Source organism: Triticum aestivum, chromosome 1B (genome assembly GCF_018294505.1).
Source record: "Triticum aestivum cultivar Chinese Spring chromosome 1B, IWGSC CS RefSeq v2.1, whole genome shotgun sequence".
Classification (NCBI taxonomy): domain Eukaryota; kingdom Viridiplantae; phylum Streptophyta; class Magnoliopsida; order Poales; family Poaceae; genus Triticum; species Triticum aestivum.
Window position 1 is genome coordinate 521,151,721 of NC_057795.1, and position 72,089 is coordinate 521,223,809.

Consider the following 72,089-nt stretch of genomic DNA (forward strand, 5'->3'; position numbering starts at 1 on the left):
GTGAAATTATCACCTTTATATACAACTTCTCCAGACATGGAAAGCATTGCAGCAAGCCAATAATCTTGTTCAGATCAAAACTATTCATTTGGATATATAAGATCTTGACAGAATCCAGCACCATTGATAGGCCATCCATGGAGAAACTCTTCATTGAGCATAGAACATAATATTAGTACAAAATGTGTACTCCAAGATGATATATAACTTATGCGCAGAAATCTAAAATGCAGCTTATGGTTACAAGTGTAGATGATAATATAAATACCTGAAGTACTATGGAGCCAAACACCATATTGAAATGAGCACAGAGACCATGTATTACACCCAAGGTCTCTAGTTTAGGCGCAGAGAGGACGGTTATTTGCAATGGTGAATAACTAGAATCAAGGATCAATCTGTGAAGTGAAGGGGCATCTTGTATGATGAGCTGCCTTCCATCAAAAGAAATTCCAATTCTTACAAGGTTAGGCGACTTTATTTGGAGACAACCGATTCTAACTGTGAAAACAAGCACCAAGCACTCCAGCGCAGGGCAACTGGAGTGGATGATGCTGTGCAATGAGGCCTCCGATATACGAACCCGCACAAGTGAAAGTTTCTTGAGAAATGGGAGTCGAAGGTTTAGTACCAGATTGTCTGGTAGGTAGCACAACGCAAAGGTGGCGGTGTGGAGAGAGGAGGAAAACCGCGAGATGGACATTGGTGCCGAGGGCACAAGTTCATGGCGTTCTATATGTGGTATGTGATTTCCAGGGGAATAGTAGAACTCAAGCAGCTGTAGTTCTATGAATTCAGGGGATTTCAGCCAGGCGTCCACCGTGAAGGGCATGTTATGCTTGCTCAGGTAGCATGGCGGGATGCAGAGGCTTTGAACGGAGCCCTGATGGGAGGAGATGATGGCTCTAGGGATTTCAAAATCATTGAAGAGAGATAGCTGACGACAGTCGAGATTAAGGGGCACGGCGCCATAGAGGGCGTCACCGAATTGAGAGGACTTGGGTGCGGCAGCAATCCTTGGTGGGGAGAAGCGAGATGATCTTCCCAAGGACGGCGTCCGGGAGATCGCTGATGTGGTCCACCCGAGATTCTACGGGTTCCTGGGAACCGGTGGGGGCGGGGTTGCCGATTCTATCCGCGCTGCCGGGTGTGGGATCTACAACAGGCATCACCGTTGGCGGGAGCCTATCTTCTTGGCATTGGGGTCAGCCGACTCCATTTTCCTCGAGGGCGTCGCGTCGCGCTCACGGTTTGAGCAGAGTTACGAATGACGAGCCTAGTTGTAGTGCGAGCAAAGAAGAAGGGGAGCTGGGGGTTTTCTGTAGGAGTGAGGACGAAGGGGAGCTAGGGTTTTCTGTAGGAGTGAGGTGAGGAATTTGGGGGTACGAGTGGAGCGAGTTGACGTGAGGTGGTTGTGAGCGAGGAGGAAGAAGAGCACCCAGGTTTTTTGGGGGGGGGGTGCTGGGTGTGGGTAGAGCCTCTCATTCAGTAAATATACGGGCTTTTGAAATGATTTTACTATTTACTAGTGTGGATGGGCTGTTTTGTCTTGGGCCCAGAGAAACAATTACTACTAGTACAGTGGAGACACTCTGCAGCTACGCAGAAAAACAATTACTACTAGTACAGTGGAGACACTCTACCGCTTCTGGCTCCTCCTAGGTCATTGAAACGTCTCCCTCTACTGAATGCCGTTATACTTTTGTTCACCGACATGTGGGCCATACAGCGCACGGGCCCAAATGCCATCCACCAAATTAGAAGGCAGTATGCAGGCCGAGAGTCACCACGGTCGTAGCGCGGCAGTAACGAGCCATCGTATCACAAAACCCCACCTCCCCGTAGTCTATGTTTGATGGACGAAGCAACCATCATTTCACTCTTTGCTGAATCCCCTTCTCCCTCACCGTCTTCAAGAAAGGCAACACTTGCATCTGCCATTGTTCTTCTCTCCCAACGAAGGGAAGGTAAGCGGATCCACGATGTTGGTATATTTTCATTCAGAGAAAAAAAAGAACTTTTGCAAAGCAGTAACCAATCCTCACTCTCTTTTTTGTTTCATTGTCTTTGCGATTGTGTTGGTCTCCTAGTATTCGTCTGTTTCATGATGGACCAAGGAGAACCAGGCAAAGATCTACCGATATTGGAGCAGACGCGAGAGGCTGATCCCCACGAGACAGAGAGCTCCAAGAAGATGGAGGCAGCCACCGAGCCGACCCCAGATACGCTCACGGCCAGTACTGAGATGGTCAATGCCCTGTTTGAGGTTACAGCCCCCGTGGCACTGCAGGAGCAGTTTTCCCCCTTCGAGGATGTGCCCCCCCCCCCGCTGAGCTGCCCAAGGTGATTTCCTTCTTTGCCGATCTCGATTGTGGTTTTTCATCTAAGTATGTGGTGATTAATAATGCAAAATTTTATTAGCTTCGATGCCATGCTATACATAGTGGTTTAAATAACTTGTGTTTCTTATACTGAAAAGTAATTCAGAATTTGTTTCTATTTCAATTAGAGCCCTGATGTAGACAAGGATTTTGTGGTTGTACATGTCACTTGCTATGAGGCGGATAACCTGAATATACACGCTGGGAAAACAGAGTTCTTAGGCTGTTGGATCCTGGAAGCCATTTGCGGTTATACCAATGAAGAGTTGTATTCCAGCCTCACTGTTGTCAGGCGTGTTGTCCAGGATGTACTAAAGCACAAGAAGTTCAAAGCTACTCCTTCGTTTGTGAGGCATACTATTCTTGTCAAGCTTACGCAGGAAGATGGCATGGCATGCCTCCACAAACAAGTTTGTCAGTGGCAAGGCCACAAGATTGTCTTCATGAAGGTTCACAGGATTGAGCTACTGCGAGACATCCTCGATCATGTTCATGGCAAGGTCCGTCTTGTGTCCAGCCCAAATTAGATCGAGGCATCAAATAGTTGCCCCAGCTAGTGTTTAATAGTAGTTTGGATTGTGTCTAATTATCCGAACCTTGCCTGTTATCGACCCCTCTGGGGCTAGTACTCTGTTTGAATCCGTCTATGGGAACTGCTGCTACTTTTGTGTGCCCATGAATCATGTGGGAACCATCATAATTGTTGCCGAAATAGATGCGTCCTCACTAGTTTTTTCATGAATATGGCATGGTAAGACATAAGTTGTCACATTTTATCATATGAGCAGTGTGTGTTTTGATGAAATAGAGCACTCGTTTGAGAACTGTGCGCCGACGTATACATAAGTACTTGTAAACACTGTTGGTGCTACCCCACTTGTAAGCAGTTGTGCAAAACACAACACATTGGCTGAGCTCGCTTCAACACTAGGCTATCGACCAGCTAACAATCAACAATCTATCGTCTGACATATGAGCAACTATGTATCTTGTTACAGTGGTTCATGCAGTTAATTGAGGCCACAATGCAATAAATTCCAAAAGTTCACACGCTAGTCCAGCGCTCATGTGGAACACTCACATTAAACTCGTCTTCATAAAAAACTTGAAAAGCATATGTTAAGCAATTTTATACATCTGAATGATTCATAGAACATAACAAAGATATACTAGGTCACAACAAAAGACAAAGTTGTGAGAAGGTTTACAAATTAGGATAAAACAAGCAAGCCTTCTCTGAGCAAAGGGCCTCCCGGCAGGCTTAAATTTCCTGGAGTTCACTCTGGTTTTTTCTTGTTGCCACCATCCAGGGTTAGGTTCTCCCATTCCAGAATAACCAATTATAATTGCGGTCTCAGCTGGAATGCTCAACTGAACCATGCAGTGTACTAACCAGGTGAAATTCTTGTGCATTCCACTAAATTTAAGCACCGTTATTTGCAGAAATAAGCAGACCACAATGCCTCTTGTCCGCGCACCTCTCCAAAAAACCACCGTGCAGCCGTGCCAACTAGTCCTTGGTCCATGGATGAACTGGTAGAAAGTGCATTCCGGACTAGGATGCAGTTGTTTTCGCTTGTCCCTGCACTGCAATGAGTAAGTAAAACGTACGAATCAGCTTCTTTTAGATTGCGTTGGACATTCTACCTTAGTTACTACCAATGTAGGAATACCTTGAAGATGGGAGGTTAGACGACGACTACGAGGTATAGCCATCTCATTTTGCGCAGTTGTACTAAAACTGAGGTGTGTGCTTTTGATTGCGCGAATAGAAACGATACGGAGACAGACATCCCTGTTTGCGCAAATACAAAATATGGTTATTTAAACAGTGACAGATATTTGTAGTGGCGTATGATTAACAGCAGCATCTATTGTGTTATAATTGGAACTAGATTGACAGTATGAAGAGTCCTTAAGTAAGTAGCATCACATAACATCAACAATACCACTAGATTAACATGCAGAACAATAGCATTAGTATTACTGTCATGAGAGTAGCACATGGTCAGTAAATGTGCAATCAAATTTGCGCAGTTCCACTAGGATGAAGCAATGTTAGCGGTGTGAGATTTAAGTGTAACTGCAAAAACACAATTCATGGGAAATAAAGCAAGACGGAAGCACTTCATAAAATGGTGGTGGCATTGCTTAATTTATCGACGGCACAAGACCATTACTTATAGTGACATTAGGTGGCATTGCTTAATGCTTCATGTGATTTTACATTAACGGTAGCGATATGGGTGTAGCGATAGCAGGTATCTACTACTTTCCCCCGTTTCCTCTTAGAACCAAGTCCTAGATTCATGCTACAACTTTCCCACTTTCTTCCCTGTTTGAACCAACGCTTAGAGTCGACTGTATGAACTAGCTTTACCTCTAATAATAGTAGAAGTCTAGGTGGCTTTAGAACAACAGACGGAAGTAGAAAAGGATCCACACGAAAGGAGCTGGGGCAGTAGAGCAAGGCAGGTTTCGAATGAATATATACCTGAGGGTCGTCGGCATGTGGCAAAGACGGCGTTGGGAGGACGCATCTTGGCAACAATACCGCAGGGAGGAAGAAGGGGTCGGAGGCCCTCCTGAGCCGGCGTTCTCTCAAAGAGAACGGCACAGCCGCCGATCAGGACGCGCGGGTAGCCGTTGGTCTCCTCCCTCGCCGCCGACGACGGCGTGAATGATGCACCTACACCCCTGCCCCAGTAAGGGTTGTCCGTCTAGATTTGTGACCAGCCGTGAGCTAAGAGAGAGTGTGGCCACCTATGTCTTGCTTAGATCTGGAGAGCATGAGAGAATGAACGAGAGGAACCCTAGTAAAGCAAGCGCTAAGGCTCCTGCTTTTATATATAGTGGAGTGATTTTGTTGTACCAGCTTCAAAAAAAATGTGCTCCTACGTGTACCCACGAGTGGGTGTGAGAGAACTAGTGCGTGCATGCACCACTTCTCTTCGTGAGAGTACAATATACTATGCCCAAAGAACGTTCGCTGCAAGAGTAATAGTGTAAGTGTGTGACGTGTGAGCTAAAATAAAATGTGCGCACCGTCTTTTGTTTTTTAGAATATCTGAGGGTAGGGTGTGAAGAGCACATATGTGCGTGACGTCTACCTGCAGATAGATGGTGGGTGCGACGTGCGAGTCTGCGAGAGGACTCGGGAGAGTCGTGACTCGTGAGGATGCGTGTGCGTGAGAGAGAGGGGGGCACGTCTCAATGCAATGCATGTGTCCGTAAATCATTATCCGACAAACGTTCGCCACAAGCCTTTTCCTGACGATCGCCGTAAGAACCGTTAGATCGGCATCCGGCAGTGTCAGTTTTGCGATGTCATTTAATAGAACAGCCACTCCTCCTACACACAAATCTTCGACGTGAGTGTTAGCAACTGCCATATGCTCCCTCATTCCGAAATGCAGTGCATATAGCTTTATTGAAAATTCAAACCTCACAAACTTTTACCGAGTTTTCGTGTACCAAATTGCACATGTAGAATACCCTGTATATATCATTTCATTCATCTTCGAGAGGTAACTATAAACATGGCTGAGGAGTCTACAAAGAAAGACCATCATATCACCTGCAGCAATTTCAACCATCCTTTAGTGTCGAGGAATATCATAGGAACTCTATATGATATGATTTTTATAGGATTTTTTCCTTTAGAGACAATTGGTTCATAGGAATAGATTCATATACTCCACATTTCAAAGGAAATAAACATGATATCATTTCTATAGCTTTAGAGCCACTTGGTTCATATGAATGGATTCCTATACTCCCTTAATTTCAAAGGAAAATAAACATTAGCGTATATTCAATAGAAAAGTTCCTATGATATGAACCAAATTACATCTGTTTTCTAATCCCTCCTCATAGGAATTGAGATACATGTCATCTCTAGATTCAATAGAAAAGTTCCTATGATGTGAACCAAAAGACATATCTTTTCCAATCCCTACTCATAGGAATTGAGATGCTCCATGCCATCTCTTTCCCTACAGCTTCCATGTATACATCTTCTATTCCTAAATAGCTAGTACAACCCATTAGTAGCCTTTTTCCAAAAACATGCAACTATGGCACAAGAACTATATAGTGTGCCAATAACTATGAAAGAAGGTCGCTGGATGAAGCTAATCCGACAGTGTAGAGATTGGCAAATCCGAGCACTACTGGTCGTTGGATATCATCAACATTTCACCAGATCTGCCACATGTACAATTTAGAAGACTCCATGGTTGAACTTAAGCATAATGCACAAACCTCAAAACACAAGCACTTCTCCTTTGTTCTAGAATCTTCTGTATCATAATTGATTATTTTTTCTAAATGAATTGCCATTATTTGTTTTTTACTTTTTGATTTACAATGCACAACCCCATGAATCTTAACATTTTTATAAAACTAATTGATTTTGAATGAAATGAACTATAAGAACTAAACGAACATCTACATCATGCATATATGACTCAAAGCTTTACATGCTATAGTGTGTATTTATTCATAATTTGGTTTCGAAATCTCATGCGTTCAATACATGTGTACCTTACTAGTTTTGAGTAGAGTAGCAAATTTCACGCGGCCCTTGGTATATCAAAATGCAGGGCCCATGCATCATTGCCTTTCGGTCGAACCTACGTCCACAATTTTTTGTACGTACTATATCTCCACTGGTCCCCGAACACAAAATGTTGCCTCGTTCCCGTAAAACCAAGCGGCCCACACATATTTAAGGCGTCGACTCGAACCCGTTTACTAGTACTCCTACAAACCCTACCGCTGCACTCATCATCGGTTTTCTTCAAGAGGACGAGGGAGAAGCCGATTTGTAGTGGAGGCGCTTTCAAAAAAAAAGGATCTGTAGTGGAGACCCCTACCCTAGGGTGCCCCAGGTAGCTGTCGTACGCATCATTGTTTTCTCTTTTCTTGATGCTCTTGCGCCCTAGAGTGCATTGATGGTTTCTTCGTCCGCCAGCTTAATGCGGGAAAGGTGGGGCTTTGTGATTTGACCCCTCATCACTCATTTTCTACTACTGCGGCGCTACGACCGGGGTGCCTCCAATTCCAACCTCTGCTCCGAACTGTAATTTGGTGCATCGCACGTGGAACAAGATGGTCGATGAGTCACATGTTGGCCAAAGGGGTCTGGTTAAGTGTGTCGCCATTTCATGTGTGGACTGACCCTGCTTGAGTTGCTACGCCAACACGACAGGAGCAGCCTACCACTTGGTTTTGCTCCTTGGTGAATCCCGACTATATTGATCTAAAAAGACACCTGCTGAACTACCCTCTCCGTCTCGTTTTTTATTTTTTGGCATCTCGGTTTATAGGGCCTGCACGTAGTTCTAGGTCATCCATTTGACTAACTAAATATGAGTTACTATGTCAGAAAAAGTATATCATTGGATTCTTAAGTGGATGTAGTTGTATTTAAAAGTCGAGGGCGGGGCTTTTCCTGCGCGGTAGGCAGGGCAGTTCCGCCTAGTCGGTTCGATAGAGACGCTAGAAGACGAGGGAGTAGGTTGCTGCAAACGTAGGGCTGTGTGATTTGACAGCGAGTTACTGCTGGACAGGTGGAGCCCCGTGATTTGACTTGCCATTATCATTTTAACTGCGGCGCTGCGACCGGCGTGAGTCGCCAGATTCCTGACAACCTCCATACATGTGACTCTCCCAATGCTCCACCATGTAGACTGTAGTAGAGGCTTGCTCTTGCATGAGAGCCCACTTCTCCACTTTTTCCTTGCCTCTCTTTCCTCCACATATGCAAAAATGCCATGTAAAGCGCACTATTGTACTTACTTGCTCCTACAGGTGCTAAGCTTGCCACATAGGCAAGTTAATCAAGAAGAGAGAGACTAGTTTGGTGACCCAAGGAAGAAACGGTGCTAAGCGTGTGTACCTTGGTGAAAAGACAATTTTGAGTCTATAACTAATTAAATGAAGCAAACTTAGCAACACAATTTCATTGGAAGAGGTCACTCCTTGGCAAATGCAATAAATACTAGTACTCCCTGTGTCCCATAATATAAGAACTTTTTTGGCACTACACTAGTGTCAAAAACATTCTTATATTATGGGACGGAGGGAGTACGAAGAAAGAGATAGAGAGAAGTAAAAAAATACACTTATAGCCAACCTTATAACCAACCTTGTTGTAGTATCAGTGACTAAGTGATGAGTATGTATGACATGCCAACATCAGATAGCCTAACACACCGTGTTAAATCTCCAAGGGCGCGAGCGACGCGACGGTCGTGGTAGGCGCGACCATGATATGGGCTGCTGGCAGCCCTTGGATCTGAGATCAAACGGTCGCATGCTAAGTTGCTAAAAATTTGTAGAATAACCCTCCAAGATAGGATATTCACCCATAGGTCTAGAATCACACCATGCAACTGTTCGATCTCAAATCCAAGGGCTCTCAGAAGCCCGTCGGAGAATGGAAAGCCACTACCCCGCCGTTCACACGCTGGTAGTTCGCTCCTAATCGTCCCCACAAGTCCTTCAATACTACATCGGTTCTCTCCTAGTCGTCCCGTCCATTCACATTACGGCAGTTCCACTAATCCTAACCCTCCTCCCAAATCCATGGCATCCCAAATCTCCATGATCGGTGATGAGTACAAGGTTAGAACCATCACCGCGATGAGTTCGACGTCATCTACACCCGTTCTTCCGCGACGGTGAAAGGATGCCTTTCTAGCTTCAGATGCATGTTCGAAAACTCGGATGATGAGTGGGTCGCTGGGCTAGGTGTTGAGTACACCACAGTCCTGGGACGAGAGAAGGATCTAAAGGACGAAGAGAGGAAGAAGCCCGACGTGATCCAGGTTTGCGTCATAATGTTTGCTTGGTCTACCACATATGCCATGCGGACGTTGAGTGCCAGGATTTTAAGAACTTCCTCAAAGACAAAACAGTGAAATTCGTTACTGTAGACTTTAAGAACAACAAAGAAGTCCTGGGTCGGATAGGCCTCATTGTAGGCAACCCCTTCGACCTCCAGAAGAATCAGCTGCTGCCCTCTCGTCAGCCTTCAATGCTGACCCTAGCAGGAGCCATGGTTCATCCTTCGTACCATAAACTGGAGAAACCTCATTACACATTTCATCGTCATGCATGGCAGCGGAATGTACTAGATATAGACCACATCCACTATGCTGCAATGGATGTCTACCTTTGTTTCAATATCTACAAGGGTTGGATGAAGAGCAACAGCCAAGTGTGCGGTTCAAGCAAAGAAGTATCGGCCAAGAGGAAGAGGGACAAGGACAAAATCGAGGACGTGGACGAGGACTCCGAGTAAGGTGGCTGTGTTGTTGCTCATGGTGGTTCTAAACTTCTAATGCAGTGTCTACCGGATTAGTTGCATAGTTTAATTTCAGGTGTGCTTAGTTTAATTTGAGGGGTGTGTTTTGCTGAGCCCCCAGCAGAACTATGTTATGTTTCTTCTCGTTACTTTAACTCTTCAGTATGTACATACTACTAGTATTTCTTTAATAGAATTTAGCACCCCAATTAAGCACGTACTAGCATTTTTAATAGTACTATATGCATAATTTGGCGATGAGCGCTCTCTATATGTACCACCTTTTTTTTAATTTCATTTTTTGCTCCATGGCGCAATCCATCGATACTAATACTGTACAAAAGTATAGATTTTTAAAAAGGCTAGAGTACTGTTCATCACATATATAGCCAGTTAAATTCTCAACCTAGAATGACGTGCATGCCATGTAGTAAACCGATACAGAGGAAGTATAGTAAAAATCAGGTGATTTTACCGAGCGATCGGCGGGGGAGCATGGCCTGTCATGCGGTCCCACGTGTCATGATGTACCAAGGTGGTGGGCGTGTCCCTCTTGAGGCAGAAGCAATACTACGTGGTTTGAGATGATGGCAAACCGAAGTGTGAAATAATGGTTGCTTTGTCCGTATGGGAAGGTGCGGCATTGTGATTTGATGTCTCATTGCTCATTATTACTACTGGGCTGGTACGAGTGGGGTGCGTCCCCCTGCTGTTCTGCACTATTATTTGGTTCTTGACACGTTGACCCGGTTGCTATATGTCCCACATGTCAGCGACAGGAAGTACATAATTCAAGAAAGGGAGCATCGACGGAGGAGTATACTACAAAATTCATGACAGGGAGCGACTTAGTTTTGGAAAAATATATTTTTATGGAGTACGTACCCACTAGGGTTTATAGGGCTCATCTAAAAAACATTCATTTTTCCGTTTGATAAGTCTCAGTTCTACTATACTAGTAGTAGTACCATTACATGTTGGATTTCGAGGTGCGTTAGATCACCCGACGCAAGCAGTGTCAAGAGGAAACTAACCAATGCATGTAGAAGTTCATGGAAATTTAGTGGTCATTCATGCATTCATTCTAATTAATGCCTCAGTAAACATAACTTCTTGAGAAAAATGAGCATACTAATTACTTGTGCAAACTACGAAATTAATTCGACCACTCACCGTCTACCTTGGTTGGAGAGATTTTGAAATTGAGCCATAAACTGGAAAGGAGGGAGTAGTAACTTTTGCCTCGATTACTATTTGTGGCCTTGTATAGATGCAAAATGTATTTTTTATAGTGGCCTTATATAAGTAAATGGAGGGAGTACTAACCAAGGTACTTAATAGGGACGAGGAGTAAGCAGAGGGAGTAGTAAAATTTTCTCCTCGTGCTGCGAGCCACCACGCACGTGGGCGAGGGAATAGGCATAAGGCGTACAGTAGTAGGAGTACTACTACTACTACTACTACTACTACTACTACTACTACTACTACTACTACTACTACTACTACTACTACTACTACTACTACTACTACTCGTAAGCAAGCTTCACCTCATCCTGCGAGCCGCCGCACCCATGGGCAGGGGAGACGGCATACTAAGCAAGCTTCTCCTCGTTCTGCGAGTTGACGGGACACATCAAAAGTACTCCAGTGTATAGAGCCTTGCCTCTAAGGTAGGTCCCACATGGTTTGCCTCTTTTTTTAACATAACACATCAAGTCGCAATTTTTTTGTTCACCCATGGTAGACGATCCTCCCTCCACCAAGTGGACAACCAGTACACGTGCCAAATTACCACGTGGGCTGCCTTTGTCGTACAGAAATGAGCTCCACCGTGTACCCGCGCGGGTGTGGTTGGGAAAGAGACGGGAGTACGTGCGCCGTGCGTGCACCTCTTCTCTTCGTGCATGTCCCCCACCTACGTGGGTGTGTGTGAGAGAGATACAAACCTAGACATAATGCGCCGTCCATCCCCATGCCTTCGCCTAGTCTGACCACCAGTCACCACCACGCCCCACTCCTCCTCACCTTATCTCTCATCTTTCTCCCTCCATTTTTATATACAAGGGGCCACTATCAAATTACAAGTTGTAGATATACAAGGCCACTAACACTAATCGATGCAATATTAATGGTGTTTGCCTCGTGGTACTAGCAAAGGAGGACATTAATTATCCCTTGCATGCATGTGGGAGTTTGTAAAAAAATGCATCTTGATGTTCCGTGCAATGCACCGACATCTTGCTAGTCCATGAAAACAACACATGGTAAAATTCCATGGCGAACGAGGGATTTGAATATGTTGGTAGGGGCTGTTTGGATCTTGCCCGGGGTAGCCAAAATATTGGCGACCCTTTTGTCCACCGGTTCCTTTTCCACCGATGAACGAGGAATGGCTCGGGTGCTCATGCTATCATGCATCCTCCAGCGCGCACGTTGGAGACGAGCATTTCATAAACCGATGATTGTTCATTGAGTGTGACGTCATCTTTTTCATGTAGATAAGCCTACTATGTTGATAGCCCGTTCGATACATTGTGATTCATAAAGATCGCTGCAAACATCAATGTTCTGCTTATCACAGATAAGATTGATTATACTCATAACAATCCATGTCCTTAACAAACGGTGCATGCACGTATAGGTTGAGCGTGTGTCTTGCATCGTGTGCTGTGTGCATGCACGCATGCGAGTGTTGCGTGCATGCAAGGGTACGTTTCAGTGTTGCATGCATGGGTGCGTACGTGCGTGTGTTTGTGAGTGCAAGTGTATGTGTCAGTGTTGCACGCCAGCATGCGTGCGTGTGTATGTTATGTGTACGTGTCAGTGCTTGATACGTCTCCAACGTATCTATAATTTTTGATTGTTCCATGCTATTATATTACCTGTTTTGGATGCATATGGGCTTTATTCTACATATTTATATCATTTTTAGGACTAACCTACTAACCGGAGGCCCAACCCATATTGCTGTTTTATTGCTTGTTTCAGTATTTCGAAGAAAAGGAATATCAAACGGAGTCCAAACAGAATGAAACCTTCGGCAACGTGATTTTTTTGGAAGAATATCATCCTGGAGACGTGGAGTTCAAGTCATAAGATACTCGAGGACTCCACGAGATAGGAGGGCGCGCCCCCCCTATAGGGCGCGCCCCCTGTCTCGTGGGCCCCTCTAGCACCCCCCGACCGACTTCTTTCGCCTATATATGCCTACGTACCCTAAAACCATCGAAAATCAACATAGATCAGGAGTTCCGCCGCCACAAGCCTCTGTAGCCACCAAAAACCTCTCGGGAACCCTTCCCGGCACCCTGTCGGAGGGGGGATCCATCACCGGTGGCCATCTTCATCATCCCGGTGCTCTCCATGACGAGGAAGGAGTAGTTCACCCTCGGGGCTGAGGGTATGTACCAGTAGCTATGTGTTTGATCTCTCTCTCTCTCTCTCTCGTGTTCTCTCTCGTGTTCCCTCTATGGCACGATCTTGATGTATCCCGAGCTTTGCTATTGTAGTTGGATCTTATGATGTTTCTCCCCCTCTACTCTCTTGTGATGAATTGAGTTTCCTCTTTGAAGTTATCTTATCGGATTGAGTCTTTTATGAGAACACTTGATGTATGTCTTGCCATGCTTATCTGTGGTGACAATGGGATATCATGTGCCACTTGATGTATGTTTCGGTGACCAACTTGCGGGTTCCGCCCATGAACCTATGCATAGGGGTTGGCACACGTTCTTGACTCTCTGGTAGAAACTTTGGGGCACTTTATGAAGTACTTTGTGTTGGTTGAATAGATGAATCTGAGGTTGTGTGACGCATATCGTATAATCGTGCCCACGGATACTTGAGGTGACAACGGAGTATCTAGGTGCCACTAGGGTTTTGGTTGATTTGTGTCTTAAGGTGTTATTCTAGTATGAACTCTATGATGGATTGAGCGGAAAGAATAGCTTCATGTTATTTTACTACGAACTCTTGAATAGATAGAACAGAAAGGATAACTTTGAGGTGGTTTCGTACCCTACCATAATCTCTTCGTTTGTTCTCCGCTATAGTGTCTTTGGAGTGACTCTTTGTTGCATGTTGAGGGATTTTTATATGATCTATCCATGTTATTATTGTTGAGAGAACTTGCACTAGTGAAAGTATGAACCCTATGCCTTGTTTCCTATCATTGCAATACCGCTTACGCTCACTTTTACCACTCGTTACCTTGATGTTTTTTATTATTTTAGATTACAAAAACCCATATCTACTATCTACTTTGCACTTGTATCACCATCTCTTCGCCGAACTAGTGCACCTATACAATTTGCCATTGTATTGGGTGTGTTGGAGACACAAGAGACTCTTTGTTATTTGGTTGCAGGGTTGCTTGAGAGAGACCATCTTCATCCTACGCCTCCTACGGATTGATAAACCTTAGGTCATCCACTTGAGGGAAATTTGCTACTGTCCTACAAACCTGTGCACTTGCAAGCCCAACAACGTCTACAAGAAGAAGGTTGTGTAGTAGACATCAAGCTCTTTTCTGGCGCCATTGCCGGGGAGGTGAGTGCTTGAAGGTACATCTTTAGATCTTGCAATCGAATCTTTTTGTTTCTTGTTTTATCACTAGTTTAGTTTATAAAAGAAAACTACAAAAAATGGAGTTGAGTTTGTCTCATACGCTTCGTCTCTTTAATATCTTTCGTGAGAATGATGGAAAGGAAAATTGTGCTCAAGTGCTAGAAGAAGAATGCATTAGAATGTTTGGTACTATATCTTTGTATGATGAGCATGATTGCAATGTTGTTAGTATGAATTCCTTGAATATCCATGATGCTAATGATATGCAAAGCCACAAGCTTGGGGAAGCTATGTTTGATGAATATGATATTTTTTGTCCCCCATGTTTTGATGAGAATATTTATTATGATGAAATCATGCCTTCTATTTATGATGATTATATTGATGAAAGTGGGTTTGGAAGAGTGTCAACTTTAGGAAGTAGTGATCCCACTATTTTGGAGGATGTTGAATCTTATTGTCATAAACAGGAAAGTGGATTTGGAAGAGTGTCAACTTTATTTAGTGATGATTCCACTATTTCGGAAGAGGTCACAATTGATTATGAGAACAAAGTTGTTATCTATGATGATTATAGTGATGACTTGTATGCTATTAAGAGTAATGATAACCATGAAACTTTTCATCATGATTTTAGTTTTCAATTGGATTATGCCTCACATGATAATTATTTTGTTGAGTTTGCTCCCACTACTATTCATGAGAAGAAATTTGCTTATGTGGAGAGTAGTAAATTTTCTATCCTTGTAGATCATGAAAATAATGCTTTAGGTGCTTGTTATATTGTTGAATTCATTCATGATGCTACTGAAAATTATTATGAGGGAGGAATATATGCTTGTAGGAGTTGCAATAATGTCAAGTTTCCTCTCTATGTGCTTAAATTTTTGAAGTTATGCTTGTTTTACCATCCTATGCTAGTTGATTATTGCTCCCATAAGTTGTTTTCTCACAAAATCCCTGTGCATAGGAAGTGGGTTAGACTTAAATGTGCTTGTCATGTGCCTCATGATGCTCCCGTTATGTTTCAATTCTTATCTTTTATGTGAGCATCATTGCCATCATCATGCCTAGCTAAAAAGGCATTAAAGAGAAGCGCTTGTTGGGAGACAACTCAATATTTATACTTACTGTTTTTGTGTGTCCACATGATTCTGCTACTGTAGTAATCTTGTTTTATAGCTTTTGTTTCAATAAGATGCCAAGTAGAACCTTTGGGATGACTTGGGTGAAGTTTATATGATCTTGCTGTAGTAAACATAAACTTTAGCGCTCATGAGAATAGATGCCATGTTTTATTGGAGAGTGGTTTTAGGTTGATTCTCTTTGAAGATGATTAATAGACAAATTCCTCAGGTCCAGAAATTTATTTCATAATTTTTGGGGTTCCAGAAGTATACGTTTGATACAGATTACTACAGACTGTTCTGTTTTTGACAGATTCGGTATTCATTGTGTTGTTTGCTTATTTTGATGCATCTATGGATAGTATTAAGTGGTATGAACCATAGAGAAGTTAGAATACAGTAGATATTACACCAATATGAATTTAGAATGAGTTCATTACAGTACCTAAGTGGTGATTTATTTTCTTATACTAACGGAGCTTACGAGTTTTGTTTTGAGGTTTGTGTGGTTGAAGTTTTCAAGTTTTGGGTAAAGATTCGATGGACTATAGAATAAGGAGTGGCAAGAGCCTAAGCTTGGGGATGGCCAAGGCACCCCAAGGTAATATCCAAGGACAACCAAGAGCCTAAGCTTGGGGATGCCCCGGAAGGCATCCCCTCTTTCGTCTTTGTTCATCGGTAACTTAACTTGGAGCTACATTTTTATTCACCACATGATATGTATTTTGCTTGGAGCATCATTTTATTTTGTTAGTTTTTGCTTGATGTTATTTAGATTAATGTTTTGCATCTATAGTTTCAATAAAAAACTCAAGGATAGCCTTTGCCATGCTTATTTTGCTAGTATACATGTTGCTGTTTGGAAACAGAAAGTTTACCGCTGTTGCAAAAATTCCCTAGAAAAGTCAGAGCATGGTCTAACGATGAATATTTTTGCATATTAAGCTCTGATAAATTTATTACAGTGGGAATTTTAGTTCATAATTTTGTAGTCAGGAAAGTATTGTTACTCTTGCATTCTTTACAGACTGTACTGTTTTGGCAGATTGCTGTTATGTTTGCATTGTTTGCCTATGTTTGCTTGTTTAGTGATTCTATTTGAGGATAGGAGTATTAAATATGCAGAGGCATTTAGTATGCAATGTTGAATAATAATGTTAGTGATTTGTTACAGTAGAAGATGATATTGTTTTGCATTGGTTTATACTAACCTATCTCACGAGTTCTTGTTGAGTTTGTTGTGAATGAAGCTTTTGATAAAAAGAGAAACCATGATATGAGAGGAATTAAGGAGACACAAAAGCTCAAGCTTGGGGATGCCCAAGGCACCCCAAGATAATATTTCAAGAAGTCTCAAGCATCTAAGCTTGGGGATGCCCCGGTAGGCATCCCACCTTTCTTCTTCAATCACTATCGGTTAGTATCGGCTGAGCCTAAGTTTTTGCTTCTTCACATGAGTTGTGCTATCCTTGCATTGTCATTTTATTTTGCTTTGCTTGCTGTTTGAATAAGATACCAAGACCTGAAATTCTTTAATGAGAGAGAGTCTTTGCATAGTTGCATAATTATTTAGCTACTCTTTGATCTTCACTTATATCTTTCGGAGTAGTTTGTTGTTTGCTCTAGTACGTCACTTATATATTTTAGAGCACGGTGGTGGTTATATTTTGAAGAAATTGCTATACTCTCATGCTTCACTTATATTATTTTGAGAGTCTTAAATAGCATGGTTATTTGAATGAAAACTATCATAGGATGTGAATTGGATGCTATGATCAATTTGATGCTTGATAATTGTTTTGAGATATGGAGGTAGTAATATTAAAGTCATGCTAGTTGTGTGATTATGGATTTAAAGAATGCTTGTGTTGAAGTTTGTGATTCCCATAGCATGCACGTATGGTGAACCGCTTTGCGATGAAGTTGGAGCACAATTTTATTTATTGATTGTCTTCCTTATGAGTGGCAGTCGGGGACGAGCGATGGTCTTTTCCTACAAATCTATCCCCCTAGGAGCATGCGTGTAGTGCTTTGGTTTTTGATGACTTCTAAATTTTTACAACAAGTATATGAGTTCTTTTGATTAATGTTGAGTCCGTGGATTATACACACTCCTTTCACCCCTCCATTATTGCTAGCCTCTCTTGTATCGTGCAACTTTGTCCGGTACCATACATCCACCTTATACCTTCCTCAAAACAGCCACCATACCTACCTATTATGGCATTTCCATAGCCATTCTGAGATATATTACCATGCAACTTTCCACCGTTCTGTTCATATGACACACATTACTTTTGTCATATTGCTTTTTGCATGAACATGTAGTTGACATTGTATTTGTGGCAAAGCCACCGTTCATAATTCTTTCATACATGTCACTCTTGATTCATTGCATATCCCGGTATACCGCCGGAGGCATTCATATAGAGTCATATTTTGTTCTAAGTATCGAGTTGTAATTGTTGAGTTGTAAAAAAATAAAAGTGTGATGATCATCATTATTAGAGCATTGTCCCAGTGAGGAAAGGATGATGGAGACTATGATTCCCCCATAAGTCGGGATGAGACTCCGGACGAAATATATATATATATATATATAAAGGTGGCCATAAAAAAGAGAGAAAAGACCCAATAAAAAAAAGAGAAAAAGAGAGAAGGGACAATGCTACTATCCTTTTACCACACTTGTGCTTCAAAGTAGCACCATGATCTTCATAGAGAGTCTCATATGTTGTCACTTCCATTTACTAGTGGGAATTTTTCATTATAGAACTTGGCTTGTATATTCCAATGATGGGCTTCCTCAAAATGCCCTAGGTCTTCGTGAGCAAGCAAGTTGGATGCACCCCACTAGTTTTCTTTTGTTGAGCTTTCATATATTTATAGCTCTAGTGCATCCGTTGCATGGCAATCCCTACTCACTCACATTGATATCTATTGATGGGCATCTCCATAGCCCATTGATACGCCTAGTTGATGTGAGACTATCTTCTCCTTTTTTGTCTTCTCCACAACCACCGTTCTATTCCACATATAGTGTTATGTCCATGGCTCATGCTCATGTATTGCGTGAAAGTTGAAAGAGTTTGAGATTATTAAAGTATGAAAAAATTGCTTGGCTCGTCATCGGGGTTGTGCATGATTAAATATTTTGTGTGATGAAGATAGAGCATAGCCAGACTATATGATTTTGTAGGGATAACTTTATTTTGGCCATGCTATTTTGAGAAGACATGATTACTTGCTTAGTATGCTTGAAGTATTACTATTTCTTATGTCAATATGAACTTTTATTTTGTATTATTTGGATCTGTACATTCATGCCACAATGAAAGAAAATTACATTGAGAATCATGCTAGGTAGCATTCCACATCAAAAATTCTGATTTTATCATTTACCTACTCGAGGACGAGCAGAAATTAAGCTTGGGGATGCTTGATACGTCTCCAACGTATCTATAATTTTTGATTATTCCATGCTATTATATTACCTGTTTTGGATGCTTATGGGCTTTATTCTACATATTTATATCATTTTTGGGACTAACCTACTAACCGGAGGCCCATCCCATATTGCTGTTTTATTGCCTGTTTCAGTATTTCAAAGAAAAGGAATATCAAACGGAGTCCAAACAGAATGAAACCTTTGGCAACGTGATTTTTTGGAAGAATATCATCCTGGAGACGTGGAGTTCAAGTCAGAAGATACTCGAGGACTCCACGAGATAGGAGGGCACGCCCCCTGTAGGGCGCGCCCCCCTGTCTAGTGGGCCCCTCGAGCACCCCCGACCGACTTATTTCGCCTATATATGGCTACGTACCCTAAAACCATCAAAAATCAAGATAGATCGGGAGTTCCGCCGCCGCAAGCCTCTGTAGCCACCAAAAACCTCTCGGGAGCCCTTCCCGGCACCCTGCCGGAGGGGGGATCCATCACCGGTGGCCATCTTCATCATCCCGGCACTCTCCATGACGAGGAGGGAGTAGTTCACCCTCGAGGATGAGGGTATGTAACAGTAGCTATGTGTTTGATCTCTCTCTCTCTCTCTCTCCCTCGTGTTCTCTCTCGTGTTCCCTCTATGGCACGATCATAATGTATCTCGAGCTTTGCTATTGTAGTTGGATCTTATGCTGTTTCTCCCCCTCTACTCTCTTGTGATGAATTGAGTTTCCCCTTTGAAGTTATCTTATCGGATTGAGTCTTTTATGAGAACACTTGATGTATGTCTTGCCATGCTTATATGTGGTGACAATGGGATATCATGTGCCACTTGATGTATGTTTTGGTGACGAACTTGCGGGTTCCGCCCATGAACCTATGCATAGGGGTTGGCACACGTTCTTGACTCTCCGGTAGAAACTTTGGGGCACTCTTTGAAGTACTTTGTGTTGGTTGAATAGATGAATCTGAGGTTGTGTGACGCATATCGTATAATCATGCCCACGGATACTTGACGTGACAATGGAGTATCTAGGTGACATTAGGGTTTTGGTTGATTTGTGTCTTAAGGTGTTATTCTAGTATGAACTCTATGATGGATTGAGTAGAAAGAATAGCTTCATGTTATTTTACTACGAACTCTTGAATAGATAGAACAGAAAGGATAGCTTTGAGGTGGTTTCGTACGCTACCATAATCTCTTCGTTTGTTCCCTGCTATTAGTGTCTTTGGAGTGACTCTTTGTTGCATGTTGAGGGATTGTTATATGATCTATCTATGTTATTATTGTTGAGAGAACTTGCACTAGTGAAAGTATGAACCCTAGGCCTTGTTTCCTATCATTGCAATACCATTTACGCTCACTTTTACCACTCGTTACCTTCCTGTTTTTACTATTTCAGATTACAAAAACCCATATCTACTATCTATTTTGCACTTGTATCACCATCTCTTTGCCGAACTAGAGCACCTATACAATTTGCCATTGTATTGGGTGTGTTGGGGACACAAGAGACTCTTTGTTATTTGGCTGCTGGGTTGCTTGAGAGAGACCATCTTCATCCTACGCCTCCTACGGATTGATAAACCTTAGGTCATCCACTTGAGGGAAATTTGCTACTGTCCTACAAACCTGTGCACTTGCAGGCCCAACAACGTCTACAAGAAGAAGGTTGTGTAGTAGACATCAGTGCTGCACGCCTGCATGCATGCGTGTCTTTCGAGCGTGCATGTGTACGTGCAGGGTGAGGCTACACGTCAGTACTGACTTTTTCATCTCTGGTCATTAGATTTTCTAGCCGTTGGATATGAAATCAAGGGCCTCCAGTTTATCATCAAACTCCACCCCCCCTGAGCCGCTAGCCACCACCGGCCGAACCACCAGCCCCCGCTGCCTACGGCCGACCCGCCCTCCCCGAAACCACTCCCCACTACTGGTCCGTTGCCGCACCGGCCATCCCTCTAGCCCCCCCCCGACCCGAGCTTTTTCTCCGGCGATCCCCACCCCACCGCCCAATGAACGGGCCCCAACCGCCGGTGACTGCCAACCAGAGGTCTCACGACTTCGAATACCCACCGACCACTAATTTATTACCATTTTTGTCCTTCATATACGTGCTGACGGGTGGGCCCTATGGGGAATGTGCGCTGCTGAATGTGGACCGTTTGACTGGTCAATTGATTGTGTTATAAAAAAATTACCGAGTTGTATGGTGAGCCAGTGACCGTATGACCACCCTAAAATGTACTGCTATTTTATTAACACAATACAGACCCAAACTACCATTTCTTTCTTTCATACACGGGCTAACAGGTGGGCCCCACAGTTACGCGCCCCGATGGTGCAACACTAGTTGCGCCGCGTGGAACGTTTGACTGGTCAATTGATTGTGTCATCAACAAAATACGGAGTTGTACGGGCGAGCTAGTGACTGTGTAATCATGACATGTATTTGTTTAACACGGTACAGACGCAAGGGCTCATATATACGCGCAAGCAATCACCGCTATAAGTGCACACACGCGAACCCTACCCCTATGAGCACCTTCGAGAGAGTGGGCCAGCATATATGATCTTGAGATTTTACGAAGTCACCATAGGTGCCTCGTAGTAGAGTGGAACGTCTCCTCCCACTGAACGTACATCGCCCAAAATACTGAAATTAACACAAGATAAATGCGAGCACTGGGACTTTAACCTTGGTGGGCTCAAGAAACCACTGTCCTCCTAACCATCTAACCACATGTTGGTTAGCACGACAAAATGTATGTGGTGACCGTGATGAGCTTATTCTGAAGTCCAGTGACCATATCGTGCTTTCGCTTCAAATACAATGACTGTAAGTGTCGTCAACAAAATACGGAGCACACATCAAATGCAAAGTCCGTCAGTTTCATCAATAAAATATGGAGACGTATCGTGAGCTAGATACCGTTGTACTATTGTATAAGCTTATTTTCTTAGTGGCCGATTGCGTGTGTGGTGTGGTGGGCACATCATTTCTAGTTGTGGTGGGTCAACATGAAGACTCATGGGTCGGTTCCATCCTGCGCCACATATAGGTTGGACCGAGACATGTTATACGAAGACCCATGTGGAGGACTCGGCGTACAACACAAAGCTACCAAAGTCGCGGAGGACTCTATCCCCACTGGTGATAAGCCGACTATATATGATTTGTAACCCTAGGCCCTTAGTATGTTATACAAGCTTGGGGGCTAGTTCGTCGATAGTATACACACACGCACAATGCCTGGTATTCACGTGTACTTTGTACACACCCCTATCACTAATATACAGTACCAGGAGTAGGCTCTTTCTTCAACTGCAAGGGTCCGATCCGAACTAGGGTAAAACTTTGCCTCGTATTACTATCTAGCCTAGCAGCCAGGGATATCCTACCGAATGATATGATGAAATCATATCTGCCAACTACTAAGAGAGAGGTGTGTCGGGGGGGGGCAATGTGTGCAAGAGAGGGCTAAAGATAATGTGCGTGCAGGAGACACGTAGGCACATATATGTGCTCATAGAAGGCTAGTAGAGACCATGCGTGTGTATATATGCATGTGAGAGAAAGAGTGTTTTCCAACAGAGATTAGTGAAAAGAGTGGTACATAGTAGTCAGAAAGAGAGAGAGAGAAACAGAGAGAGAGAGAAACAGAGAGAGCATGTGAGCATGTGTGAAAGAGAAATGCCGATGCATATAAAGTGTGTGCACTTATGCGTTAGATAGAGAGATATATAACGCGTTTGTGAGAACGGGGCGAGGCATAGTGCATCTATGTGTAAAAGGCGGTTCTACGGATTAAATTAAAATATAAATGGCATTATTATTTTTGGATGAGATCATGAATTTTGCAAATTGCGTATGGACGAAAATCGGTCTATCAGACACCCATACTCTATTGAATTCTAGCATGTGCATGTGTTTATTTCATATTATCGATCCATAGAGTGAGAGCAGTTTGAAATACAGGCAATGGATGCTTTTGCAATTCATATATAAACATTAATTAGTGCACTCCATGTTGTTGGTGTGAAGCACTTTATACATTTGTCACTTGCATGGATACATTCCAAATTGCTAGCTACGAAATAGAATACATGCCGAATTCAACATAAAGGGGGTTTCAAAGATTCGAATTCATAGGAAGTGCATTCATCTATTTGAACCCGAGATAATGCCATTTGTAAATCATATGTAAAGGGGGCATCAATCTTTGTTGTGAGTTTGAACATGCTATATATATTCATACGCATATCTAACTTTTTTTGCAACCAAGGAGATTATATCTGGAAACATGCATGAACTGAGGTAAGTTGCATACTTTTTAATATATACTCGTGTACAATGTATATTCAAATGTACCCCCTCCATTCCAAAATAAACATAGCTTTAGGATTTTCAAGAGTAAAGATTTGTGAAGTTTGACAAATCCTGAAAGTTCAATTCAAGAGAACCGAAAATGTTAATGCTTCTGCTCCCAAATATTGAACGAAGCGCCAAATAGGACTCTGGCCACCTGAAACCGTGTGAGACTAATGTTTGGTGGTAGGAAATTACTGTCCTGACTCTGGCCCGTGTAGCCTACTGGCCCAATGTCCAAAGGTCTAAACCGGGGTAGGTTTGTAACTTCACCAAGACGCCAGTCTCAACCGCCTCCGAGAATTATTCATACGCCGTGGGCGCCTAAACGCCCATGCGCTCGGCCGAAATCTATCCCGCCCACATTTGGGACACCTGACATGACTGTCCTACCCCCAACCCGCAATATGTCCAAAATTTTAGATGGGGGCAAAGTTTGTAACTTTCCCCAAATTTCAAACAAGCATGTCTCAAACCGAAACATTGTTCCCCCTTAGTTCCCCGTCTCCCTCCGTTTCCCCATTCATACTCCGTGGGCGCGAAAACACCCTCTCCACCAGCCGCGAAACCCCAGTCCTCCTTCCTCCACCCCATAGCGGCCAATCCACCATCGCCCTCCTCCATCACGCCGGAGCCGGTACCCCAATGTCGTCGTCCAACGTAACCGCAACCGCAACGCCCTCAAGGACTTAGCAGCTGAAGCCAAGGCAGAACTGCCTCCACAACACCAATGCTGACGTGCGCCATACCAGAACCACTCCGACCACGCTGTCCTGTGCCTCACTGCTGCGGCTCCACTGTTGGAACCGTCCACCACACAGGAGTTATTCCCACTATGCCGTCGTTCGCCGCCTCGAATCTGCTTCCCCGCCGCCGACAGACGGCCACCGCACCACACTCAATAACTTGGACATGGGTTCGTCCAAGGCTGCACCGTCCTCCACAACTTCTGGTTTCCGGCGAACAACAAGAAGATCGTCGGAAAAACAGAAGGAGGACACAACACTTCCAGCAGAAAGAGGTACTCCTCTCCCCTTATTCGTGCAAATCTTACGTCTCCGCTCACACTGTATTCATCCCACGAAAGAAACTAGTTGAGGGCTTCTTATTGCATCTTCTTCGTGATACTAAATGCACAAGGTTTCCTCCCTTTTACTATTTCACCTTTGCTAGAGGTCAGTAGCCCGCCTGAATTTCAATTAAGGGTCAGTCGAACCGCAATTAAAAGAAGCAGCACCCGCTTAGGCGCGCGGAGCACCTAGTCCGCCTATTCCCCTGGGAAGCGGTGCATCGGTGTCTATCATAGGGGTGTGGGGCGCAGGAGCTGCTTGCGCCCTATCTGGAGGTCGGTGGGGCTTGAATGGATGGCCGGGGGACGGTGCCAAGCACGGCGGTGCGGTGAGGTCGAGGGGAGGGCGCAGGTAGGGGAGGAATACTGGGCCGGTGGTCGCTGGCATTTCGAGGAAGATCGTCAACACTGACTGGCTGGAGGTAGATGAAGGTGATCTGGCCGTTCTTTGTACATCGGACGGTGCAGAAAAAATGGACTGATCTATTTTCTTTCAGTCGACTGTTATTTTCATAGAATCTTGTAGTATTTTAGTGTGCCATGCATGTTGTAGAGCTATCATATGTCTCCCGTCATTTATTTCTCACCGACCTGCTATCTGCTACCTTTACACTGTACTAATTGTGCCCACACTTCACCCATACTCACACTATTGTTTTTTATGCATGGGTATTTCAGACCCTGACGCAGTGTTGATGAATGCAAAAAAGAAAAGACAGAAGTCGCACTAGTGTAATTCGAAGATAAGCACTAAGCGTTTCAGCGCTCTAATGGGTGTAGTGTCAGCAGTTGGAGACAGTAAACGTACCTCTGCAGTTGATGATCTCAATTGCCACACACAACCATCCCAGGTGCTTGCTTTAACTTCGTGCTGTCAAATGTGGTTGCATGTTGCATATGGTGTCTAGCTTGTATTGCTTCCAATTTTGTTAAATTGCATCTGCTTACTTTACACATTATACCTTTGATAATGACATGCCTTCCTGCTTTTGATACATACTACATATGTCTATTAACCATGTTCGTACATCAAACTAATGATCTTTTGTATCCCTCGTCAATCACTTCTGATGAGACAGTCACCCGAATGGGTTACTGTGAGATGCCCTACTTGTTTAAAGAGTGCAGTGTCATCCTCCCCACATGATTCTCAAGAAACAGCAAGGCCAAATGAAGATAGTCAGCGTAGCTCTCTAGTTGATCACCGCAATTCCCCCACACCACCATCGCAGGTGCTTGCTCTTACTTGGCAGTGTGATATGTGGTTGCATGTCGCATATGGTGTCTACCTTGTAATGCTTCTAATTAGGGTAAATTGCATTTGCTTAGTTAACACATTATACCTGTGAATATGACACGCCTTCCTGTTTTTGGTACATACTACGTCTTTCTATTAACCATGTTCTTACATCAAACTACTTTTCTTGTGTATCCCTCATCAATGCTCCTAATTTGTTAAATTGCATCTCCTTAGCTTACACATTATACATGTGAATATGACATGCCTTCCTGTTTTTGGTACATACTACATCTGCCTATCACACCATGTTCTTACATCAAACTACTATTCTTGTGTATCCTGCATCTATCGCTTATGATGAGACAGTCACGCGCATGGGTTAATATGAGACGCAATACTCTTATAAAGAATGCAATTTCATCCTCTCCACATGATTCTCAAGAAACAGCAAGCCTAAATGAAGATATCGAACGTAGCTCTATACCTGAAGACCGCACTTCCCCTACACCACCATCACAGGTGCTTGCTCTAACTTCGCAGTGTGATATGTGGTTACATGTTACATATGGTGTCTAGCTTGTAATGCTTCTAATTAGGGTAAATTGCATCTACTTAGTTTACACACTATACCTGTGAATATGACATGCCTTCCTATTTTTGGTACACACTACATCTATGTGTTAACCTTGTTCTTTCATGAAACTACCTCTCTTCTGTATCCTGCATCAATCACTTACGATGAGTTACCTTTATTCGTTGCATATTGCATATTATTTCTAGCCTGTTGCCATGTATTGCTTCTAATTTGGTCAAATACATTTGTTAGGGCACCCTTTTAATTTGGCAGAGTGATATTGGTTTCATCTTTCATATGGTTTCTAGCTTGCATCGATTCTAACAAGTTCAAGCACCTTGTGCTTAGTTTACATTTTATAGATCATACAAGTCAATATGTCACGCCGTCCTACTTTTCATACATATTCCATCCTCCTATCATGCGGCTGCCTTACATGAAAGTAGTGTTCGTCAGTATCATGCATCAATGAGTTCTAAAGAGCAAATTTTATTCCTTTTTCTTGTGGGTTTGACTTGACAAGGCAAAATCAAGAAAGAGGAAGGAAGAGAGTAAGGAAGGCGATGATGGTGGTCCTCTGCAGCAACGTAAATGGAGCATCTGTATCGATTCTCCTTGTACTGATAGTGCATTACAAGGTCTAAGTCTCCGCTCCCCTACTCCACCATCCAAGGTGCTTACTCTAACTTGGCAGTGTGATATCTGGTTGCATGTTGCATATGGTGTCTAGCTCGTATTGCTCCTAATTAGTGTAAACTGCATCTGCTTAGCTTACACATGATATATGTGAATATGATGTGCCTTCCTGTTTTTGGTACATACTATATCTGTCTATCACACCATGTTCTTACATGAAACTACTCTTCTTGTGTATCCTGCATCAGTCACTTATGATGGGACACCTTTAAGTTAGCAGTGTGATATTGGTTTGCGTCTTGAATATGATTTCTAGCATGTATTGCTTCTAGTTTGATGAACGCCACCTATGACGAGACAGTTTTAACTTGGCAGAGTGATATTGATTGGACCTTCCATATGGTGTCTTGCAGTGTTTCTAATTTGTTGAAGTGCCTTCTTCTTAGTTACCACATCATAGGTGTGAATATGTCAAGCCGTCTATTTTTTCGTACATATTCCATTCTCGTACCATGACTTTGCCTTTCATCAGAGTAGTGTTCGTCAGTATCATGCATGAATGAGTTGTGAAGAGCGAATGATATTCCTTTTTCTTGTCGGTATGACCTCACAATGCAAAATCAATGAAGCTGAAGGAAATTGGCAAGGCATTGGATGATGGTGGTCCTTCTGAGCAACTGAAACAGAGGTTCTCTACAGATTCTACTCCGCCATCCTCCCAACAAGATTTGCAAGACAACGCAAGGCTATACAGTCAACGTAGTTGTGTAGATGATGAGCACATCTCCCCTACTCCACCATCACAGGTGCTTGCTCTAACTTGGCACTCTTATATGTGGTTGCATGTTGCGTATGATGTCTAGCTTGTATTCCTTCTAACTTTGTTGAATTGCATCTGCTTACTTTACACATAATGCCTGCAAGTATGACATGTGTTCCTGTTTCTACATCAGACTACTATTCTTGCATATCCCGCATTAGTCACTTATGATATGGCACCTTTAAGTCGCCATTGTGATATTGGTTGTGTCTTGCATATGATTTCTAGCATGTACTGCTTCTAATTTGTTAAAACGCCATACAGTTTGAACTTGGCAGAGTGATATTGGTTGCATCTTTCATATGGTGTCTAGCTTGCAGTGCTTCTAATTTGTTGAAATGCCTTCTGCTTAGTTACCACATCATAGGTGTGAATATGTCACACCATCCTGTTTTTCATACTTATTCCATCCTCTCATCATGTGGTTGCCTTTCATTCGAGTAGTGTTCGTCAGTATCATGCATGAATGTGTTCTGAAGAGCGAATTTTATTCCTTTTTCTTATCGGTTTGACTTCATAATGCAAAATCATTACATCTGAAGGAAATTAGTCCGGCAGTGGATGATGGTGGTCCTTCGGAGCAACTCAAACAGGGGGTCTCTACAGATTCTACTCCACGATCCTCCCAACAAGATTCGCAAGACAACACAAGGCTGGATAGTCAACGTAGCTGTGTAGATGATGAGCACATCTCCCCTACTCCACCATCACAGGTGCTTGCTCTAACTTGGCACTATTATATGTGGTTGCATGTTGTGTATGATGTCTAGCTTGTATTGCTTCTAACTTGAATTGCATCTGCTTACTTTACACATAATGCCTGTGAATATGACACTGATACATCTCCGTTGTATCTATAATTTTTGATTGTTCCATGCCAATATTTTTCACCTTTCATATACTTTGACAACTTTTTATACTATTTTTGGGACTAACATATTGATCAAGTGCCCAGTGTCAGTTCCTGTTTGTTGCATGCTTTATGTTTTGCAGAAACCCAATATCAAACGGAATCCAAATGGGATAAAAATGGACGGAGAATTATTTTGAAATATTTGGGATTTTCCGGAGGAAGAATCAATGCGAAACGGTGCCCGAGGTGGCCAGGAGATAGGGGGCACGCCCACCCCCCCGGGCACGCCTGGCACTCTCCTGGGCCACCCATAAGGCGGTTGACGCTCTTCTTTTGCCGCAAGAAAGCTAAATTTATGAGAAAAATCTGGGCGAAAGATTCACCCCAATCGGAGTTACGGATCTCCGGATATAAAAGAAATGGTGAAGGGGAAGGATCAGGGAATGCAGAAATAGAGAGACAAAGAGATAGATCCAATCTCCGTGGGGCTCTCGCCCTTCCCACGCCATGGGAGCCATGGACCAGAGCGGATACCCTTCTCCCATCTAGGGAGGAGGTCAAGGAAGAAGAAGAAGAAGGGGGGCTCTCTCCCGCTTGCTTCCGGTGGCGCCGGGACGCCGCCGGGGGCCATCATCATCACCGTGATCTTCACCAACACCTCCGCCATCTTCACCAACATCTCCATCACCTTCCCCCCTCTATCTATAGCGGTCCACTCTCCCGCAACCCGTTGTACGCTCTACTTGAACATGGTGCTTTATGCTTCATATTATTATCCAATGATGTGTTGCCATCCTATGATGTCTGAGTAGATTTCCGTTGTCCTATTGGTGGTTGATGAATTGCTATGATTGATTTAATTTGCTTGTGGTTATGTTTCTATCCTTTGGTGCCCATCGTATGAGCGCACGCATGGATCACACCATAGGGTTAGTTGTATGTTGATAGGACTATGTATTGGAGGGCAAGAGTGACAGAAGCTTCAACCTAGCATAGAAATTGATGCACACGGGATTGAAGGGGGACCAATATATCTTAATGCTATGGTTGGGTTTTACCTTAATAGTAGTTGCAGATTCTTGCTAATAGTTCCAATCATAAGTGCATAGAATTCCAAGTCAGGGATGACATGCTAGCAGTGGCCTCTCCCACATAAAACTTGCTATCGGTCTAGTAAAGTAGTCAATTGCTTAGGGACAATTTCACAACTCCTACCACCACTTTTCCACACTCGCTATATTTACTTTATTGCATATTTATCTAAACAGCCCCTACTTTTTATTTACGTGTTCTTTATTATCTTGCAAACCTATCCTATCACACCTACAAAGTACCTCTAGTTTCATACTTGTTCTAGGTAAAGCGAACGTCAAGCATGCGTAGAGTCGTATCAGCGGCCGATAGGACTTGAGAGAGTATTTGTTCTACCTTTAGCTCCTCGTTGGGTTCGACACTCTTACTTATCGAAAGAGGCTACAACTATCCCGTATACTTGTGGGTTATCAAGACCTTTTTCAGGCACCGTTGCCGGGGAGAAATAGCATGGAGTGAATATTCTCGTGTGTGCTTGTTTGCTTTATCACTAAGTAATTTTTATTTGCTATTCTAAGTTGTTATCTATCTTTAGTTATAGGTAGGAAAGACAAAATACCAAAAAATTAGTTGTACCTACTACACCAATGGTTGAAGAACCACACAAAATCTATCACACTATTGAAGCTTTTTACTTGGACCATCTTTGATCCCTCTGTGCTCGTGTTGAAACCCCAACTAGCTTAGTTGAGGGCAAATATTTAGATGAGCATGCTTGTTATGTGCGACACCGTATATCTGAAAAAGGGAAACTATTATGGGATCAAATTCAACGTTTGCAATGCTATGCTTGGAATTTATGTGAAATATATGATGTTACTTGTTCTTCTGAAAACCCTAAGAAACACCTTCCCTACCAATGTGAGTTTATTGATAATGGAATCGTATCTTCGTATGCTAAGGGTGTTTATAATTACTATGATGTTCAACAAATTGAAGAATTTGTTGCTTTTAAGGGTGCTTATGAAATTGCTTCCTTGATTGAAAAGTATGATGCTACTCTTTACAATTCTGAAAAATTTGCCATACTTCAATATTATTATGATAATTATGCTTCTAATGCCTATGTTAAACTATATATTGAGAAATTCTCCGCTGTCCAAGAAGAAAATAATATTTTGCAGGAAGCTATGGAAGAAGAAATTGATGAAACTGTGAGCTCATTGGATGAAAAATATGATGAGGAGAGCGAAGAACAAAAGGAGGAAGAGCGGATTGATCACCCGTGCCCACCTTCTAATGAGAGTAACTCTTCAACTCATACATTTTTTAATTCCCCTTCGTGCTTACCGAAGGATGATTGCTATGATCCTGTTGATTGTCTTGAAAGATCCCTTTTTAATGATGCTTGCTATGCTTGTGGCCAAGATGCCAATATGAATTATGCTTATGGAGATTAACTTGCTATAGTTCCTTATGTTAAACATGAAATTTTTGCTATTGCACCCACGCATGATAGTCCTATTATCTTTTTGAATTCTCCAAACTACACTATATCGGAGAAGTTTGTGCTTACTAAGGATTATATTGATGGGTTTCCTTTTACCATTGCACATGATGATTTTGATATATATAATATGCATGTTCTTGCTGCTCCTAATTTCAATTATTATGAGATAGGAACTACATCTCCGCATCTTTATGTTTCCAACACGATAGAATTGCAAGAAACTGCTTATACTATGCATTGGCCTTTACTTGGTGTGCATGAATTGTTCTTTTATGACATGCCGATGCATAGGAAAAGAGTTAGACTTCGTTGTTGCATGATATATGTTACTTTGTTCTCACTACTAAATTACAAATCATTGTTAATTAAAATTGGCTTTGATATACCTTGGGATCTGGGTGGATTCATTACTTGAGCACTATATGCCTAGCTTAATGGCTTTAAAGAAAGCGCTACCAGGGAAACAACCCGGAAGTTTTACAGAGTCATTTATTTCTGGTGTGTGCTTTCATATAGTTAAAAAACAAAAAAATAAATAGGGGAACCGAAAAATTTTCAAAAAGGAAAGTGAAAGTGAGAAAGACAAGCATTGTTGAAGTGCAAGCTAGCCTTGAACTTTGTTCATGCTCACGGAAACTTTGTGAATCTTGATTACAGATACTTTTAAACAAAAATAATTATCCCCTTTTACAATTCCATTGTATTATAAAAATAATGTGCCAAGGTTTGCCTTTAGGATGTTTACAATGCTTGTTGGTTTGTACGGTGCAGGACAGAAACTTTGGCTGTAGTGCGCAATTTTACATTTTTAACTGGAACGTCAATTGGTTCTGATTCCTTTTGCACTGTCTTTATGTACAACTTGTTTATTTTTCCTAATTTTGGTAGAATTTTGTGGGGTACCAGAAGTATGGTGAATGTTCAGATTGCTACAGAGTGTTCTGTTTTTGACAGATTCTGTTTTTGATGCATAGTTTGCTTGTTTTGATGAATCTATCAATTTATATCAGTGGATTAAGCCATTAAAAAGTTATGTTACAGTAGACACAATGCAAAAACATAATATGAATTGGTTTGCTACAGTACTTAGAGTAGTGATTTGCTTTATTATACTAACAGATCTTACCGAGTTTTCTGTTGATGTTTTGTGTGGATGAAGTGTTTGATCGGGGAGGTCTCGATATGAGAAAAATGAAGAGTGGAAGAGCTCAAGCTTGGGGATGCCCGAGGCACCCCAGGTAAATATTCAAGGAGACTCAAGCATCTAAGCTTGGGGATGCCCCGGAAGGCATCCCCTCTTTCTTCAACAAGTATCGGTATGTTTTCGTATTCATTTCGTTTATGCGATATGTGCAAGTCTTGGAGCGTCTTTTGCATTTAGTTTTTACTTTTCTTTTATGCACCATGCTGGTATGAAATAGTCCTTGGTTGATTTATAGAATTCTCATTGCACTTCACTTAAATCTTTTGGGTATGGCTTTATAGAATGCTTCATGTGCTTCACTTATATCATTTGGAGTTTGGATTGCCTGTTTCTCTTTACATAGAAAACCGCCATTTGTAGAATGCTCTTTTTCTTCACTTATAATTGTTAGAGAATGGGCATATCTTTTGTAGAAAGAATTAAACTCTCTTGCTTCACTTATATCTATTTAGAGCGATGACAGGAATTGGTCATTCACATGGTTAGTCATAAAATCCTACATGAAACTTGTAGATCATTGAATATGATATGTTTGATTCCTTGCAATAGTTTTGTGATATTAGAGTCGCGCTAGTTGAGTAATTGTGAAATTGAGAAATACTTGTGTTGAGGTTTGCAAGTCCCGTAGCATGCACGTATGGTGAACCGTTATGTAACGAAGTTGGAGCATGAGGTGTTTTTTTTGTTGTCTTCCTTATGAGTGGCAGACGGGGATGAGCGATGGTCTTTTCCTACCAATATATCCATCTAGGGGCATGCGTAGTAGTACTTTGCTTCAAGGGCTAAGTAGACTTTTGTAATAAGTATATGAGTTCTTTATGACTAATGTGAGTCCATGGATATACGCACACTCACACTTCCACTTTGCTAGCCTCTATTGTGCCGCGCAATTTTCGCCGGTATCATGCACCCATTATTTCCCCTTCCTCAAAACAGCCACCATACCTACCTATCATGGCATTTCCATAGCCATTCCGAGATATATTGCGATGCAACTTTCCACTGTTCTGTTATTATGACATGTTCCATCATTGTCATATTGCTTTGCATGATCGTAAGATAGCTAGCATGATGTTTTCATGGCTTGTCTGTTTTTTTATGTCATTGCTATGCTAGATCATTGCATATCCCGGTACACCGCCGGGAGCATTCATATAGAGTCATATCTTTGTTCGAGATATCGAGTTGTAATATTGAGTTGTAAGTAAATAAAAGTGTGATGATCATCATTATTAGAACATTGCCCCAGTGAGGAAAGGATGAAGGAGACTATGATTCCCCCACAAGTCGGGATGAGACTCCGGGCTTTATGAAAAATAAAAGAGGCCAAAGAAGCCCATATAAAAAAAGATGCCAAAGAAGCCCACCAAAAAAAATATAAATTAAAAATTAAAAAAATAAAATAATAAAATGAGAGAAAAAGAGAGAAGGGGCAATGTTACTAACCTTTTTCCACACTTGTTCTTTAGAGTAGTACCATGTTCTTCATAGAGAGAGTCTCATATGCTTTCATTTTCATATACTAGTGGGAATTTTTCATTATAGAACTCGGCTTGTATATTACAATGATGGGCTTCCTCAAAATTCCGTAGGTCTTCGTGAGCAAGCAAGTTGGATGCACACCCACTTAGTTTCTTTTGTTGAGCTTTCATATTTTTATAGCTCTAGTGCATCCGTTGCATGGCAATCCCTACTCACTCACATTGATATCTATTGATGGGCATCTCCATAGCCCGTTGATACGCCTAGTTGATGTGAGACTATCTTCTCCCTTTTTGACCTCACAACCACCACCATATACCACCATAGTTCTATGTCCATGGCTTGCGCTCATGTATTGCGTAAGAGTTGAAAAAGCTGAAGCACGTTAAAAAGTATGAACAAATTGCTCGGCTCGTCATCGGGGTTGTGCATGATTTGAATGCTTTATGTGATGAAGATGGAGCATAGCCAGACTATATGATTTTGTAGGGATTCTTTGGCTAGGTTATTTAGATAAGACATAATTGCTTGGTTGGTATGTTTGAAGTATTATTGTTTTTATGTCAAATGATACACTATTGCTTTGAATCACTCGTGTCTTAATATTCATGCGATGATTAGACATATGATCAAGATTATGCTAGGTAGCATTCCACATCAAAAATTATCTTTTTTTATCATTTACCTACTCGAGGATGAGTAGGAATTAAGCTTGGGGATGTTGATACATCTCCATCGTATCTATAATTTTTGATTGTTCCATGCAAATATTCTTCAACTTTCATATACTTTTGGCAACTTTTTATACTATTTTTGGGACTAACATATTGATCCAATGCCCAGTGCCAGTTCCTGTTTGTTGCATGCTTTATGTTTCGCAGAAACCCAATATCAAACGAAATCCAAACGGGATAAAAATGGACGGAGAATTATTTTGGAATATTTGGGATTTTCCGGAGGAAGAATCAACGCGAAACGGTGCCCGAGATGGCCAGGAGATAGGGGGCACGCCCACCCCCTTGGGCGCACCTGGCACTCTCCTAGGCCACCCATAAGGCGGTTGAAGCTCTTCTTTTGCCGCAAGAAAGCTAAATTTACGAGAAAAATCTGGGCAAAAGATTCACCCTAATCGGAGTTACGGATGTCCGGATATAAAAGAAACGGTGAAGGGGAAGGATCAGGGAACGAAGAAACAGAGAGAAACAGAGAGATAGATCCAATCTCGGAGGGGCTCTCGCCCCTCCCACGCCATGGGAGCCAAGGACAGAGTGGAAACCCTTCTCCCATCTAGGGAGGAGGTCAAGGAAGAAGAAGAAGAAGGGGGGCTCTCTCCCCCTTGCTTCCTGTGGCGCCGGGATGCCGCCGGGGGCCATCATCATCACCGCGATCTTCACCAACACCTCCGCCATCTTCACCAATATCTCCATCACCTTCCCCCCTCTATCTACAGCGGTCCACTCACCCGCAACCCACTGTACCCTCTACTTGAACATGGTGCTTTATGCTTCATATTATTATCCAATGATGTGTTGCCATCCTATGATGTCTGAGTAGATTTCCGTTGTCCTATTGGTGGTTGATGAATTGCTATGATTGATTTAATTTGCTTGTGGTTATGTTTCTGTCCTTTGGTGCCCATCATATGAGCATGCGCGTGGATCACACCATAGGGTTAGTTGTATGTTGATAGGACTATGTATTGGAGGGCAAGAGTGACAGAAGCTTCAACCTAGCATAGAAATTGATGCATACGGGATTGAAGGGGGATAAATATATCTTAATGCTATGGTTGGGTTTTACCTTAAGGAACGTTAGTAGTTGTAGATGCTTGCTAATAGTTCCAATCATAAGTGCATAGAATTCCAAGTCAGGGTTGACACGCTAGCAGTGGCCTCTCCCACATAAAACTTGCTATCGGTCTAGTAAAGTAGTCAATTGCTTAGGGACAATTTCACAACTCCTACCACCACTTTTCCACACTCTCTATATTTACTTTATTGCATATTTATCTAAACAGCCCCTACTTTTTATTTACGTGTTGTTTATTATCTTGCAAACCTATCCTATCACACCTACAAAGTACCTCTAGTTTCATACTTGTTCTAGGTAAAGCGAACGTCAAGCGTGCGTAGAGTCGTATCAGTGGCCGATAGGACTTGAGAGAGTATTTGTTCTACCTTTAGCTCCTTGTTCGGTTCGACACTCTTACTTATCGAAAGAGGCTACAACTATCCTGTATACTTGCGGGTTACCACACACGTGTTCCTGTTTCTAGAACATACGTGTACATGATGAGCACATCTCCCCTACTCCACCATCACAGGTGCTTGCTCTTACTTGGAACTGTTATATGTGGTTGTGTTTCCGTATGATATCTAGTTTGTATTGCTTCTGATTATGTTGAATTGCATCTGCGTAGCTTACAACTTATACCTACAACAATCACTTACCCATAAGTCACATTTAACTTGGGACTGTGATGTAGGTTGCATCTTGCATTGTCTTCTAGCTTGTACTGCTTCTAATTAGTTGAAATGGCACTTACGAAGAGACACTTTTTACCTGATAGAGTGATATTGGTTGCATGTTCATATGGTGCCTAGCTTTCATTTCTTCTAATTTTGTTGAAATGCCTTCCACTTACTGTTTTTTATACATATTCCATCCTCCTATCGTACGTGTGAATATGAAACGCTACCTTTGTTTGTATATATTCCATCCTCCTATCCCGCGCTTGCCTTACATCAAAGTAGTGTTCGTCTGTATCATGCAACAACCAGTTATGCAGAGCTAATTTTATTCATCTTCTTGTGGTTTTGACTTCATAAGGCAATATCAGAAAATAGGAAGGAAGAGAGTAAGTTAGGGGATGTTGGTGGTCCATCGACGCAAACAAAGACTCTCTAGATTTGTCACTGCTACTGCTAATGAAGTTGAAGTCCCAAGTCTACATGATGAGTTCATCTCCCGTACTCCACCATAGCAGGTGCTTGCTCTAAGTTGACAGTGTGATAATTGGTTTCATGTTGCATATGTTGTCTAGAATGTATTTCTTCTATTTTGATTAAATTACACCTGCTGAGTTTATACGTTATACATGTGCATATGACATGGCTTTCTGTGTCTAGAATACACTACATCTATCTATCATACCATGTTCTTACATCAAAGTATTGCTGTTGTGTATCCCGCATCAGTCACTCATGATTGGACGCTTTTAACATGGCAGTTTGATAGTGGTTGCATCTTGCATTGATTTCTATGTTGTATTGCTTCTAATTTTTCGAATTGCCACTTATGACAAGACACTTTTAACTTGGCAGAGTAAATATTGGTTGCATCTTTCATATGGTGTCTAGCTTGCATTACTTCTATTTTCTTGAAAATCCTTCTGCTTAGTTTGCACATGGTAGGTGTGAATATGTCACGCCGTCCTGTTTTTCTTACATATTCCATCCTCATACGGTTGTCTTACATCAAAGTATTGCTTGTCTGTATCATGCATCAATGAGTTCTGAAGAGTGATTTTATTCTTTTGTGTTGTGGGTACAGCTTGACATGGCAAAGTCAAAAAAAGAGCAAGGAAAATAATATAGTTGGGAGTGCTATTACTCGTCAGGTGAAACGGAAAAGGATCTGCTGTCGAGATTCTGCTGGTACTTATAGTGTAGTAGAAGATCCAAGTCCACCAGCTAAATCTACAAACACAGTATCACCTGCTCCACCAGCTGCAGCATCCGCTTCAACTGTACCAGCATCTCAACCAGTTACTCGTTTGTTTGCTCCGGAACTGGACAGTTCCCAAGCTGCCTTCACACCAAACACTACTTCCGAAGCACTGCTGACACAACAGGACTTGGCAAGATCAGATGAACCTCATGAGCATCAACACCAAGACGGTACCTGACTGAGTCAAGTTGCAGTTGCATGCTCCTTTATATGTACTCTCACAGTTTGATGTACACTAACACTTTCCATATTCGTTGTTGAACTAGCACCACGGCGCAAGCGGAAACAGACATCAGGGATAATGCTTGACAGATTAACAAAATCTAAAGGAGGAAGAATGGAGATCCATTTTGAGGCAGGTTTAAAAAGGCCAAGTGATGCTACAGAGTCAGCCAAGTTAGTATCAGAGGCAGTCATTGCTGTTAGGTGTCATGCACGTATCCTCCCTACGTGGATCCAGTATAGGAATGAGAAAGACAATACCCAGTTTAACACCTTCCTTGACCATTTATCCGTAAGTAATGTTATTCATCGCAATTAGTAATATTGTCTTGCTATGTCCCATACTTTCTAGCTTCCTCCTAATAAGACTCACATTCTTTTTTCAACAGATGAGGTTCAAGTTGGATCCGAAAGATGATGCAACTAAACAAGCATGCACTCATGTTTTTCTGTCTGCTCTGCGACAGTATCGGTACCACCTTAGAAAATCTCACTTTGAAGGCCAGGCTAACAATGAAATCGCCCAAACATCTCCAGTGGAATATATTACAGATGAATACTGGACAACCCTTGTTAAACACTGGTCTGATCCAAAGTATCAGGTAGGCTATATGTATTTGATCAGACCACATATTGAACTTGTATTTATGTGTGTGCCTTACAAGTGTATCTTCTTCTAGGCTAACTATTTGAAGAACAAAACCAACCGTTCTAAAGTGAAATTCCAACAGACAACAGGATCTCGTAGCTATATTGCACACTGCGAGGTTCTTGTAAATAGCTGCTACTTCCTTCTTTTTTATGTGTCATATTATCGTATCTATATTGACTTGTTCCAAATACAGAGGAAAGCCCGTGCGGACCAAAAAGAACCTGAACCGAATGCAGTGCAAATCTTCAAGGATTGCCACACCAGCAAGATGAAGGGAATGAGCACACCAGTTCAAGCCGCTGTTGTAAGTCCTTACTCCTCCTGCCTTGAACTGATTGGTACTATGATGTGTTCATTTAACTACTTGGTTTGCAGCCAATGTCAGTTACTCTGTTCACTTTTATACATAGTTGTCTTAACGTATCATTTCACCTTACATGGTTTAAAAGAGATGAAGGATATTTTTTGGTCTTGATCTGTAATCTAGTTGTTATGTTCACGTGCGCACACAATGATAAAATGGCCTGTTTGTTTTATATCTGTTTTCCCATGATACGAATGATGTCATACTATGTTCACCCTACTTTAAACCATGTCTCTTTATCCTTAGATGTCAACAAATGTGAAGAAATAGACAATACAGTAGGCATGGTACATGGACATATGTTCCGAAAGTGATTTTATTATGTAGTTGGCACTACAATACATGCTAATGTATTACAGTAGTTCACCAAAATAAGTTATGTATAAACGTTTAACCTACTTTGTTTGTTTTTATCTCATTAGTAACTTATATGGTACACTAATCTACAAGTTCAAACTTTCAGGAAGCTATGGAACAAATGATTGAATAGCCACAACCACCTGAAGGTGACAAGGCTACGATAGGCACACTGTCACCTCTTGCTGCAGTGCATCAGTATCTCTCCACTAACAGTGCAAAAAGCACCTTCCTGCATAATTTTGGGTTGGTTGTCAAGGTAACCTCGTCCAAATTGCCTACTGAACAAAATCTTCCTGCTAGACAGAGTGATATATCTGTGCTCCGGACACAAGTCCAATCCCTAATGGACGTTGTTTCGGAAACAAGAATAGTGGTTGAGAAATGTCGTCAAGATATGAATGGTTTTGAAACCAGACTATTAGACATTCGCTTCGTTGTTCAAGAGCAATGGCGGAAAAAAGGTGGAGATCATGCTACTCCATCAGATTCTATAGCCTGAAACATTAGCACTTAGGTCAAATGATCTGTCCTTCTATACATATGATGGTGCTTTTATCTGGAAGGACTGTAAACTTTATGCCAACAGGCCTTTTGTTGTATGGTTGGAATTTATTTTGTTGTGATACAACATTTATGATGCCGCCACAGGCTGCAGTAATTACGACACTATTTTTGTATAGTGTAGGTTTATCTTAGTAATGTATTCGGCTGAAAGCTTCGTAGGAGCCCAACATGCCAACATTCGTCGGGCCCATTCCAATTGGGCTAAAAATGATTACGGGCCGAAATTGCCATGTAGCCCACTAAAAATATCTGGGCCTAAATCAGCATAAGCTTTCATATTTTTCTGGTAGGCCTGTGCCCATAGTGGGCCTTTAACAGGCCTAAACATAATTTGGACCGTCAGTAAAATTAGGCCGTTTACAGGTGTAAATATCTCGAGCCCATAAAAAACATGGGCCTTTAATAGACTGAAAGTGAGATCGGGCCCTGATTGTGCCAAATAACACACTGGACTTAGCAGGCCGTAATGGTGGCCCATTTACGATGCGGATCTTTGATAGGCTGAAATTCATAAGGGTCGTAAGTGCGCCGACCTAATACACGGGCCTTTAACAGACCGGAACTTAGGTCGGGCTAGATTATCGTCATTTTTATATGGGCCACTAATGGGCCCGATATGACGTTGGGCCACATATGGCCCATGGTTTACGTCTGGCGTTAACAGGCCGAAAATGACAATAGGCAGAAAGTGGCCCAAATCTATAGTGGGCCTCTAACAGGCCGAATGTCAGACATGGCCGAATATGACCCAAATCCTTCACGGTTGTTTATGGGCCCAAAGATTTGATGGCCTATAAATGGGCCCAAATGAAGCTGGACCTTTAATAGGCCGGAAATACACCGGGCCGTAATTCGGCCCAATTACTTAGCGGACAGTTAACGGGCCAGAAGTGACCGTGGGCCGCGTTGATGACAAGTTTAGGACAGGCCGTTGACGGGCCGATTTGATAGAGAATGTTGGGCCTTTAGCTCGGCCGGCCCATTATGGTCTGCAGAATCTTGTGGGCCTTTAGCTGGGCCGGCCCATTGTGGTCCGCAAAATCATGTGCGCCTTTAGCTGGGTCGGCCCATTTTGGTCTACAAAATCATGTGGGCCTTTAGCTAGGCCGGCCCATTATGGTCCGCTAAAATTTGTGGGCCTTTAGCTGGGCCGGCCCATTATGGTCCGCTAAATCTTATGGGCCTTCAGTTGGCCCGGCCCATTTAAACTTTTTGGGCCACTTTTGGGCCGGTCCACGTGTTAACATATCATAGGCCCATCTCGACCGTTGGATGAGTGACACCTGTGCTAATGCGTAGCTGGCGCGTGGATCCGTCAGCCAATGAGAATTTTACACGTGGAAAATCGGTATTGGTCGTGGCTGTTAACGGGTTACCGTATCCAAAATCCGACCCGATAGCTTAACGGTGTTCCATTACGGTGGATGCCACATGTCGGTCACCCTTGACGAAAGCACTTCTGTGATGCGCGATTTGTCGTCTTGGAAGTGGACACTTCCGTGATGATAATTTTGGTAATGTCATGGAACACTTCTACGACAGCACAGGTATGACTATCTTGATTCTGTCATAAAATCGTCATGGATGTACATGCATGACAGAAAACGCGACCTACTGTGACAAACACGTATCATCACGGAAGTGTATTTTTTTGTAGTGAATCTTGAGTTGTAAGTAAATAAAAGTGTGATGATCTTCATTATTGGAGCATTGTCCCAAGTGAGGAAAGGATGATGGAGACTATGATTCCCCCACAAGTCGGGATGAGACTTCAGACTTTACAAAAAAAAAAGAAAGGCCAAAAAAAAAAGAGAAAGGCCAAATAAATAAATAAATAAATAAATAAATGAGAGAAAAAAAGAGAAGGGACAATGCTACTATCCTTTTACCACACTTGTGCTTCAAAGTAGCACCATGATCTTCATGATAGAGAGTCTCCTATGTTGTCACTTTCATATACTAGCTGGAATTTTTCATTATAGAACTTGGCTTGTATATTCCAATGATGGGCTTCCTCAAAATGCCATAGGTCTTCGTGATCAAGTGATGACCCACAAGTATAGAGGATCTATCGTAGTCCTTTCCATAAGTAAGAGTGTCGAACCCAACGAGGAGCAGAAGGAAATGATAAGCGGTTTTCAGTAAGGTATTCTCTGCAAGCACTGAAATTGTAGGTAACAGATAGTTTTGTGCTAAGATAATTTGTAACGGGTAACAAGCAATGAAAGTAAATAAAGTGCAGCAAGGTGGCCCAATCCTTTTTGTAGCAAAGGACAAGCCTGGACAATTTCTTATAATGAGAAAAGCGCTCCCGAGGACACATGGGAATTATCGTCAAGCTAGTTTCATCACGCTCATATGATTCACGTTCGGTACTTTGATAATTTGATATGTGGGTGGACCGGTGCTTCGGTACTCCCCTTTCTTGGACAAGCATCCCAGTTATGATTAAACCCTATTGCAAGCATCCCCAACTACAAAAGAAGTATTAAGGTAAACCTAACCATAGAATGAACCTAGTGGATCCAAATCAGCCCCTTATGAAGCAACGCATAAACTAGAGTTTAAGCTTCTGTCACTCTAGCAAACCATCATCTACTTATTACTTCTCAATGCCTTCCTCTAGGCCCAAATAATGGTGAAGTTTCATGTAGTCGACGTTCACATAACACCATTAGAGGAGATACAACATACATCTCATCAAAATATCGAACGAATAGCAAATTCACATGACTACTAATAGCAAGACTTCGCCCATGTCCTCAGGAACAAACGTAACTACTCACAAAGCATATTCATGTTCATGATCAGAGGAGTATTGATATGCATTAAGGATCTGAACATATGATCGTCCACCAAGTAAACCAATTAGCATCAACTACAAGGAGTAATCAACACTATTAGCAGCCCACAGGTACCAATTTGTGGTTTTAATACAAGATTGGATACAAGAGATGAACTAGGGTTTTGAGAGGAGATGGTGCTGATGAAGATGTTGATGGAGATTGACCCCCTCCCGATGAGAGGATTGTTGGTGATGACGATGATGATGATTCCCCCCTCCCAAAGGGAAGTTTCCACAGCAGAACAGCTCCACCGGAGCCCTAGATTGGTTCCGCCAAGGTTCCGCCTCGTGGCGGCAGAGTTTCATCCTGTAAGCTTGCTTATGATTTTTTTTCCAGGGTAAAAGCCTTCATATAGCAGAAGATGGACACCGGAGGGCCACTAGGGGGCCCACGAGACAGGGGGCGCGCCCAGTAGGGGTGGGCGCGCCCCCCACCCTCGTGGCCAGGGTGTGGGCCCCCTCTGGTAGTTTCTTTGCTCAATAATTCTTATTAATTCCAAAAATGACTTTTGTGTAGTTTCAGGTCTTTTGGAGCTGTGCAGAATAGGTTTCCAATATTTGCTCCTTTTCCAGCCAGAATCCCAACTGCCGACATTCTCCCTCTTCATGATAGACCTTGTAAAATAAGAGAGAATATCCATAAGTATTGTGACATAACGTGTAATAACAACCCATAATGCAATAAATATCGATATAAAAGCATGATGCAAAATGGACGTATCAACTCCCCCAAGCTTAGACCTTGCTTGTCCCCAAGCGGAAGCCGATATCGAAAAATATGTCCACATGTTTAGAGATAAAGGTGTCAATAAAAATAAAATACGGACATGAGGGCATCATGATCATTCTTATAGCAACAACATTTATAGATTTTTTCATATGATTTCTTATGCTCAAGTAACAATCTATTCACAATGTCAAGTATGGTTCAGAAACTTCATTGAGAACTAACAAACTATAATCTCAGTCATTGAAGCAATTGCAATTTATCATAACATCAGAAAGAGTCAAGAATAGAGATTTTCAGCAAGTCCACATACTCAACTATCATATAGTCTTCTACCATTACTAACACTCACGCAATACTTGTGGTTATGGAGTTTTAATCGAACACAGAGAAAGATAGGGGATTATAATGTTGCATCCCAACGTATTCACATTTGGGTGATGTCAACGATAATAGTTCATGCTAACTTACATCCAATTGGATATATATATATCAGGATCTTTCCAACACGAGGTGCTTGCCAAAGGATAAAATGAAAAAGGGAAATGTGAAGATCACCTTGACTCTTGCATAATGTAAAAGACATAAAGTAAAAGATAGGCCCTTCGAACAGGGAAGCAGAGGTTGTCATGTGCTTTTAGGGTTGGATGCACAAAATCTTTATGCAAAAGAACGTCACTTTATATTGCCACTTGTGATATGAACCTTTATTATGCTGTCCGTCGCTTTTATTACTTCCATATCACACGATCGTATAAAGCTTATTTTCTCCGCACTAATAAGTCATACATATTTAGAGAGCCTTTTTTATTGCTTGCAACATGACAACTTACTTGAAGGATCTTACTCAATCCGTAGGTAGGTATGGTGGACTATCATGGCAAAACTGGGTTTAAGGATATTTGGAAGCACAAGTAGTATCTCTACTTGGTGCAAGGAATTTTGGCTAGCATGAGGGGGAAAGGCAAGCTCAACATGTTTGAATGATCCATGACAATATACTTTAACTAAGATGTGAGAAAACATAACCCATTACATTGTCTTCCTTGTCCAAAATCAACTCTTTAGCATGTCATACTTTAATGAGTGCTCACAATTATAAAATATTTCCAAGATAGTATATTTATATGTGAAAACTTCTCTTTCTTTATTACTTCCTATTAATTGCAACAATGACCAAACTTTGTTTGTCAACTTTCAACAACTTTTAAGTCTCATACTCTTTATATGTGAAGTCATTACTATCCATAAGATCAATATGAACTCTTTTATTCTTTTTATTCTTTCTATTTTCTCAAGATCATAGCAAGATAGAAAAGCCCTTGACTCAACACTAATCTTTGTTATATAGCTCACGGACTCGATTACATAGAGGGATCACAAAGCAAAACTCGAAACTAATTCATACCAAAACTTCATTCTACTAGATCTAGATATTACAAAAGGGATCAAACTAATTAAGTAAAACGGTAAATATAGGAGTGTGATGGTGATACGATACCGGGGCACCCCCCCCAAGCTTGGCAGTTGCCAAGGGGAGTGCCCATACTCATGTGATTATGTCCTCAGAGGTGATGAAGGTGGTGATGATGATGGTGGATAATCGCACATTGAGCGTAAAAGCTCCTCCAACTTGCGGATAATGCCCTTGAGTGCGACGATATGGTCCTTCAACAAAATATTTTCCTGTGTGAGATACTTGTTTTGTATGCAAGCTAACTCAATCATCTTGAAAGCTTTAATCTCAGTTGGGGTAAAGAGGTTAGGTAGAGTTTGAGGGATGTTTTCTTCTTCCTCCGTCGGAGCTTGATCCTCCATGGCCTTCTTGATCCCTTCATCCTTGTTAATCTCCTCCGGTTCTTCTCTTTTCAGCTCTATCTTCAATAGCCAAGCATCCTTGTCTTCATTGTTGGAGGAGGGTGATGTCATGATGCTCTAGATCTGTCAGAAAAACAGCTCGAAACGAAAACAGAAGATTTTTGCGTGATACGGTGGTCAAAACCTTTGGGAGATTATATAATGATTTTTTATCGACAGAAAGAAGTAATGTGCAAGAAAACGGAGTCCGGAAGGCACACGAGGTGCCCACGAGGTATGGGGCGCACCTAGTAAGGATGGGCACGCCCTCCACCCTTGTGGAGGCCTCGTGTCCTTCCCGGACTACTTCTTATTTTCCTAAATTCTTAAATATTCCAAAACGGTGAAAAATTGCCATGAGAACTGTTTTGGAGTCGGTTTACTTACCGTACCACATACCTATTCCTTTTCGGAGTCTGAAACGTTCGGGAAAGTGTCCCTTATGTATTCCTCCGGGGTTACGGTTTCAATAATATTAGTTTCAACATTTATAGGATTACCTGAGATATAATGTTTGATTCTTTGACCGTTCATGACCTTCGGATTGGTGCCTTCGAAGTTGTTGATTTTTATGGCACCGGAATGATAGACCTCCTCGATAACAGAAAGTGCGTTATATCGACTAGAGGGGGGTGAATAGGCAATTTTTATGAATTCTTCACTGAGGAATTTGCTGGTGAGGAAATTCCTAAATGAAGAACTACTTGCAGCGGAATAAGTACTCAAAAGTAAACATAGCAGAACACACGCATAGTCATCATGATGAAATGAAGACCAGCACAGAGAACAGAAAGCGTAAACACGGGATAACACAAGATGAAGACGGACAAACTGAAGAAATTGAACTGAGGAAATTGAGAAAGTCTTCAGTCAAAGTCTTCAAACAGATATGAACAAGCACACAACAAAAGTTATGAGGAAATGAAAGAGTTGAGGAAATAGAACCAGTAAGCTCGGTGAAGGCAATGATTTGGTAGACCAGTTCCAACTGCTGCCTGAGTTGTTCATCTGGTTGGAGCGGCTGAGTATTTAAACTAGAGGACACCCAGTCCCGGACACACAGTCCTCACCGTATTCTCCTTGAGCTAAAGTCACATAGACCTCACCCAATCACTCGTGGTAAGTCTTCAGGTGACTTCCGGACCTTCACAAACATGGTCACTCGGCGATCCACAATTCCTCTTGGATGCTCTAGACCTTGACGCCTAACCGTATGGAAGAAGCACAGTCTTCAAAGGAAACAAGTGTCGGATCCAGGCAGGATCAATCACTTCAGTGATGCTCAATCACTTTGGGGTTGTGTAGGTTTGGGGTTTTGGTTTTCCTCACTTGATGATTTTCGCTCAAAGTCCTCGGAGGATGGGTTGCTCTCAAATGACAAGTGTCAGTTTCTCTCGGAGCAGCCAACCAACTAGTGGTTGCAGGGGGCGGCTATTTATAGCCTAGGGAGCAGCCCGACATGATAAGACATAAATGCCCTTGTCTGATATGACCGTTAGGTGGGTAGATATTTTGGGACAGCTGGCGCGTAGCACAGCAACGGTCGGAATATTTGACTAGCAAATACTTCAGGGCTATCATGCTCCTCACTATGTAGGCAATCCGCACTGGCGAATTCCTAACTCCTCAGTCAGAACAAATTCCTCAGAGACCAGAAGAACTTTGTCTCTGTCACTGAAGAATATGACTGTATGAGATTTCCAATGGCTTCACTCCAAGGGATTGGTAGGTTTAGGATTTTGAGTTGAGTATCACATGGAAATTTTTCCTTAGTATTTCCTCGACCCCCTTTAACAGTACGGTGTTTCCTATGACTCAAGAAAGAGAAAAAGAAACAGTAAAAACAAAAGTCTTCACGCTTCATGTTCCTTGCATGATTACCAAGTCTTCAAGGTCACACCAATTTCTTCACTTTCAAAGTCTTCAGAAAGTCTTCAGAATTCCAAAGTCTTCAGTTGAAGAACTCCATTTTTAGGGGACGACTTTCTCTGTAAATATCAAACTCCTCATAGACTTATAGACCGGTGTACACTCACAAACGCATCAGTCCCTTAACCTATAAGTCTTCAATACACCAAAATCACTAAGGGGCACTAGATGCACTTACAATCTCCCCCTTTTTGGTGATTTATGACAATATAGGTTAAGTTTTCAAACGGGGATAAACATATGAAGTGTAGATACTGATATTAAGGAATTTGATTGCAAGATATAGAAGAACTCCCCCTGAAGGTGTGCATAGTGAGGAATTTTCTTTTGAAGCAATGCACACTTGAAGAGTATAATCATGGAGATCTCCCCCCTATATCTTGTAATTCATACACGCATTTGACATATAATTTTAAGAATTTGAAATGCATGATGAATTATGGTGGCTGATGTAATTCAACATGCGTGCATTGACATTAATGAGGAATAAGCATGTAGAAGAACTCAGCAAAAGTATCAGGCCACCATAGAGTTTAAGATTACAACTCGATCCAGCAAAGTCATCAAAAGAATGAGAGTTGTAACTTAGAAGAAAACGCCCATATAAGATAGACCCGCTTGAAGACTAACTCAAATTTCTCCCCCTTTGTCATCGAATGACCAAAAGGTTTGAAAATGAGGAGTAACGCACCAGAAGAATATCATGAAGATGGAGGACCGCCAGCGTTTTTGGGGTCTTGAGTTGATGTAGGGCCTGCTGTAGTGTCATCCAAGTCTTCGTACTTGTCCGTGTCGCGGGATGAAGAAAATGAACTGGCGACCAAGGGAGGAACCTTGACCTTCTTGAGCTTCTTCGGCGGAGGAGCAGACCAGTTGAGGGAGTCCTGGATTAGGGGGTGTCCGGATGGCCGGACTATGACCTTCGGCCGGACTCCTGGACTACGAAGATACAAGATTGAAGACTCCGTCCCGTGTCTGGATGGGACTTTCCTTGGCGTGGAAGGAAAGCTTGGCGATACAATATGAAGATCTCCTCCCATTGTAACCGACTCTGTGTAACCCTAGCCCTCTCCGGTGTCTATATAAACCGGAGAGTTTTAGTCCGTAGGACGAAGAACAATCATACCATAGGCTAGATTCTAGGGTTTAGCCACTCTGATCTCGTGGTAGATCTACTCTTGTACTACCCATATCCTCAATATTAATCAAGCAGGAGTAGGGTTTTACCTCCATCGAGAGGGCCCGAACCTGGGTAAAAACATCGTGTCCCTTGTCTCCTGTTACCATCCGCCTAGACGTATACTTCGGGACCCCCTACCCGAGATCCGCCAGTTTTGACACCGACATTGGTGCTTTCATTGAGAGTTCCGCTGTGTCGTCACCATCAGGCAGGATGCCGCATCCCGTCTTTAAAGAAGGCGTCATTGCTAAAGGAGCTTATGCTATCGGACAGACTCTCCGGCTAGGCAGGTTTTTGATGACCGCCAGTCCGGCCGCCGCGCCAACGATGACCTCTTGGGCCATCGAAAGCAATCTTCACATCAGCTTGGAGCTTGCCGAGCAGTTAGATCCGATGGAGCTCTTCTCCCTGAACGAACTCTTGCATCGCATCGTGGCCCTGAGAGTCGCTACTGATTACGACCAGATTGGGCTTAAACCTGATCAGAGAGAGATCGACTCTGCCCAGGTCACCCACCACGTCGAAGTGGTGGAAGAATAATGCGGCGAGTCTTCGCCCGCCCTAAGGACCAGATGCGCCTAGATTCCCGATCCCTCCAAGCCGGAATCCCGCGGAGGGGAGGATGTCACCCGAACCCTGAACCTAAAGTTAGGCAGCAGGCCCGATTCATGAATAATATCCGAAAAAGCAAGCATCTGAATTCGGAAACCGCTCGGCCCCTGAATCTTACATCAGGCAGGGTTCCGGATTTATTTCCACCCGCCCACCCAACTATACGGGATTTGTCCCTAATACGGCAAGAGTCCGGAGAAACAGTACACCACTACTGGGCCAGATTCCTCCTGGTTATGAACAGGATAAAGGACCGCCGTGAGAAAGAAGCAATTTCACTCTTCCTTAACAACTGCACGGACATCGGAATCCTCAACGCCATAAGTCGCCGCGAAATTACACGATTCGCCCACTTGACATCCATAATACAAAAGTACTGCGTGATTGAAAGCGTTCGGAAAACCGAAGATAAATTCTGGGACAATCCGGCCCCGAATATAACACGAGTCCGAAACAAAAGGGCGCATTATCGCTAGGCATCCGAGCCAAACATCAAAAAACAAAAACGCTCTACAGGGTACGGGACAGTATTGGAAGGATGGCTCAATGGACCCTGTAGAATTCATAATTCAGGGAAAGCCACACCAACGCACAGCCTCAGGGCATGTTGGATACTACGGCAGGTAGCCAGAAGCGGCGAGGAGCTTTTAACTCCAGCACCCGAAGAATACCTCCCCAGTACGGTGTCGACAGTCTTCGAGACGTTCACATCAAACAATGCAAGGAAACGAATGCTCCACAACCTCGCCGAAGTCTACCAAATAGCAACAATAAACCCATGGAGTGACACGGCTATCACCTTTAATGCCAGTGACGAACCTAAATTCGGGACAGCCCGAGCACCAGCCGCATTGGTCCTCATTCCGACAGTGGATGGCTTCCGACTTACAATGGTACTCATGGACGGCGGCAGCGGACTCAACCTCATCTACGAGGAAACCCTGCGAAAAATGGAAATTGACTGGAGCCGCATTGAGCGAAGCAACACAACTTTTAGGGGAATAATCCCAAGCCGGGAAGCGTGCTGTTCACGAAAAATCACACTGGATGTGGTGTTTGGCACGCCGGACAATTACAGATCCGAGGAGGTCATGTTTCAAGTGGCCCCGTTCAGCAGTGGCTACCACGCTTTGCTAGGGCGAGAAGCATTTACAATTTTCCAAGCCATACCCCATTACGGGTACATGAAGCTTAAAATGCCCAGGCCCAACGGAATAATCACTCTCGCAAGTGATCCAGACATGGCGCTCCGCGGTGAAAACAAGACAGCCGCACTGGCCCTGGAGGCATTATCTGAGGCCCTAGCAGCCGAGGAGTTAACGGCGTTGCGCTCCACGGTGGACAGGCACGACGTGATACTAGACAAGAGATCCAAGTCCACCTCTTTTAAACCGGCGGACGAAATAGTCAAATTCCAAGTCCATCCAACGGACCCTACAAAAACGGCATCCATCGGGGCACAATTAAAACCCGATGTAGACGCCGCACTCAGAGACTTTCTGCTAGAAAATTGGGACATTTTCACCTGGCACCCTTTGGATATGCCAGGAATCCCACGCAGGCTGGCCGAGCACAGCCTGAACATCATAAAAGGGTTTAAACCCGTCAAGCAGACCCTATGGCGCTTTTCCGAACCTAAGAGACAAACCATGGGAGAGGAGCTAGCAAAACTGCTGGACGCCGGGTCCATCAGAGACATAAAACATCCGGACTGGCTAGCAAACCTGGTGATGGTACCAAAGAAGGACAAATCTTGGCGCCTATGTGTCGATTTCAAAGACCTAAACAAGGCCTGTCCAAAGGACCCTTTCCCACTCCCTCGAATCGATCAAATCATCCACGCCACTGCAGGACACGACTCATTGTGTTTCCTCGATGCATACTCTGGCTACCATCAAATCAAGATGGCAGAGTCAGACCAGGCTGCAACAGCATTCATCACCCCGTACGGCCCATTCTGCTTCAACACGATGCCCTTCGGGCCAAAAAATGCCGGTGCAACATATCAGCGAATGATTCAGACATGTCTGGCCAACCAGATCGACAAGACAGTCGAAGCATACCTAGATGACGTGGTCGTCAAAACAAAACACGTCGATACTCTAGTAGACGACTTGAGGCTCACGTTCGACAATCTCCGAACATATGACATTAAGCTCAACCCGGAAAAATGCGTTTTCGGCGTACCAGCCGGAAAGCTCCTGGGCTTCATCGTATCCGGTAGAGGAATTGAAGCAAACCCAGCCAAGATCCGAGCTCTATCACAATTAGATACCCCAAAGGACCCCAAACAAATATGAAAACTGACAGGATGCGTGGCAGCTCTAAGCCTCTTTATCTCCCGCTTAGGAGAAAAGGCATTACCCCTCTATCGCCTCCTACGGTGCACCGACCACTTCGAGTGGACGGAGGCAGCCACGGCCGGACTCGAAGAAATAAAAGCCATATTGGCAACAAATCCGGTCCTGGTCGCACCCAACATGGGCGAACCAATGCTATTATACATCGCGACAACCCTTCAAGTTGTCAGCGCGGTGCTCGTCGTCGAACGAGAAGCGGACGGACACAAGTTCCCCCTCCAAAAACCAGTGTACTACATGTCCACTGTGCTAACTCCATGCAAGTCACGGTACCCGCATTATCAAAAGATAGCATATGCGGTGTTCATGGCATCCCGGAAGCTGCGACACTACTTTCAAGAGTGTTCCATAACAGTGGCATCCGAAGTACCCCTTAATGACATTATAAACAACCGCGACGCAACGGGCCGGATCGCCAAATGGGCAATCGAGCTCCTCCCGTTCGACATAACCTACAAGCTAAGGCAAGCTATTAAGTCGCAGGTTTTGGCCGACTTCATTGCCGAATGGACTAAAGCCGAACTCCCTAAAGAATACGGCGCATACTCCAACTGGACCCTGCACTTCGACGACTCCAAAATGTTGGCGGGCCTGGGGGCTGGCATCGTTCTGACGTCCCCAATCGGGGACACAGTCCAATACGTACTTCAGATAATGTACACGGATTCGAACAACACAGCCGAATACGAGGCCCTGTTACATGGCCTCCGAATGGCAGTCTCCATGGGCATTCAACGCCTAGAGGTCCACGGGGATTCAAATCTCGCAATATCCCAAATAAATGGAGACTTCGACGCCAAGGACCCAAAAATGGCAGCTTACCGCAACGCCATCTTAAAGATGTCAGCCCGATTTGAGGGGCTCGAATTTCATCACATAGCCTGGGAGAATAATCAAGCGCGAGGCCGTCCCCCCAACATCTTCCTAGAAAGGCTGTTCAAGCCATCTGTATCATGGGACGGAGAATCCGGAAACAATAGCCCGGACACAACTACACCGCCCCTCACCGAGCATCCTGACACAACTGGGGGCTACGCCAACGAAACAACGCCGTCAGCCCACGAAATAATGGCAGTCATTGCCCCTTGGATAGAGCCATTCCTAGCCTACCTAACTAGGCAGGAACTTCCCGAGGACCAAAACGAGGCCCGCTGCATAGTGCAGCGATCTAAAGCCTACAAAGTCCACGAGGGAGAGCTTTACAAGAAAAGCACAACCAGAGTCCTTCAAAGGTGTATCTCCGAATAAGAAGGATGAGACCTTTTGGCTGAAATCCATGCCGGACTCGGCGGGCACCACGCCGCAGCCCGGGCCCTTGTAAGCAAGGCCTTCCGTACCGGATTTTATTGGCCAACGGCCCAGGCAGACACTCAGGACTTAGTGCAACGATGTGTTGGTTGCCAATTTTTCACCATCCAAAGCCACATGCCTCCTACCGCCCTACAAACTATACCCATTACCTGGCCTTTCACGGTCTGGGGGCTTGACATGGTCGGACCCCTTAAGGGAGGAACCCACAAGCAAAAATACCTACTGGTCATGGTGGACAAATTCACCAAATGGATAGAAGCCAAGTCTGTAAAGACGGCCGAATCCGGACCAGTGATAGACTTCATATCCGGGCTCGTACACCGTTACGGTGTCCCCCACAGCATCATAACCGACAACGGCACAAACTTCACGGCCGATGAAGTCAAACTTTGGTGCAAAAACAAGGGCATCAAGCTCGACTATGCTTCAGTCTATCACCCTCAAACTAACGGTCAAGTCAAACGGGCCAATGGTCTCATTATGAGCGGCATCAAACCCAGACTAGTGCGATCCCTCAAGGAATCTGACACACACTGGGCAGAGGAGCTTGACTCCGTACTCTGGGGGTTGCGGACCACGCCCAATCGCACTACCGGATTCACACCATTTTTATGGTATACGGCGCAGAGGCAGTACTGCCATGCGACATAATCCATGACTCACCTCGAGTGCGCATGTACGGAGAAAGAGAAGCCGAGCTCGATTGGTAGGATAGCTTGGACGCATTGGAAGAGGAGCGCGATGTGGCAAAGGCTCGTTCTGCATTCTATCAACAGCAGGCTCGAAGATATCAAAGCAGAGAAGTACGGGCCAAAACGTATAACGTTGGCGAACTAGTTCTACGCCTGCCGGACAAGAAAAAGGATAAATTAAAGCCCAAATGGGAGGGCCCCTTCATCATCGACCAAGTACTGACCGACAGAGCGTACCGTCTGCGAGGCGCATCGGACAACCGACTCAAGCCGAACCCATGGAATGCAGCACGCCTACGAAGGTTCTAGGCCTAGCACCGGACTTCGTGTTCGTCTCCTTCCCTCGTCCCTTTGTTTTTTTTTTGTTTTTTTTGGCATTCCAGGATTTTGTTCCTTCTCCCTCCCCCTATTTCTCACAAGCCCTTAGGGTCTCGCATGTGCAACATTCGCACGCACCCGACGCGCTACTTGCGCTCACAGTACCTGGGGGCTTCTCTACCAAGAAGTTTATATAAAACGGGCCTCACGCCCAAAACATGTGTAATGCTTTCGCATGAACCTTTTATACACCATTATATGCATCGATATGACTTAAGTTTTGGCCAAGATGGGTTGCCTAGCTCCCGTGCTTACCCCTACGTTCCCATTCGTTCGGCTAGGTGGTAAAGGGAGCACCTCTGCGATTGTTACTGCCGGGTCAGCCGGATGTGTACCTCAGACTGGGTGAAGCCGAAAGCTAGCGTTCTTAAGGGAATATTCGGTCGGTGCGCTAAAAGATGATCTTTCGTATTTACTCATTTGCCCCCAGATGCTCTCCTGCTCTTTCCGGCAGTTCGAACATGCACTTTAGGGCATGCCTCCCAGGGAAAGGAACCCCTAAAGGAACTATTCTCTCTGGAAGATGTTTCTTACTAACCATGTAATATAACATAAGTAGTTGGGCACTTGTCTGCTAAAGCACTTATGACCCCTACGCCTTGTCTCCATGCATGCCCCGGTTCTTACATAACCAAGTGGGTATTCGGACACACTCTGGACTATAGGGTCCAGAGGTCGAAGCGAAAAGGTCTGCAATGACAAACGATCTACAATCCGGCTAGAGGACATTTTTATGTCATTTTTACATAGTCAATCTGACTTGCCATATTCTTCTTCAATGCCATCTAACAGGCGGTCTAATTTACAGTCCTGTTGGGAATACTTTGCAGCCAGCTCCACCTGGCCATATGCCAAGCTGACCGGGATCTCCTTTCCATCCGGACCTATAGGGCCAACCTCGGCCATGTGGTTTGGGTCAGCCTTCGTGTACCGAGTCTTCACCATGGCCCAGGCCTCCCTGGCACCTTGACGGCAAGCCGATATCTTCCATAAAAGGAAGCGCCGCCGCACTCCCTCCAGCTTCTTGGCAAGCTCCTCAAGGACTTTGGGCATGGAGAGGGATGGCCACATAGCCTGGATGACGCCTCGCATTGCCTGCCGAACTCGCTCGTGTAGTTGCAACAGCTCGGGAAGAAGGTCTCCCGATGAACCGGGCATTTCCTCCGCCGGACGACCCGTCAGCAGACCTACAGACATAGCTCTGTCAATCGACTTCCTCGCCGAATTCTTTTTTCGAAGATTCGCTCGAGCACTTACTAAAAATGCCGCGTTAAAGTCGCTGATTCTCCTTCATGGCAGAAGACAGCTGAATGCGAACATCTTTCAGTTCCTCGCCTAGCTGGGTATTGGCGTCTTGAAGCTTGTTCTTCTCTTGCCTCACCCTCGTCAGCATGTTCTCGCCAGCCTTTAGTTGGCGTAGGAGTTGTTGCTGGTCCGGATTTACTCCGGCCTCATCTGCATTATTATAGTCAGGGTTGCACGCCTGCCGCATTTCAAAATGGAGGTACCTTTCGAAGCACATATTACCTGTGGGCGTCCCCTTGACATTCTCTGAAGTGGCCAATGCGGCCTCGTGCTGAGCCTTGCACTCTTCGAGCTCCTGGGACAATTGCGTGTTCTTCTTTGTAAGACACTGCATAACACATGATCCTTCAAACAGTTATCTTCACTGTTTCAAGTCTCGGGGGCTACTGACATATATAACCTTCAATTCTACTCACCTGTATGTCTTTCACATACTGCTCCGTGGCTCTGGCTAGACCATCTTGAGCAGCACAGAGATACGCATCTCCTGTATTAAAGGCGTCCAATGCCTCTGGGGAAAAACACACGTCACGGAGAATAGTCCGGTGACGCCTGTGGTTTAGGGCACTCTCCACCTCTAAATTGGTGGTAGATAGCTCGTCGGCGCCCTCTGTCGGAGGAGCGCCCGAGGTGCGTCCCGTGTCCGCCTCCGCTTCCGGACCCGGGCTCGAACCTTGGCCGACGGACATAGTCCGGCGGGCTCTCTTCTTTCTAAGAAGATCATGAGCATTAGTAAGACTCAAGGGGATGAACCCTAGGCGTTAAATCCGCACACCATACCGTTGCACCGGAATCTCGATCTGGTCCGCACTTCTTTTTGGCCCGCCTGGTTTCAGCGGCCCTTGTTGGCTGCCCACCATGGGCTCGGCCTTCCGCCTCAAGGATTTACCCTGCGAAACGCTGTTAGTGCATGGCATGCAAGATAAAGCATGAGAATACTGGGACTTTGGTCTTAGTTACCTTGGAGGTTGGAAGTAGTCCGGGATAGTCGGCCATGATGGCCACTAAGGAGTTATCCTTGCTCAATTGATGAAATACTCCATCAACCAACTCCACGCATAGGTCCGGATCTTCTTGGGAGTCCGGATCGAGGGACCGTTCCGGATCGAGGGACCGTTCCGGATCCTCGGGTTGTGGAGCAGGGCTATATATTTCCTTCACAGCCTGGCGCAGCTCCTGCGTTTAAACATTACTAGTCTAAGTACTCAACTACGGGAATTTCGAAATCGAATAGGCAAGTGAAAGTGTCCGCTCACCCAACTAGGAGGATTGTACATAGAGAATCCGCCTTCCGGGTTGACACGGAGGAATTCTACCTCTTCCCCCTTCTATAAAGCAGATAAGATTCTCGTTAAAGTGGCGGCCGAATCTGGCCCCTTGCGACCGCACCGGGTAGCATCATCCTCCCTGTTGAAATCCCACATGGGGTGGCCTTTGTATTGAAGCGGCTGCACCCCTCGCGTAATGCATATGGCCATGACCTTAATCATGGTCAGTCCGGAATGAGCCAACAACCTTATCTGGCTCATCAGGTACAGGACATCCCTGTCAGCTTCCCTCTGAGGGTTCCGTGGGCGCCAACTCAGGCGCTTCTTCAATGGGGCATTACTAAACACGGGGAGGCCGATCCGTACAGGGTCCGGCAGGGGGACATCATCTATTTAAAACCATTCCGAAGGACAGTCTTCGGACACCTTCTTTGGGGTGCCGGATAGATATCCGGTCCCGGCGATGCGCCATAGTTCGGCTCCGCCCACTTGATAAATAGACCCCTCCTGAGAACGAGGCACAAGGCAAAACAACCTCTTCCACAGCATGAAATGGGCCTCAACACCCAAGAACAACTCGCAGAGGGCCACGAAGCCCGCAATGTGCAGAATGGAGGCGGGCGTGAGGTTGTGTAGCTGGAGGCCGTAGAACTCCAGCAACCCTCGAAGAAACAGATGAATCAGAAATCCGAGTCCTCTCATCAAATAAGGGAATAGGCATACCCGCTCTCCTCGAGAGGGTTTGGGGACGCTCTTCGCCTGCTCTCCACCGCTGTAGGTAGCGATCCCTGCTCGAACTTGGACCTTATATGCTGGGGGGAGAAGACCCTTGGACTGAAGCACTACTAGCTCGCTATGCGGGACAGAACACCGCCCCCAATCTCCGGGCTGAGCGCTGGAGGGGCGAGAGGAGGAGCTGCACCGACCGGCCATGGTGGAATGGATCTCTGTCGAAGGCACTCTGATGAAATCTCGCGGAGGGAAGATGGTGTGAATCGGATCTAAATCCCCATCTCTTTTATGGGCGGTTCATTAACGCAACCAGGAGGTAACTGAAAAAATCCCCTGGCTTTTCGCATTCGTTTGACACGTGGAAGATGGTCATTATGGGGCACAGAAGCAGAGGAGGGCAGCACGCACTAGAAGCCGGACAATATTCGACGGATACAGAGAATTTGCAGGAGAACCCGCGTTGCAATGCCGAAGACAACTTGCGCGCCGGACTCGTCGTCATTGATGACTGGTTCGGGGCTACTGAGGGAATCCTGGATTAGGGTGTGTCCGGATGGCCGGACTATGACCTTCGGCCGGACTCCTGGACTATGAAGATACAAGATTAAAGACTCCGTCCCATGTCCGGATGGGACTTTCCTTGGCGTGGAAGGCAAGCTTGGCGATACGATATGAAGATCTCCTCCCATTGTAACCAACTCTGTGTAACCCTAGCCCTCTCCGGTGTCTATATAAACCGGAGAGTTTTAGTCCATAGGACGAAGAACAATCATACCATTGGCTAGATTCTAGGGTTTAGCCACTCCGATCTCGTGGTAGATCTACTCTTGTACTACCCATATCCTCAATATTAATCAAGCAGGAGTAGGGTTTTACCTCCATCGAGAGGGCCCGAACCTGGGTAAAAACATCGTGTCCCTTGTCTCCTGTTACCATCCGCCTAGACGCACAGTTCGGGACCCCCTACCCGAGATCCGCCGGTTTTGACACCGACACCAGTCAAAGTCTTCTTTGAAGCCCATTTGCTTTAGATCTTCTTCACCATACAGATGTGACAGAATAGCCCAGGTGCGATCGAAAACTTCATGGAGGTAGTAATGGTTTTACTTCACTGCATTATGTGTAGAAGTCATGTTGTGAAAAATAGAGGCAAACTGACACTTAACCCATTTGTGGTTTCGATCCACCTTCTAGTGAAGACTTATAAGCAGTTCACAGTCAGTCATCACACGTGGAGCAGTAGCTTGAGGACTTGACTTGGGAGCATTGGCATCAGAATCATGAGTGGCAGAGTCATCATTGGTGGAGTAAGATGTAGCTTTGCGGAACTGACCATCCAATGGATGAATGCCTTCATTGATGACGGCTGGTGACTTGCCCTTCTCATCAGATGAGGAGATTGTCCGCTTGAGGACTTCAATAGGGGGCAAGTAGCTGCCATGGTTGAGAGTGTCAGCCTTGTAGTTGAGTGAAGACCTTGATATGAGGAATATCATGATCCATGGAGTGTAAGGCTTCAGCTCAAACAGTGAGAGTCCTCATGAAGAAATCATGATAATTGATCGGGATGCCATGCATGATGTTGAATAGCATGTTCTTCATCATCCCCACAATTTCTTCATCAGATGAATCATGACCTTTTATAGGACTCATAGTCTTCGTCAGTATGCGATAGATGGTTCTCGGCACATACAGCAAATCCTTCATGAGGAATTTGGTCCTTGGGGCTTGACCGGGCTTCAGTGGCTTCATGAGCACTTGCATATACTGAGCAGTGAGTTCAGGCTCATCATATAGACAACGAGCACCTTCAGGTGGAGGACTGAGTGGCAAGGCACGAAGCAATTCAGAGGCTGGTGCCTTGTACTGAGTGTTTTCGGTCATCCAGTCCAACACCCAAGTGTTGATGTCATTAGCTTCATCAGTGATATGCAACATCGCATAGAACTGAAGAATTAGCTCTTCATTCCAGTCAACAATGTCTGTGCAAAAGTTAAGCAGACCTGCATCATGAATCATACTGAGGACTGGAGAGAATCTAGGCATTGATTCCATGTCCACGTGAGGAATATGCTCGTGGTCGAAGACTTTGTCCTTGTCAAAGAGTACCGAGGAATAGAAGTTGGCCTGGATGGCAGTCCAAAAGCACTTCCTTCTAAGACGAGCATTGTCATAGGGGTTGAATTCAGTGAAGAACACCCGCTCGCCGAAGAAATCATCATCCTTGAATTTTGGCTTCTTGGATAAGGGATCCTTTGGCTTGGGTTGAGGGGTGTCAGTTAACTACATTACCACCTCAGGAATCGCAATCTCAGGTTCCTCATGCTGAGGAATTTTAGGCATTTCCTCAGTTGCAGCCTGGGTCATCAATTCTTCACTTACAATTTCTTCAGCACTAGTGGTTGGAATCTCTTCATGGACAGACGGAGTAGTTTGAGGTTCATCAGATCCCATTTGCACTTCAGTAGCAGCAGGGGACTGAGGAATTGCTTGGAGTGGAGTGAACAACGGAGAGTTGGGGTGCTGACTTTCCCAAAAGTCATCACTCAGTACAGGTGTGGTACAGCCGATGTCCACATCCTCATCTTCCATTTCTTTAACACCTGCCTCTTCAGCACTGAACTGAGGCATAGGTGAGGAAACAACTCGGGTTGAAGGGATTCTATCCACTTGAATTTCTTCATCCAACTGCTCTGTCGAAGCAGCAGAAGGAGTTTCTTCATCGGATTCCTCGGGAATCACATAATCTTCACCAAACGGAACTAGGTCCTTTGATTGCATGTAAGAGATAGGAACGACATCAATTGGATTTTCAGTTGAACTTGTCAAAGGCTTCATTTTCTTCGGAGTTGAAGAATCTGATGAAGCTGATGCCTTCCTCTTTTTCATCGATGCACGCTCTGCAGCCTTGGTCTTCTTCACATCTAATGCAGATGGAAGGATCGGAGTGGGTGTAGGTGGAGGAGATGCAGAGGACTTTGGTTCAGTTTCCTCAGGTGCAACTGATGCAGTTGCCCTGACTTCTTCATTTTCTTCAGGCGCACCACTAGTGGATGCCCTGGCAATTTTTTAAGTGGCTTGAATGCAGTCATCAGCCCTGGTACTCTCATTTTTTTCAGCAGCCTGACTAACATCAGCGGTGCTGGCATGTTCTTCTGTGGGCTGAGCAGATGCTTTAGCCTGAGGAATTTCAACGTGCACAGGAGCAGTAGAAGTTGAAGTAAATGTCTTCGTCAAATTGACGAACCAAACCTTTGCTCCCTTCCAATCAGCATAGTACCGATTGAAATCATCACTCAGTTGCTTGATTTCAGTTTGCAAAGCAATGAGTTGTTCAGGGGTAAGAGTGAGGACATTGTCCTTGAGGTAGCGCTGTTTCTTATACTGCGCTTTCTTCAATTGTCTGCCTTGTTCATATTCACTTATCTTCCTCAATGAAGTGAGTCAAAACATGACTTTGACCAAGAGTGAGGTTCATCTCCGGCAAAGGCGTGTTAGGGTCCTTGTGCCATAAGTCAATGAAGTCGAGGATCAACTTTGGATCCAATAGCAGTGGCACATTGCTGCCTTTGGCTCTAGCGGCCCTGGCTTGCCTGTCTCTGATGATTTCGGCAAGTTCTTCATCATCAGCCTCATCGTCATTAGAGGGCACTTGGAAGGCGACTTGCTTCTTTTGAGGACTTGGTCGAAGGCCTCGTCCAGTAGTGGCCTTTTTCTTCGATAGATAGGGGTCAGCTGAGGAATTTGGTGTAGCAGTGGAGCTAGCAGATGCTCCTAAGGCAATTGAGATTCCAGTTGTCCTTTGGCACGTGGCGAGACGCACAGGTGCAACGGATTTTGTAGGAGCAGCTGAAGATTTTGTAGGAGGAGCTGAGGACTTTGGAGGAGGAGGAGGAGCAGACTGAGGAATTGGCCGTGAGGGCTTTGAAGATTCTGGCCCGGAGGGCATTACTGAGGAGCTTGGCCATGAGGGCATTGAGGAAGAAGCACTTGACTTATGTGCAGGCTTCTTAGGCATTGCCTTTCGAGGCTTACTAGCAGAGGCCTCAACAGTGGTAGCAGCAGCAGCAGAGTCTTCATTGAATTTCCTCACTGCTTACTTTGCTTGTTTGGTCAGTTTGGCCTGGTGCCTTTCCCATTGATCACCATAGTCCTCACTGTGCTTGAGGCTAGTGGGATCCGCCAGTTGTCCATGTGCCAATGGAGGTCTTGAGAATGGAGGGTTGAGTGCGAATTTCTTCATATACTTGGGAGTAACATACCTGTACTCCCTCCATTCTCGTGCCCATCTCCTCTCTATCCGTTGTATGCGCACCTTGCGCTGATTCTTGTCCTCCTTGCCGAACTTGGCCTCATCAGGAGTGCAGTATCCAGCATAAATGTCCTTAGGGATTTCAAACACAGTATTGACCTCAGGCCTCTTTCCTCCCTTTTGCGGCTTCTTACCATCACCCATTTTCTTCACCTGGGGAATATGAACAACTGAAGTTTCGGAAGAGGTGTGCAACTTTTCTTTGAGGAACGCTGCAAATGAGTTAAGTTGATGAGAACCTAGTGATTCAGCAGCGGACATGAGTACCTATGAACAGAGTATAGTTGCAAGGCATTTGGAGAGGTCATATGCGTTCTCAGAAGATTTTCAAAAAGAGAAGGTTTGAGGAATTTGACCAGACGAGTCTTGAAGAATTTCACTAAGCATTCTTAATCTTAGGTTCCAGAGTTGTACAGATTGAAAATCCACACAATTGAGGAATCTTGAAGAAAAGCATCGCTTAGAGAAATGAATCAAGAACAGATAACATGTGAGGTGTTTAGTGTGTGAAGATTTGAAGAATAAACACCTTTGAAGATTTCCAGAAAACACATGAATCAAAGTGGGTAGTAAAAGTAACTTTTGATTACCCCTTGATGAAGAACCCAACGAACTGAGAAGTGTAGATGTGAAGTTCGTCAGTTCAGATCTTCCACACCCTAACTCGGCAGAGGAAGACGACTACGGCGGCGGCAGAGTGAAGAAGTCCGTAACCGGTGCGAGTACGACGGCGACGAGGTCGAGGCAGTGAAGCTCTTCCTCACCGGTGATGATGAAGTAGCGGCGGCGCTAGGGTTTTGGAAGCTCGAGCGGGAGTTGAGATCGAGCGGAGTGAAAACAAAGTGAAGAAGAAGCAGGGGTATTTATAGTGAGAGTGAAAAACTGTACGCCCGAAGATTTTGGACGAACGTGCCCCTGGCCCTTCTCATTCGCTTGACATGTGTCACCCACGTACTAAGAGGTGGCGATCGTGTAGGATCGTGGGTGAATAGATAAGTATTGTCGTGGGATGCGGAACGGTTTGAGCGGCTAAACCGAAAATATAGATAAGATTAGTTAAAGTTCCGTTCGCAATTTCTTCAGCTGTCAAGGATACAGTGAAGATTTTGAACGAGTTTCAAATTAGAACGCACATGAAGAATTTGTGAAAAGATTAGGTTGAGTTTAGCATGGAGGGGGAAGGGTCCGATCACATTCACTTAGCAGAAAATATCAACTTGAAGAATTAGCAATAAGTGAATGCTGTAGAGGACATAAACTCATATGTGTGTATATATATATATATATATATATATATATTCAAATGAATAAAAACGACGGAAATAGTGAAGACATTGCAAAGTTGAAGAATTTGAAAAAGTGAGGAATTTCAAAAACGAAGAAAAACTCAAATTGAAGATTTTCAACTTTGGTTGGTGGCGTGACCCACCGTATAAGAAAGCTGATTTCAGACACCGCGTACAATTGTTGTAGGGCTCTGAGAATCAATTTCTTCATTAATTTCTTTACACTTAGAGGGTTAGTCTTCATTGATTGAAGAAAAACATTACTTCGTGTATTGCGCATCTAAGTCATCAGGTCAGCATAAGTGTTAGGATGAGTGTCCATTTCAGAGAACATTCGAAGATTCTAGGATATTTAGCTCACACCGCAACTTGCTAAATCTCTTCTCATCCAAGGGCTTAGTGAAGATATCGGCCAGCTGATCTTCAGTGCTTGCGTAGTCGATGGAGATATCGCCCTTCAACACATGATCACGAAGAAAATGATGACGAATCTAAATGTGCTTTGTCTTCGAGTGCTGAACTGGGTTATGAGCAATCTTGATAGCACTCTCATTGTCACAATAGAGAGGCACATTCTTCACGTTGATGCCATAGTCCTTGAGTGTTTGCTTCATCCATAGTAATTGAGCATAGCATGATCCAGCAGCAATGTACTCAGCTTCTGCAGTTGAGAGTGATACGCAGTTCTGTTTCTTCGAAGACCAACAGACCAAAGATCGTCCGAGGAAATGGCATGTGCCTGACGTTGACTTGCGGTCCACGCGATCGCCAGCATAGTCAGAGTCTAAATATCCAATGAGATCAAATGAAGAGCCCTTGGGATACCATAATCCAAGTGTTGGTGTGTGAGCTAGATATCGAAGAATATGCTTCACATCCTTATGGTGTGATTCCTTCGGTGTAGCTTGAAATCGGGCACACATGCAAACACTAAGTATAATATCCGGCTTAGATGCACATAAGTACAATAAGGAGCCAATCATGGAGCGGTATACCTTTTGATCGAAGTCTTTACCATTTTCATCAGTGCATAGATAGTCATTTGTGGGCATTGGAATTTGTGGGCCAAATTTCCTCAATACGTGCTTGAGGTATTTCTCCTGAGATATGAATATCCCATTGCGCTGTTGACGAATTTGAAGACCTAAAAAGAATTTCAACTCTCCCATCATAGACATTTGATATTCTTCACTCATCATATAGGCAAATTCATCACTATAACGTTGATCAGTACAGCCAAAGATAATATCATCAACATATATTTGGCACACAAACAATTCATCATCATAAGACTTTGTGAAAAGAGTTGGATCGAGTGAACCGGGTTTGAAGACTTTCTTCATGAAGAATTCCTTCAAAGTATCATACCACGCCCGAGGGGCTTGCTTCAGGCCATACAGGGCCTTGTTGAGTCTGAAGACTTTGTCAGGATTCTTTGGATCTTCAAAACCTGGGGGTTGAGCAACATATACTTCTTCCTCAAGCTTACCACTAAGGAATGCACTTTTCACATCCATTTGATATTGTGTGATATTATGATGGTTAGCATAAGCAAGTAATATGCGAATAGCCTCAAGTCTAGCAACAGGTGCAAAAGTTTCATCGAAATCAATTCCTTCAACCTGTGTGTAGCCTTGAGCTACAAGCCGTGCCTTATTCCTCACCACAAGGCCATTTTCATCTTGCTTGTTGCGGTAGATCCATTTTGTGCCAATGATTTTGTGCTTGCGAGGATCTGGACGTTTGACCAGTTCCCAGATGTTGTTGAGCTCGAATTGATGTAATTCTTCTTGCATAGCTTGAATCCACTCAGGCTCCAGAAATGCTTCATCTACCTTAGTGGGCTCTGAGATAGAGACAAAAGCAAAGTGCCCACAAAAGTTAGATAAATGTGAAGATTTTTGAGCGTGTGAGAGGACCTGGTGCTTCAATGTCATCAATGATCTTCTCGATTTGCACTTCGTTAGCAATGCGAGGATGAGTGGGTTGTCTTCGAGGAATTTGATCCATATTCCCTTCAGGAGCATTTTCTTCAGCACCATTTTCTTCAGGTGTGCCAGATCGACGTTCATCACGATCTGGAATGAATTCTTCAGCAGATTCTTCCGTGGAAATGACATCCTCGGTAGCCTTGAACTTGATAGAATCTTCATGTGCTGGTTCATCTATCACAGAAGGTAGGTGCTCTCTTTGCGAGCCATTAGTTTCATCGAACCGCACACCTACAGTTTCAATAACTTTGTGAAGAACGCTGTTGAAGACTCTGTAGGTGTGCGAGTCCTTTCCATAACCAAGCATAAAACCTTCATGTGCTTTCGGTGAGAATTTTGAAGTGTGATGAGGATCTCTAATCCAACATTTAGCACCGAAGACTTTGAAATAACTCACATTGGGCTTTTTGTCAGTGAGAAGTTCATAAGCAGTTTTCTTGAAGAATTTGTGAAGATATACCTTGTTGATGACGTGGCACGCAGTATGAATTGCATCAATCCAGAAACGACGAGGCGTTTTGTATTCATCAAGCATATTGCGAGCCATTTCAGTGACGGTTCTGTTCTTGCGCTCCATGATGCCATTCTGCTGAGGAGTGTAAGGAGCAGATAACTCATGAGTAATACCAAGTTCATCAAGATAGCCATCAAGACCAGAATTCTTGAACTCGGTCCCATTGTCAGTTCTGATGTGCTTGATCTTCACACCAAAGTTGGTTGAAGCCCTTGAGGAAAATCATTTGAAGGCTTCCTGCACTTCATGTTTGTAAGTGACAATGTGCACCCATGTGTAACGAGAATAATCATCAACAATAACAAAGCCATATTAAGATGCATCATTTAGAATTGCAGAATAATGGTTAGGACCAAAGAGACCCATGTGAAGCAATTCAAATGGTCGAGTGGTGGTCATGATAGTCTTCGCTGGATGCTTGGCCTTGCTCATCTTTCCAGCTTCACAAGCTCCGCATAAGTGATCCTTAAGAAATTTGACATTCTCAATGCCAATGACATGCTTCTTCTTCGCAAGCGTGTGCAGATTCCTCATGCCAGCATGACCAAGTCGTCGATGCCATAGCCAGCCTTCTGAAGCTTTTGCAAGTAAGCACACGGCTGGTTGTAGTCCTGTAGAGAAATCAACGTTATACAAGTCTCCTCTCCTAAAGCCTACGAAGACTTTGGAATGGTCGTCTTCCATGATCACAACACAACGATACTTCCAAAGACAACAACCGTATCGAGATCACAAAGCATTGAGACAGACATGAGGTTGTATCCTAGGGACTCGACAAGCATGACTTTGTCCATGTGTCGATCCTTTGAGATCACAACCTTACCTAGACCCAATACCTGACTTTTGCCTTTGTCAGCAAAGATGATATGCTTCAGATGTGACAGTGATAAGGGAGCATCCATCAATAGATTCTTGTCACCAGTCATGTGATTCGTACATCCACTATCGAGGACCCACTCGTTTGCTTTGGGTTGATCATCCTGTAGATGAATTAGTGCAACTTATGAACTCATATACTTCATCAGTGAAGAATACGACATCAATATCATCAGATCAATTTAATCAAGCAATAGTGCAGATAAATTAGTATGAGGACGTGAGAAATGAAAATTCATTTCTTCATGATTAGCCTGTGTCCTTTCAGGCACATCCAGGTCTCCAGCATATTCTTCAGACGTTTTGAGCATGTCTGGAGACCCGACCCTGCATAAGAGATTAGTTCTTTTTCTTCACCACCCACATCTGAAGGGGTGGCAAAGAATTCATCACTCTGCGAGCACAATATGAGAAAGGTGGCATAGAAGCCAGTTCGCTTCGTTTCACATAAGAGAGGTTAGGGTAAGCATATGAATAAGCAGAGAAATTCTTCGAGGACTTATGAACATAATGATTTGAAGAATAATACTCATATTCATAGCCCTTAACTCTACCCTGCGAAACAAAAGGGTTAGCACGATGATGATCATATGAGGATTTTGATCCTTTTGAGGAATTCGATCCATGTGAAGAATTAGGTCTGTATGAAGAATTGGATCTGGGGTTCCTGTTCTTCACTGGTCGTGTTATGAGGGCATTCACCTGAAGACTTTCAAGATAACTTTTGGGAACCCAGATTTTCTTCAAAGGGGAACCGTTCCTGCAGTTAGTGCCAACATATCTAGCAAATACTTCAACATTCTAATTTTTGAACAGTTTATAGTTGGAGTCAAATGACTCATCAGAAGAATGAGGAGATTCACATGTAAAGCCAGATAAATTGGATGGATCAACTGGAGGTCCCTTTGCAGCAACCCATGAGGTTATGGGGTACTGCTAAGGCTTCCAATATGTTCCATCAGTATTGAGTTTCCTCTCAAAGGCAATACCCTCTTTCCTGGGGTTCCTATTGAGGATCTGCTTTTTAAGCACATCCCAAAGAATCTGATGCCCTTTTAGGCTTTTGTACATGCCTGTCGTGTACAATTCCTTCAGCCATGCATCATCAGTGGTACTAGCAATGTCCTCATATGAGGAATTAGTGATAGCAGAGATAGGTGAAGAATTAGCAGATTCACGTTCAATGCACTTCAGACATGGCGGAATAAATTCTTCCTGAGTAGCACAGATTTGTTGAGCAACTAATGAATCACGCTCCTTCTAAAGATCTTCATAACTCACTCTTAGCTTCTCAAGATCTTGCTTTCTTTGAAGAAATTCATAAGAAAGCTTCTCGTGATTAGATAAGAGAGTGTTATGATGACTTTGAAGATTGTCAAACTTAGACTGAAGTCTCTGAAGATTTTTAGTTAAGTCTTTAGTGCGATCCATTTCTTCACCCAACATATCATCACTTTTGTGTAGCATGTTTTGAAGCTTTTCAATAGCGTTTTGTTGTTTCACAGCAATCTTAGCAAGTTTAGAGTAGCTGGGCTTAAGATTTTCATCATATTCATCCTCACTAGATTCAGAGGAGGGGTATTTAGTTACCTTGGCACCCTTTGCCATGAAGCAATAGGTGGGCGCGTAGTCATCATTGCCTTCATCAGCATTGTTGGTGTTGCCATTTTCTTCAGAGTTGAAGGTAGACTTTATCACGAATGCGGTAGCAAGACTAGGCTTGCCACACCAGACTCGGACTCCTCGGATGCTTCCTCTTCCTCATGATCCTCAGATTCAGCCTCAGAATCCATTTCCTTGCCAATGAATGCTCGAGCTTTCTTGGAGCTTCTCTTCTTGTGAGATGAAGGCTTCGAGGATTTTGATGATGAAGACTTTGAAGATTTCTTCTTCTTCTTGGCATCATCAGAACTGTAATCCTTGTATTTCTTCTTCTTTAATTCCTTGTCCCACTGAGGACAATCCTGAATGTACTGACCAGGCTTCTTGCATTTATGGCATAGCCTCTTCTTGTAGTCACTAGATGAGGAATCGTTGCTCCTTGAGGATTTTCCAAAGCGACCACTGAGGGAGTCCTGGATTAGGGGGTATCCGGACAGCCGGACTATATACATCGTCCAGACTATTGAAGCGTGAAGATACAAGACTCAAGACTTCGGCCCGTGTCCGGATGGGACTCTCCTTTGCGTGGAAGACAAGCTTGGCGATCCGGATATTATGTTTCCTTCCTTGTAACCGACTCCATGTAAACCCTAGCCCTCTCTGGTGTCTATATAAACCGGATAGGATGGTCCTTAGAAGGCCGATCACAATTACAATCATACCATCATAGGCTAGTGATACGTCTCCAACACATCTACTTTTCCAAACACTTTTGCCCTTGTTTTGGACTCTAACTTGCATGATTTGAATGAAACTAACCCGGACTGACGTTGTTTTCAGCAGAACTGCCATGATGTTGTTTTATGTGTAGAAAGGAAAAGTTCTCGGAATGTCCTGGAAATCCACGGAGGGACTTTTTGGAATTAATAAGAATTTTTGGCGAAAGAATTAATGCCAGGGGGCCCACAGCCTATCCACGATACAGGGGGGCGCCCCCCCTAGGGCGCGGCCTCCTATCTCGTGGGCCCCCTGGACCTCCACCGACCTCAACTCCAACTCCATATATTCCGTCTCGAGGAGAAAAAAATCAGAGAGAAAGTTTCATCGCGTTTTACGACACGGAGCCGCCGCCAAGCCCTAATCTCTCTCGTGAGGGCTGATCTGGAGTCCGTTCGGGGCTCCGGAGAGGGGGATTCGTCGCCGTCGTCATCATCAACCATTCTCCATCACCAATTTCATGATGCTCACTGCCATGCGTGAGTAATTCCATCGTAGGCTTGCTGGACGGTGATGGGTTGGATAAGATTTACCATGTAATCAAGTTAGTTTTGTTAGGGTTTGATCCCTAGTATCCACTATGTTCTGAGATTGATGTTGCTATGACTTTGCTATGCTTAATGCTTGTCACTAGGGCCCGAGTGCCATGATTTCAGATCTGAACCTATTATGTTTTCATGAATATATGTGTGTTCTTGATCCTATCTTGCAAGTCTATAGTCACCTATTATGTGTTAAGATCCGACAACCCCGAAGTGACAATAATCGGGATACTTCTCGGTGATGACCGTAGTTTGAGGAGTTCATGTATTCACTCTGTGTTAATGCTTTGGTCCGGTTCTCTATTAAAAGGAGGCCTTAATATCCCTTAGTTTCTGTAAGGACCCCGCTACAACGGGAGGGTAGGACAAAAGATGTCATACAACTTCTTTTCCATAAGCACGTATGACTATTTAAGGAATACATGCCTACATTACATTGATGAATTGGAGCTAGTTCTAAATCACCCTATGTTATATCTATTGCATGAGGAATCGCATCCGGCATAATTATCCATCACTGATCCATTGCCTACGATCTTTTCATATATTGTTCTCCGCTTATTTACTTTTCCATTGCTATTGTTACAACTGCTACAAAAACCCAAAAACATTTATCTTTACTTTTGCTACTGTTACCATTATTATCATACTACTTTGCTACTAAATACCTTGCTACAGATACTAAGTTATGCAGGTGTGGTTGAATTGACAACTCAACTGCTAATACCCAAGAATATTCTTTGGCTCCCCTTGTGTCGAATCAATAAATTTGGGTTGAATACTTTACCCTCGAAAGCTGTTGCGATCCCCTACACTTGTGGGTTATCAAGACTACTTTCTGGCGCTGTTGCCGGGGAGCATAGCTCTATTCTCTGAGTCACTTGGGGTTTATATCTGTTGATCATTATGAAGAACTTGAAAGACACTAAGACCAAGATTTTGCTCTCAACTACGAGGGGAGGTAAGGAACTGCCATCTAGCTCTGCACTAGATTCTCCTTCTGTTATTAGTAGGCTTGCGACACCTAAACCTGCTACTGCTATGAATTCTGATATGTTGCATGTTATTGATCATGCCACTTCTTCTATGCATGATGAAACTACTTCTGTGTGTGATACTACTTTGCCATTAGGTGAATTTCTAGATGAACAACTTGCTAGAGTTAGGGGGAATGAAAATATTGAAGAACCTATTATTGATGATAGTGATGATGAACGTTCCCCCAATGATTATGTATTACCTGTTGTTCCTAAGGGTTATGTTATGAATGAAGCAGCTGCTATGGAAATTCTCGCTTGCAATGATAGAAATGATCTTAAGAAATTATTCGCTAAATGGAAGTAGTAGTCTCTTAATGCTAGAATGAAACATAATCCTGCTTTTGCTACTTCACCTATCTGTGTTACTGATAAGGATTATAAATTCTCTGTTGATCCTGATATTATTACTTTAGTTGAATCTGATCCTTTTTATGGCCTTGAATCTAAAACTGTTGTGGCACATCTTACCAAGTTGAATGATATAGCCACCCTGTTCACTCATGATGAGAAGTCTCGCTATTTATATAACCTTAAGATATTTCCGTTCTCATTAAAGGGTGATGCTAAGACTTGGTATAATTCTCTTGCTCCTGTTTGTGTGCGTAGTCCCCAGGATATGATTTATTACTTCTCTGCTAAATATTTCCCTGCTCATAAGAAACAAGCTACCTTGTGGGAAATATATAATTTTGTGCAAATCAAAGAAGAGAGTCTCCCACAAGCTTGGGGGAGGCTTCTCCGTTTACTTAATGCTTTGCCTAATCATCCTCTTAAGAAAATTGAAATACTTGATATCTTTTATAATGGACTAACCGATGCTTCCAAGGACTACTTGGATAGTTGTGCTGGTTGTGTTTTCAGGGAAAGAACAGTCGACGAAGCTGAAATATTATTGAATAATATGTTGACTAATGAAACTAATTGGACTCTTCCCGAGCCAGTTCCTGAAGTAATTCCTGAACCAATTGAGCCAACTCCTGAGCCTATTCCTAAACCCACTCCAAAGAAGAGAGGTGTTTTATTTCTCAGTCCTGAAGATATGCAAGAGGCAAAGAAGTCAATGAAAGAAAAAGGTATTAAAGATGAAGATGTCAAAATTTTACCACCTATTGAAGAAATACATGGTCTTAATTTACCGCCCGAAGAACCACATTTTCTTGATAACCCGACACAGGTAGTAAAGGTAAATTCTCTCTATAGATATGATAAAGTTTAAATACCCTCTACTAAATTTCATAGCCCATGCTTTTGATGAATTTGATGACTTTATGGCTAGACAAGAAAGTTTTAATGCTTATGTTGGTAGAGAGTTAAAGAATAATGCTTTCGAGATAGGAAGCGTAGGTGATAATCTGGCTAGAGTTAAAGATGAACTTCACCGTGTTAGCAAATATGCTTCTTTGGTTGCTACTCAAGCTAAGCAAGTACTCAAAGCTCAAAATGATTTGCTTGATGAATTGAATAATAAAAATGACTTTGCCATTAGAGTGGCTACTAGAACAGGTGGAATGACTCAGGAACCTTTGTATCCTGAAGGCCACCCTAAGAGAATCGAGCAAGATTCTCAGAGAAATAATTTAGAGGCACCTAGTTTTTCTAAAAACAAGAAGAAGAAAAACGGTAGAACATTGCATACTTCTAGTGAACCTACTGTAGACACACCTGATAATCCCAATGATATTTCTATCTCTGATGCTGAAACACAATCAGGTGATGAACATGTACCTAGCGATAATGTTAATGATAATGTTCATGTTGATGCTCAACCTAGCAAAAACAATTATGAGGAGATTGAACCTGCTGTTGATCTTGATAACTCACAATCAAAGAATCAACGTTATGATAAGAGAGATTTTGTTGCTAGGAAGCACGTTAAAGAAAGAGAACCATGGGTTCAGAAACCCATGCCCTTTCCTCCTAAACCATCCAAGTCAAAGGATGATGAGGATTTTGAGCGCTTTGCTGAAATGATTAGACCTATTTTTTTACATATGCGCTTAAATGATATGCTTAAAGTAAATCCTTATGCTAAGTATATGAAGGATATCATTACAAATAAAAGAAAGATACCGGAAGGTGAAATTTCCACCATGCTTGCTAATTACACTTTTAAGGGTGGAATACCAAAGAAACTTGGAGATCCGGGTGTTCCAACTGTACCATGCTCCATTAAAAGAAATTATGTTAGAACTGCTTTATGTGATCTTGGAGCCGGTGTTAGTGTTATGCCTCTCTCTTTATATCATAGACTTGAATTGAATAAGTTGACTCCTACTGAAATATCTTTGCAAATGGCTGATAAATCAACTGCTATACCTGTCGGTATTTGTGAGGATGTGCCTGTTGTGGTTGCAAATGTAACTATCTTAACAGACTTTGTTATTCTTGATATTCCCGAGGATGATAGTATGTCTATTATCCTTGATAGACCTTTTCTTAATACT